At 48.5% G+C, this 71,241-nt stretch overlaps 1 protein-coding gene and 1 long non-coding RNA gene across 4 annotated transcripts; both read left to right on the forward strand.

The window, feature by feature from the left end:
* The first annotated feature begins 25,337 nt into the window (after window positions 1–25,337).
* CCR7 (C-C motif chemokine receptor 7) lies at window positions 25,338–49,267 on the forward strand. 2 transcript variants are annotated; one of them, XM_038547376.1, is made up of 4 exons: window positions 25,343–25,635; window positions 34,718–34,789; window positions 42,073–42,122; window positions 45,013–49,267. In XM_038547376.1, the coding sequence occupies exons 2-4, from the start codon at window positions 34,780–34,782 to the stop codon at window positions 46,090–46,092; spliced, it is 1,140 nt and encodes a 379-aa protein (XP_038403304.1). In that variant the 5' UTR covers window positions 25,343–25,635; window positions 34,718–34,779; the 3' UTR covers window positions 46,093–49,267. The 2 variants fall into 2 exon arrangements, with proteins under 2 accessions (XP_038403305.1, XP_038403304.1); XM_038547377.1 differs by lacking the exon at window positions 34,718–34,789 and having other exon boundaries at window positions 25,338–25,635.
* Window positions 49,268–60,205: 10,938 nt separating this feature from the next.
* On the forward strand, window positions 60,206–65,081 carry LOC111097354. 2 transcript variants are annotated; one of them, XR_005364387.1, is made up of 3 exons: window positions 60,206–60,599; window positions 62,700–63,012; window positions 64,864–65,081. It is a non-coding gene; the product is annotated as an uncharacterized LOC111097354 (long non-coding RNA). The 2 variants fall into 2 exon arrangements; XR_005364386.1 differs by lacking the exon at window positions 64,864–65,081 and having other exon boundaries at window positions 60,212–60,599; window positions 62,700–64,522.
* The last annotated feature ends 6,160 nt before the right edge of the window (window positions 65,082–71,241 follow it).

The raw sequence follows: 71,241 nt of genomic DNA on the forward strand, positions 1-71,241 counted from the left end.
CTGTTGGGGTAGGCAGAGCTGCCGTCAGCTAGAACACACTGGGTAGTTTGATAGCCCGAGACAAAGAGCAATATATTTATACACATGATTTGCTTTCATGGGGCCAAGAAACAGAGGGCTCTGGGCACCAGGATTGTCTGCAAGGTAACACCCTCTTCTGCAACAGGTGTCAGCTCCCTGACGCGGGGTTGGGGGGTGGGGGGAGATGGGCTCTTTTCTGACTCGCTCTGGCGGAGCAGAATCCCTAGTCTGATGGTGTTCCAGGTGGTAGGGCCTCACATCTGGGAAGCCAGACAAATGCTCCCTCCACTTGGGCACCTGCCTCCCAGGCTGTGCCTCTAGCGCCTCCTACAGGACACTGTTAAAACTGGGTGCAGGGAGCTGGGACAAAACCCTCGGGTTTACATGTCTCTAACTGGGACTGAATGAGGACCTGCAGAGCTAAAACTCGCAAAGTCCTGGGCAAGCTGAGACAAGTTGGTCCCCCATTGACTAAAAGGGGATCTAAAGCTGGACGTATGGGGGGAGTGGGGACCCTACATTATTAAACCATCATTACTTTATGGTTGAAATCAGGAAACAGGGAGTGGAGAGCATGGACCACAATTCTGAGAAAGGGGCAGGAGCTACCTAAGAGTCAGAAGTAAGCTATTCAGTAAAGAGCCCTTTGCCCTGAGCCAAAGCCCCTTGGCCCTGTAGCAGAGCATTGTGTCAGATTCTACAGCAGACTGGGGAAAGAGCTGGAGTTGGTGACACAGGTTTCCTTGCGGGCTGTGAATCATTCTTTCACCTTTCATCCCCTCAACCACCCCTTGAGCATCTATTATATGCCAAGAACACTCTAAGGCATCAGTAATAAAGATCCAGTATGACCTGGCCCCTGCCTTTCATCTGGTAAGGAGAGGTCTATACACATGGTCAGAGTCCAGTGGGTGAATGCCAGCATGGATGAAAAACTGCACAAATGTGCCCTGGAAATGCCCTTACCCTACTGAGCAGTGAGGAGCTGCTTGTGGACACCTGGGCACAGCAAGAACCGCTTGGCAAGGACTCAGGCTCAGGACCTGGGCTGAAGGGAGCACGTGAGGGAGAGCTGGAGTCACATGAACCCTGCCAGACTCCCAAATCTAGACCACCTTCTCTGCCTGGCCCCCAGGGATTGACAGAGCCCAGAAAAGACAAACGGATCTTGTGGTTGGGAGTGTGAAAGAAGAAGTAATCAAATTTCCAACGACAGGAGGTTGATTAAATAAATTATGAAGCTAGAGGTATTTTTTGGGTAATGATGATGAGAAAGGTGATGTAGCCACATGGGACCATGCATGTGCTCCCAGATTAGGTTCTTTCAAAAGGTAAATGTATATTGGGATCATATTATGTATAATTAAATACACATTTGGATGAGGACTGGAAGTGAAACTGGATCGAGTGTGTTTGTGGTAAGATTAGAGGTGATGGCTAATTCTTCCATTTTTCAAAACTCAGTTTATATTTATATAAAGTTCACATGTACTACACGCTAATGAAAAATAAAGCTTAAAAAACCCACACGACTGCTATGAATGAGACCTGTTACGAAGCCAAAGACAGTCCTAGATTAACACATTTGAAGTTACCCAGGAAGAGAAGAAACAAAAGTTTCCACAGAGGAATTAATTGTCCTTTCAACTCATGAGCTTAATAATTTTGTTCATCTTCCCACCCTGCTGGTGCCAGAGCTGGCGTCGGAACACGCAGGCCTGAAGCGAAGACACTGGCTTTGCAGAGCTGCCCCCAGGCAGGCTGGGAGATGTATCAAGAGGCGGGTGTCCTTCCAACAGATGATCTTTGAAGGATAAAAAATTCAAGTTGCCATCAAAATGAAGTGATGGAGGCTCTTTCAACAGCGGGGTTGGGCTGATCAGCATCCTATGGCCTTGGCGTGTGCCCAGATCACAAGGGAGGCCCAGAGGCCACCAGGACAGGTTCTGAGCTGCAGAGGGTCCCGCTCTGGGGATCAGGGGTGGGTCCAGTGCCCACAAGAGGCAGCCATCTATGACCACTCCCTTCTTCAACCCTCACATGCACCCCAGGCTCCCCCCACCCACTCTCAGAAAAGGCTTAGGATTGTTTACGTAAGTTTTAAACAGGAGGCTTCCTGCTCAGCCAGTTTCAAGGCTCCAGGGAAACCAGTAAGGCCCCATTACATTATGGTCTCCACCCAGTGCTCATCCCAGACCCAAGGCCTCCCCCACCCCCAAGGGTGGATCGCGGACAAGGAACTTGGTATTAGCTTGTAGGAAATTTGAGTAGTTGTTGAATAGCAGTTGAGTCAACTCTGTACCAGAGCTTTATTCATTTGCAAACATGGTTCTGGGGTCCAAAGTGGCCACCCTGAGACGTTGCCCAGCATCTATGCTCCTTATCATTCACCCCACTTGCTGTACCCTAGAAAGACAGAAGAAGCTGGAATCTCCCTGGATAGAATCTTCCCAGACTCACCTGAAAACCAACTGACCTGGCCCTAGCGCAGAGGCCAGGCAAATTCCTGCAATGCCAGGGCCCGGTTTGCAAACATTTCTCCTCTTCCTCCTGTCTCAGACCAGCAAACTGCTCTGTTATCCCCAGTGGTCCTGGCTGGGTGTCCCCTGAGCCTGGATCCTGATCTGGACAGGATTTCAGCTCTCCCAGATCCAGGTGTAAATTTGCTGTGCAATTTTCTTCCCAGCTCTGTCCTTAATCTTTTCCTCAGACATAGACAAAAACAAGCTGCTTCTTCTCCAGAAAAGAATATGGTAAGCAGAGACCCCTCGAGGAGTCAGTGATGAATCTTTTTCACATGTTCATCCAATATTTACTGACAGCTTACTAGACAGCCAAGAGATGGGGTATATTCTGAGAGGACGGGAACCTAAGTACAGGCCAAGGAGATGGAAGCTTGGAGACAGAGGAGAGAGATGGGCTGAATGCCTCCAGCACGGATCACTTACTTGCCCCCCCACCCACCCACCAAGTGAGCTCAGAAGAGGGAGACAGCAAACCTTGGAGTGTGGAGCAGAGGGAGGGCCCCTTGCGCAATGATCCTAATGCTTCTCTGTTGAGCACTTTGGTCTGCAGTCCAGTGGAGATGCCCAGTGGCCCTACATTTGATATCTGTCAAACAAAGGAAGGAATAACCCATTCCTTCCCAGCAACCCTGATCCCTCGCCTCTCTTCCACTGCCAAGCTCCCAAACTCCAAACAAGCCAAAACCCTCAGGAGGCAGGAGGCAGGAGGCAGGAGGCAGGAGAGGGCCACCTTAATGTGCCCTCCCCAGCAAATCGCCTGTCCATCCTCCATGTCCCAGGCCCTTACTCTAGGCTCAATGAGCCACACTATGGAGTCTTCCCAAGGAGCCATGGAAATGGAACCATCCAAACTGCAAACACCCTGGCCACCTTGGAGCTTGACACTTGCCCTATTGTGCATTATTGATCCTCAGCACAGAGTACATGGTGTCCAGAACAGGGGCCACTGAGCCGGGATACTCTGCCCTGGGACTTGGCACTGGGATTCCCATACGAGGCTACCTCAAGCACCTCTAGCACTCCATCTCCTCCCCCGCTCCCAACCCTCTATTTAGCCCTTGTATTGAGTTTGTGTCCATCTGTCTGCATTGGAGAACAGGGCCTCATCCATTGGCCTCCATACCCTTCCCATCTTCCCACCGGCCTGTGCTGTATGCCAAGTTGTCAACAAAGTCTCCTAAAGCAGCAAGAGAGTTGGGACATATGCCTACCAGACTCTGGAGAAGTCACCCTTTTATTGGAGGCAGATACTACAGTTAGGAGCTCTCAAAGTCCCTGGGCTTTGGGGTGGGGGATCCCCAGCCTCCAGGAGAGTCCTCACAGCTGAGAGCGAGCAGCAGATGGTGCCCGGAGTGCTGGGGACCACAGCTCCTCTGTCTTCTGTGGCCAAAGGGCTCCACCCAGAGGATACTCAGCTGGGATCCCTGTTCACACAGACCTTTCTTTGCCAGGTATGGAGGAGCTTTCCGGAAAAGGCTCAGAAACCCCCAGTGCCTTTCTAGAATAGCTCTGAAGAATTACCTCCTTTTTCCCAAATAGCCAGCGCCCAGCCCATGCCTACAGCTCCAGGAGTGCCTCCTGTCTGCAAATAAGAGGAAAAGTGGGGCAGCTCAGAATTCTGCCTCCCGCCTCGGGGAGCTCTGAGAACCAAAGTCTGGATGGGCACAATTTACTAAAAAGTACAAGGCTCTGCCCAAACCTAAAGGGGTTTTCGGTTGTTATCTGTAGGGCAAGAGGTGCTATAAGAAAATTCTCCCCTCCTGTTTTCACTTCCTCTTCTCTCTCTTTACCCTGGGAAGGGGAAAATCCTATAAAGATTTGCAGCTGATGTGTAAAAAGTACCAAAACAAAATTCTAGTTGCATTTTAATGGTCTCTCTCGGTGGCAGCCACGTGACTGGGTTCTGACGTTCCATATTCAAAGCCTGAAAGAATCATGAGATCAGAACAAATGTGTGGGTGGTAATGCCTGCTGATCTAAGGTACCACAATATTGCCCCGTGAAAGCCCCTCCAGCCTGGACCTGGATAACTCCAAATGATCCCATCCTCAGGTGGCCCCTGTGAAGGGCACTGTTTCTGTGCTATGCCAGAGTCCATGGGCCTACCACCCAGTAGTCTCCCATGGGGGCCAGGTGGTATTTCAATGACATAGAGATCCCAGGAATGTCCAATCCTAGCCAGCTTGCTCCCCCTCCCACAAGAAGTTCCCAAGAAAGTCAGACCAAGGAACAGCAGCCAAACGAGGGTCACAGTCCCCTAGCCATACCAGCACCAATAACGTCACAAAGCTCTGAGAACTGTTCTTACATTTTACTGGGATTAATAGTAACACATATCTGTGCTGTACATTGACTATGGGGCTGGGCCCTGGGGTGGAAAAGAGCTGGGAAGAGCAACAAAGGACTAGCCAGAGGGAAGGTCATGTTTAGTGGGTTCTGTAGTGGAGAAGTACAAAGTGGGGGGTGTGGCTGGTAGGTGACCCCAACATGCCTTTGAGGAACGGTAGGCCTTGACATGAACTCCCTGAATCCTCTCCTCAGCCCCACCCCAGCCCCATGAATGCTTATCAAACACTGTGGTCCCCCCGCCCACCGCCCTGAGTCACCATGGTAACCTCAGAGCCCGGCTTGTGATGGGTAGTATATTACAGAAGAGGGGCTGAGGAAATGTTCCTTGAATGAATGAATGAATGAATGAACCAATAAATGCCAAGTGGTTATCAGGCTAGCATCTGGCCAGACCTTATGACAGGCACCCTGCCTTACACCACTTTTGTCCCCATCAGACTTCACAGAGAAGCCTTCATTGGAAGGACTCCCTCACTCAGCATTTCAGAAGCACTCATTGAATAAATATTTACTGGGCTCCTACGATGCCCCAGACTTGGGGATGCTGGGGATTCATCAAGGAATAAAACACAAAACCTTCTGCCCCCAGGAGTTTATATTCAGTGAGGAATGAGACAAACTCTGTTTTTTAGGGCACCTAGGGCTAACTCTTGATTTTGGCTCAGGTCATGATCTCAGAGTCATGAGATCAAGCCCTGGGTCAGGCTCTGAGCTTGCAAGGAGTCTGCTTGAGATTCTCTCTCTCTCTCTCTCTCTCTCTCTCTCTGCCCTATACTTGTGTGTGCCCCCTCTCTCTCTAAAACAAAAAAACAAAACCCCTGTGTCTTCTGTGTCACATACACACTTATCATTTCCCTTTATGCCTTCTCCTTACTCATCTGAGGCCCTAGACTTTAGCCCTTCAAGGCACTAGCGATGCCCTGCTTCCTTCCAGGAGAATATGCACTCCTCGGACAGGATAACAGTCCAGTGACTCATGAAGGGTGACTACAAGAGTAAAATGGGGCCATGTCAATCATCCAGGACAGAGCCAGGGAGGAGACACTATTGCTTCCTAGACCCCAATCTCACTTTGCATCCACTGACAGCGTCTTCTGCCTTGGGGTGGAACTGGCTCTTCTATTTTACTGAAAGTGAATTAGAGTCTGCTTTCATAATTGAGTGATGCAGAACTGTCCCAATGACCACCCTCGCCCTGGGCACCTTGCCGGCATGGGGCCTTTGGAGCATCATTGTCCCTCTTTCCTCCTTAGGCTACCTGGCTTTGGGCAGGAGGTGTGTTAGCCCTGGCACACATTGCCTTGCGGGCATTTGGAGAGGGGTGGACAGCCCCCGCATGACTGCTGGGATGTGGGCGCTGTTCCTCAGCAGCATTTCCCACTTTCCTGGGTACCACGACTATCTCACCAGGCACTGGACGTGGGTGCGCAGAGACACCAAGAGAACTCGCTTGCACAGAATTGGGGAGCATAGTCTGCCTTAGAGATCTGGCCTATGTGGTTTTCCTCCAGAGCTAGGCACACAGTGCAGTCTCAAAAAAAAAAAAAAATGACATGGGGGGAGGATATAAAATGCAGAACAACTGTCTATGTGAATTGTTGCAAAGTGGTAAATCCTTTTTTAAACCAAGTCATCTTAATTGAGTTTTCATGATGTGGATTTATTAAAGGTTTGACGTAAACTCCAACCTTCCAGATTTACTTTTCCTATGTGGTCCCCATAGTCGAGGGGCTAATAGCACCTAAAGGTGGAAATCGTCTACATACCCTTTATCATACTCACAGCACTGGAGACGGGTGTAAATCTAATCCCCTGACTTAAAGAAAATCAGAATTCTCATCATTAAAGGGGACCCAAAGGATGGTGCCAGCAAACGAAAACAATCCATGCTCTGCTTCACAGTAAATCAATTCTCTTCATTCTTTCCCATTTCTGCTAGTAAAATTGAGTTTAGCAGGTCTGCTTCTTTCCTTATCACGCCAACTGATGAAATTGCCTCCAAAATGCAAGCCATCAGCATGAACATAAGTCCCTAAGAAGGAACTACGAAAGATGGACTCTCCCCTCCCTCTGCCCTGCACCCCAGTCCCGCCCTGTAGCTAGGGAGAGAGAAGTGCCACTCTTCATCAGAAAACCAATTCAAGGAATCAAGTCTGATAAGGGGTGAGGATGAAGATTTCTACAAGAATATAAATCTTGTTCTCCAGGGCAGTGTGTGGACTGGTGTGAGTATCCATCATTGTTCTTAGCTGGACTTGGTTAGAATAAAGCTGTCCCTGGATGCATTCACTCAACAAAGGTCTGGTAAGGGGGCACCTGGGTGGCTCAGTGGGTTAAGTGTCTGATTCAGCTCAGGTCATGATCTCGTGGGTGGTGGGATACAGTCTCGCACTTAGTGAGGAGTCTGCTTGAGGATTCTCTCTCTGGCCCTCCCCGCATGAGCATGCACACACGCTCACTCGCTCTCTCTCAAATAAACAAATATATTGTTTTTTTTTAAGGGTCTAGTAAGATTCCTAAGACTATAGACGTGGTTCCCATGCCCTGTAAAAAAAAAGAAAGAAAGAAAAGAAAGAAGCCTCCCAAAATGTCTGTAATTCTGACAGATTTGCTTACTTAAGAATGGGCTGTTATGGGGTGCCTGGGTGGCTCAGCGGTTAAGTGTCCGCCTTCAGCTCAGGGCGCAATTCTGGAGACCCGGGATCAAGTCCCACATTGGGTTCCCTGCATGGAGCCTGCTTCTCCTTCTGCCTGTGACTCTGTCTCTCTCTGTCTCTCTGTCTCTCTCTCTCTCTCTCATGAATAAATAAATAAAATCTTTAAAAAAAAAAAAAAAGAATGGGCTATTATCTAGAAACTGACACCTCTGGGTTTCTATGCTATCCTGTGGGTTTTTCTAGCAAATCACATAAAGAGCCATTCCCATTTCCTCTTCTTCCACTTGCATGACAGAACAAGTGAAACCTAAGATTCTGTGGGCTTTATCACATAATTTGAAAGTCTGAGTTATTGAAATTAACAGGGTTAAGCATTGTCTCTCTTTTGAATGGTCTGTTGGGTTGTTTAAAAACCACCGTGGGTGGGCATCCTGAAGATATGCTCCCTGCCTCCTTTCTCCCCAAGAAGCCCTCCTGGACCAACCTGCACGTCCCTTTTGGATCCTTCAGGGTTTTCAGTGTGAAACAAGACAAACCAATCTTTATTACTAAATCTCTGTCACTTTGCTTTGTGTTACCAGAGACTTCTCTTCATCAGGGATAAACAGTTGGGAGAGGAAGAGGGGAATGAGAGAGAGGGGGAAATAATCATCACCAATCACTAAAAGTTACTCATTGTTTAAAAAAGCAGCATCGCAATTAAAACTAGTAAGTCTTTAAGTTCCATGTCACCCTGTAGAGTCAAATATTGAATTTCAGTTGCCCTGTGGGGTGTCACTGAGATTCTGATGAGTCAGATATAAATTGTACAGCTGGCTCAATTCTCAGGACCACCTCAGGACTTCTTAGAAGAAATAGCACTGTCACATCCACGTCTATCCCCACCAAAAAAAAAAAAAATTACGCATACATGTAAGTGTAATCAACTTGATTCTGGGAACTCTTCTGGCTGGTTCCACTTTGCTAAAGTGTCACCAACACAGTGCTCTTGAAGCTTGTATTATTCCATCCCATAGGGCTACTTCTTGGCTATCAATCTTGGCTAATCAAAATTCTGCCACCCACTGAGTGAACACAGTTAATACATCCTTAGAATGAACCAATATGCAGCCTTTTAAGGGGATGTTGTGGAAGGAGAGTTAATTATAAGGAGGAAAGTTCATGATGTATTTGTCAAGTGAAAATAGGTACAAAACAGCAGGTGCTGTATACCCATTTTGAAAGCCATATATTCTTTTCTTTAAAAAAAAAAAAAAGATTGGGCAGATATGGTCATCTCTTCGTGGTTTATTTCCTTTCCATGCTTCTCAAAATTTCACCACATTTTGTTTTTGTAATTGAGCAAATGTAAGAAGAAAACATCTTACTTGTTAGAGGCTAAATTTTCCCCAGCGCCAAATTAATATGTGGAAGTCCTAAACCAGAGGACCTCAGAATGAATTTGGAGATGGGACCTTTAAAGAGGTAATTAAGGTCAAATTCTGTCACATGGGTCATGCAGGCCCTAACCCAGTGTGACTAGCATCCTTACATGATGAGGAGGTTAGAACATGGGCAACAGACAGAAGGGTGAACGTGTGAGGACACCACGGGAAGACAGCCTTCTGCAAGCCAAAGAGGGAGATCTTAGAAGAAACCAATCCTGCCAACAGCTTGTTCTCAGACTTCAAGCCTTCAGCGCTGTGAGGAAACAAAATTCTGCTGTGTACCCCACCCGGTCTGTGGTGTTTTGTTACGGCAGCCCGAGCAAACTAACATGCTACTCCTCTTTCAGAGACCAGCTCTGATGCCAGTCCGCCCTTGAAACTTCACTCCCAATCTTCCCCCTCCTTCTGCCCCTCTGCTGCCACCACTTTTGTGTCACCTGGCCTCGTTGAGAATAAGGCTTGTTCACACTTCTCTCTGTAAGCTTCTTGAGGGGGAGGCCCATGCCTTGCACGGGACCTGAGCACTTGCTCAGATGACCTGGAAGAAAGAGCAACTTCCCTAGGACACCAGTAGGGGTCAGGCCGCCCAGAGGTTTCCAGGTGGGTTAACTGCCCCTGGTGGTATGTGTGTGTGTGTGTGTGTGTGTGTGTGTGCCAGTGGGGGGGAGGGTGTGGTGGTTCCACAAGGGTGCCACTTCGTACTAGCTGTGTAATCTTGGGGGCAGTCACACCTTCACACCCAAACCTAAAAAGGTTCACAAAGCATTTTCCTATGTAGCTTCTCATTTTGTTGTCATGACAATCCACTTCGATTGCATATTATTTCCTCTGCTTCGCAGGTGAGGTAACCATCCTCAAAGAGGTGGAGAAACAAAACATTTCGTTGTGAAAACTTACAACAATAATAGCTAGAATGTCTTGTGTGCCTGGCAACGCACTAAACACTCCGCACAACCTGTCCCACTTAATCCTCATGACAAGCCTATGAGGGAGGAATTATTACTCAACCTACTTTACAGATAAGGAAACTGAGGCTCAGAGGAATGACTGGAGAGCACACGGCTAGAAAATGGTGGAGCTGGAGTTTAAACACGAGGTTCATGTCCACAGCCCACACTTGCAAGCCATGTGCCACACTGCCCCCTCCCACATAAATTAGCATATGGAGGGGCTGCTAAATGAGGGGAACAGACAGGAGTTGCTCCAAATATCAGAAACTGCGTTCATCTGGAAAGTCTTCTTAAAAATGGTGAGATTTGGGCAGCCCCGGTGGCTCAGTGGTTTAGCGCAGCCTTCACCCTGGGGCCGGATCCTGGAGACCCCGGATCGAGTCCCACGTCGGGCTCCCTGCATGGAGCCTGCTTCCTCCTCTGCCTGTATCTCTGCCTCTCTCTCCCTCTCTGTCTGTCATAAATAAATAAAATCTTAAAAAAAAATAATGGTGAGATTTGAGGGGCACCTGGGTGGCTCAGCGGCTGAGCGTCTGCCTTTGGCTCAGGTCATGATCCCGGGGTCCTGGATCGAGTCCCACAGGGAGCCTGTTTCTCCCTCTGCCTATGTCTCTGCCTCTCTCTGTGACTCTTATGAATAGATAAATAAAATCTTTTTTTAAAAATGGTGAGATTTGGGCCAAGCCTTTCGGACACAGTTGAGTGGAGAGGATGGGAGGGGCCAGGTGCCCTCACTTAATGCTGTTTACAACCAAGAGTTTCACAAGTCAGCTTTAACCACCAGATTCAACCCCCCACATCCCTGTTGAGCCCCTGGTCTTGCCACCCACTGGGCTGGAAGGTGCAGGGGAGAGGAGGGTGAAGGAGAGCTCACTCCCTTGGGGAAGGCAGACTGTGTCTAACTAGAAGGACCCAAGAGGACAGGCATCAATTCCATTGCCATAGGTTTTTTTTTTTTTTTTAAGATTTTATTCATTTATTCATGAGAGACACAGAGAGAGGCAGAGACACAGGCAGAGGGAGAAGCAGGCTCCAAGAAGGGAGCCAACGTGGGACTCGATCCCGGGTCTCCAGGATCGTGCCCTGGGCTGAAGGGCGGCGCTAAACCGCTGAGCCACCCGGGCGGCCCTGCCATAGTTTTAAGGCTCTCTTCGCAGCTTTGAGCGGGGAAGCCCTCGATCCAATTCTAATTCTGATATGAATTTTCTTGTCCTTTCCTTTTTTTTTTTTTTTTCCTTTGGAGTACCTGGTTTATGTCTGATGCGAGTGATCTCAGGACGGTGTCACTGCCACAGATTTTCTATTGAGATTTTAGGCAAATCTAGCCTGTCTGGTGGCTTCAGCTTCTGCACCTGGAAATAGAGTCACTGAATATGTATTGCAGAACAACTTCCGTAAGCTAACAGCAATCATTTACATGCAATATCCATTCTTTCTCTCTTTTTTTCTTTTGTTAGAAATGTGGGCTTAGAAAAGAAAATCTCAAAAAAGATGAAGTGTGAGCTTAATGTGAAGGAGAGAGGTCAAAACAAAGAAATAGGTTTAAAAGTCAGCAGCATATAGATAAAAGTCATGGGAGCAGATGGATACTCCAGGAGAGATGTTTGTTAAATGAAAGATTAATTAATCCACTCCCCGGGGCCCACCTCATGGTTCCACACAATCAAAAGCTCTAACCCCAGCAATTAAAATACAGAAAAGCAGCTATTGATGGAAGGAGGAGATAGAAATACCTCCAATCACCAGTTTTCATCCCCCTGGACTGGATAATGCTTTCAGAGGAGATGGTGTAAGTGGATTAACCTCACAGCCCACCCACCTCCCAGGAAAGCCAGAGGAAGAGAGTTGGGTCTACAGCAATAATGTGACCCCAAGTGATGCCTGGGTGGCTCAGCAGTTGAGCATCTGCCTTCAGCTCAGGGCATGATCCCGAGAGCCAGGATCGAGTCCCACATCAGGCTCCTTGCAGGGAGCCTGCTTTTTCCTCTGCCTGTGTCTCTGCCTCTCTCTCTCTCTCTCTCTCTCTCTCCGTGTCTCTCATGAATAAGTAGACAAAATCTTAAAAAATAATAATAATAATGTGACCCCAGCAGGAACATCCACCTGAATCACAGAGGGTCTTGTTTTGGGGCCTCTCCTAACTAATGCCCTTCTTGCTGGACCCACTCCCACCAGAACAGGCACCTTAGCCGTGGGGCCATACCTCTCATTGGCTTATTTCTTGTAAGACTCAAGACATAAGACAGTCTTAACGAGTTAACGCAAGAACATTTTCTTACACAAATTGAATACATGGAGAAGAAACGGGTAGGAAATATCAGAAAGGGAGACAGAACATAAAGACTCCTAACTCTGGGAAACGAACTAGGGGTGGTGGAAGGGGAGGAGGGCGGGGGGTGGGGGTGAATGGGTGACAGGCACTGAGGGGGGCACTTGATGGGATGAGCACTGGGTGTTATTCTGTATGTTGGCAAATTGAACACCAATAAAAAATAAATTTATTATTAAAAAAATTTGAATACATGGGAACATTTCCCTGACTGGGGTCCAAATGACCAGTGCAAAATCACTTTAGATTCTTGAGCACATTCAATACTTGGGCGTATTTGATTTCTCTCTCTCTCTCTCTCTCTTTCTTAATGATGAGAGAAAAGCTATCTGCAGAAGAAAACTCTTCCATGTGGATTAAACCCTCTACCTTTTCATCCCAGATATCCAAACCCAATTTTGAGAATAGGATGACCCCTTCCCCCTTGCCTCCTCTTTGGAAGGTAAAGAAGAGAGGGATCTCGTCACTCCCACAGTCTATAACCCCAGGGCTGCCTAACTAGTGCCAGGCCAGGCATCTCCTGATCGCTCTCAATGTGAGCACTCTACCACATACCCAGCATGTCAAGGAAAACCTCACCTTCCTGATCTGCTGCAGAACCTGAGAAGATGTGGTGAAAGAGAAATATTTCCCAGTAACTGTGCCCACAGGGTTCCGGGGACCTCACAAACTCAATCTGTGCCAGGTGACTATGTTGCCAAGCCAGACGAGCTATCAGTGCTGTTAGTCATTCAGTGCAAGAAGAAAATGTGCCCGAGTCACCTTCCTTCGGGCATAACAAGCATTATGCATCTGTCTGCCCAGCACCATATTCTATGGAATAACAATCATCTCGTATTGAGAATATGAAAGTGAAAAGACAAAGTCCTCATCTCCAGGATCTCAAGCTCTAGTAGGAGAATGAAAACATCTTCATTCTTTCTTTCTCACCTCCTTATCCCACTCTAAGCCCATATCCCTAATATCAGGAAGTAAGAAGCTGGGTTGGGTCAAGTTATGAAAACTATTGGGCTGGGCTGTTGACTACCATATTGGCTAAGAACCCAGTAGAATCTGAGACATTTAGAGTCTGTAGCAATCTTGGTAGCCTCAGACAAGCTTCTTTGTGGCACTGTTTGGGAGGTGGGGTGGGGGTAAGCCTTGCTCTAGGCTCCTAGACACGCCTACAAAAGGAAGATTAAGATAGTCACAAACCTGGACACACTGCGTGTTCCCCTGGAAAAAAAGAAAATGATACAAGTAGAAAAAAGATGCAGGAAGCAGAGATTGATGCAGGGACAGGCAGCCAAGTGGGGAAAAGTATGAATCCAGGTGCCAAACTCTATGCAAGAACCCGGAAGCCTGGCCCCAGCAGGTAGGGATGGAAAGCTATTACCACTCTTCCTTTTCTGTTTAAGGAGATATGAAAGGTGAGTGGAGAAAGTTGTTTGACTAAACTAAACTCATGCAAACCCCATCCCACCCCTCTTCCTGCCAACAACTTGGTGCCAAGAGGCTTGGTCTGGTTGAGTCTGGTCAGGTCTGATTGGGTCTGGTCAGGTCTGATTGGGTCTGGTCAGGTCTGGTTAGGTCTGGTTGGGTCTGGTTGGATCTGGTCAGGTCTGGTCAAGTCTGGTTGACTCTGATAGATTCTGGCTGGTCTGGTTAGATCTGGTCAGGTCTGGTCAGGTCTGGCCAGGTCTGGTTGAGTCTGGTAGAGTCTGGTTGGTCTGGTTGGATCTGATCAGGTCTGGTTGGATCTGGTCAGGTCTGGCCAGGTCTGGTCAGGTCTGGTTGAGTCTTGTGGAATCTGGTTGGGTCTAGTTGGATCTCATTGGGTCTGGTTAGGTCTGGCCAGGCATGTAGCTCAAATACTAATCCTGCCCTACATGGTCTAGTCAACACAGACACCAGAGTTCAAGTCCCAAACTGCTCCTTGCTTGGAAAAATTTCTGATTCTCTTTAAGCTGGAGCTTTCTCATGTGTAAACATGGGGCATTATTAGTAGTTATCATGAAGTTGTTGTGAGGAGTAAATGAGACAACTTATATAAAGCACTTGAACAGTACCTCACAGAAGTGGGAGCTCAATATCTATTATTATCAGCAATGTGGAGTCTTTCCCACCAGTAAAATGGCCCCTGCCCCACCTGGAACTCACATCATAGTCTGGCTTTATCTTTCATTTTCTACTCTGAAGGGAAATTTGACTCAAACCTATTGAGAAGTCAAGTGACAAATGAGAATTTAAGTGATTCTTGTGAGGGAGGGAGGGAAAAGAAAGAATTTAGAAGTGATGGTATCTATTGGCAGAAATACGCAACCCATGCCAGTTCCAAAAAATAAAACCCAGATTGAGTTGCTGCTAGAGAGAAGTGAATATTAAAGATAGACTTGCTACTACTCCAACTGTGGCCCATGGGCATTCCTTGTGAGCTTATTAGAAATGCAGACCCTCAGGGCACCTGGGTGGCTCAGGTCATGATCCCAGAGTCCCAGGATTGAGCCTTGAATTGGGTTCCCTACTCAGCAGAGAGTCTGCTTCTCCCTCTGCCCTTCACCCAGCTCCTGTTTCTCTCTCGCTCTCACTCTAACTCTCTCTTGCTCTCTCTCTCTCAAATAAATAAGTAAAATCTCAAAAAAAAAAAAAACAAACAAACAAACAAAAAAACAAAGAAATGCAGACTCTCATACCCTATGCCAGGCCTATAGAATTAGGATCTGAATTTTAGCAAGATGGCTCAAGTATGCTATACCTGAGACATGCTGGATAGACCAAGGGTTCTCAATTGTGGCTACACACTGGGATCATCCAAGGAGCCTTGAAAATCCCCGAGGCCAGGCTGTATCCCAGAACAGTTAGAATCTCATTCCTTTTTACAACTCATCAGGTTATTCCAATATGCAGCCCGGCTTGAGAACCATTGGTGTATGCCAACACTACAATTTACGAGTCAAGAAACTAAAGTCCAAGAAGTAAACCGACCTGCCCAAGGTCACACAGCAAGTGAATGACAGTGCTTGGGACTTAAACCCAAGTCCACCGACTCCAGGCTCCCTTCCCTACACTTCACTGCCCTATAGCAGTTTGGGAAATGGGGGCAGGGAAGGGAGCACCAGGCTTGGTGTCTCTGTGGTTGGCTCCTCATGTCAGATCCTGAAGGAGGGGCTTCCTGGATGTGGGTGGCCTTAGGCCTTGAATTCCACGGTGAACCAGGTCCATGCAGGCCTCTCCCTCCCAGGCAGTAGGCCCCCAAAGCTCAGGGCTAGGGCGGATTCTGCTTCCTAACAGGTGGCCAGTCTCAGGGCTAACATGCTCTTTTACCCAGCCAGCCTGGCCCTGCCATGCCGACACACCTCTGTCTTCCCAGAGCCTTGAGCACTCAGGGACTGTCCCACCTCCCTGGCTGCAAGGTTCTCAGAACTCAGGTAAAGTTTCTGAGCCCCCAAGGCCTCAGCTCCCGGCCCCTCACGGAACCACTGGGACAGGCCCGTTCTCAAGTCAGCAACCGCGACAGTCTCGAAACCATCAGGGCTGCAGGCTCCTCTGTGACTTGTTTTTGCTCTTTTGTCAGGGTTTGGGGGGGGGTGTCTCTCAAACCTCTGATTGCCTCTGCTTTCTGACTTTTTCTGATGTGTTTTGAAGTGGCTTTTTGTTATTCTATCAGCCTCACTTACCTTTCTCAGCAGCCGTGGAAAACACAGCCCTATTCTACTCTCCCCTGAGCCCTTGGATTCCATGTCAACAGCGTGCCTGCTGGCCTGACCAGGCTGAACAGATCAGAAGGTCCTGGGCCTGTCAAGCCCTTGAAAATAAACATGTGGCATAAAGTTTCCCCAAGCTCAAGGTGGAGGATGGGGTAACACACAAGAAAGCAGAAGGAACTTTCTAGGCACAAGATTATTGACGGCCCAGGCAGATCTGTTCTGTAGCCCTGGAGCAGCAAGAAGAGGGACCTTCTCCTTCCACAAGCATCAACCCTGCTACAAGGAGGACTTTCTGGTCTCCCATCCTGCAAATTAAGGGGTAGCTCTACAGTTGTGCTGTCCAGTATAGTAGCCACTAACCACATGTGGCTATTGAGCACTTAAAATGTGGCCAGTGACTAAGGAACTAATTTTTAACTTTTATTTAGTTTTATTTAATTGTAATTAAATTGAAATCACTACACGTGGCTAGTGGCGGCTGTGTTGAGCAATGTGACTCAACAGCAGTTCTCAGAGCTGGCTGCACATCAGAGTCACCTGGGCAGATGTAATACACTCATGCCTGGATCCACCCCAGTGATTCTGATTTATTGGCATAGGATGTAGACTGAGCAACAGAATATTGAAGCATCCATGGGTAACTCAAAACATGCAACCAAGTCTGAGAACCTGGGACGCCTGGGTGGCTCAGTCAGTTAAGCATCTGCCTTTGGCTCAGGTCATGATCTCAAGGTCCTGGGATCAAATCCCATGTCAGGATCCTGGCTCTGAGGGGATCTTGCTTCTCCTTCTCCCTCTGCTGCTCCCCCTGCTTATACTCTCATGTGCTTGTGCTCTGTCTCTGTCAAATAAACAAAATCTTTTTTTAAAAAATGTCTGAGAACTTCTTGGCCCAGAGAACTTCCAACAGTGCCTCTGACCCTAACTGTCTACTTTTAAATTTTGTTTCTGCAGTTTTCAGAATTTGAGAACCAAGGATTTAGAGGATCAATTCAAGACACTTGAAGATGTTTTGCCATGTTCTGAAGGTAATACATGTTCATTGTAGGAAATTGAGAAAATTCAGAAGAATAAAAAGAAGAAAATTAAAATCCCCTAAAATCCCACCACCCATAAAAAGGTAGTGTGATGGATGAAATATTTGGATGTAAACCCTCCCAGACACTTCCCCATGGGTATATCCTTATGTTTTCCTCAAAATTGGGACCATACCATGCTTCCTATTTTGTAATGGGGTTTTGTCACTTTGCTTACTTGATTGATACACACTTATATATCATTGATTGTCATAGCTATCTGGTATTCTCTGATATAAACCACAATTTATTTATCCAGACCCATATTAATACTGGTTCTGTTTTTGCTATTGTTTAAAACACAGCTAGGAATATAACAACAGCAATATCTTTATGAAAAGCGGTTCACTAATCCCTTAGGAAGGCAGGAGAGGGGGTGGGGAGGGAAGGGAAGAGAAAATAAAAGAAAATGATATGGTCAAAAGGCATACAAATTCTTTTTTTTTAAGGATTTTTCATTTATTTACTCATGTGAGACACAGAGACAGAGACATAGGCAGAGGGAGAAACAGGCTCCCTGCAGAGAGCCCGATGCAGGACTCGATCCTGGAACCCTGGGATAACGCCCTGAGCCAAAGGCAGATGCTCAACCACTGAGCCAATCAGGCATCCCAAAAGGCATACAAATTTAAAGTAATTCAAATTACTGTCCAGAAAAGTTGAACCTGTTTACACTCCTACCAACGGAGCATGAGAGTCCTTATTTTTATATGCATGCTGGCACTGGGGATTGAGTTTTCAAGATTTTTTTTTTTTTGAGTTTTCAAATTTAATAAAGTTTAAAGAAAAAAACACCAACAGGCAACTCATGGTGAAGTGCAGCATTTCTTTAGTGGGTACTATGTGCCAGGTGCTGCCTTAGATATCGGTGACAAGGATGAATGAGACCCATCCCTGCCCTCTGAGCACTCAGGACAGGGAGGAATTCAGGGGTTTGGCTTAAGGTCAGGGGGAACAAAACGGGTGCTGAATAGAAGTACCAGAGTCACCCTCTGAAGCAGGGAAGAAAAGCTCACCGTCATTCTTCATGGGAATGCTGGGAAGTCCAGTTGGGGGAGTGGGAGGGCATTTGAGCTGGCTCAAGGACGATGAATATAGGCACCAGCAAGTGGTGAGAGGTGCTGGTATTCGGCAAACACCAAAAGGTGCTGGAAGCTCAGGGACTGGAAAGGTGTCACTTCCATCCTGCAGTAGCTCTTACAACCCCCTACAATCAGGAAGCTCCCCCTTGGTTCTATCCCATAAACTCTTACTGACATTTAAATTCCTTCCCTCTGGTTATGTGCAATGGGAACAGGAGGTAATGTGGTTGTCCATTGTCACCTCAGAGAGTTCTAGATCAATGCCATGTCGAGCATGGTATGGCATGTTTTTATTAGGTTACTGACTCCTTTACCAAAAACAAAACAAAACAAAACACTGACAGACAATGTCATTATATCCATTTTTTTTTTAAAAAGAGCTGCAAAAAAAAAATAATAAAATAAAAAAAAAATAAAAAGCTGCAGAAGTCAAGGTCACAGGGCAGAAGTCTGGGTAACTTGGATTCCCCAGGTCTCAGGTCCTGAGCCCAACTTGCATACTATTCTTGGGATGGCCAGTGCCAGTCCTGTATAAAGAAGGAGGCAGTCAGTACAAGTCCTGGCTCTCTTAGGACCATGGAGAAATTCACTTCTCTCTGAGACTATAAAACATGGATTGTAGGAAGAGCGAACATTAGATTTGACAGGTAGGAAAGTGTTTTGTTAAAAATAACAATTAGACAAAAAACTGTGACTCCCATCAGTGTGGGCCATGGTCAGCCTCTCACTTTCCCTTTTCATGAGTTTCTGTGACCCACAAGCACACACTTCCACCCAGTTTATTTTTTTTAAGATTTATTTATTTATCTTAGAGAGAAAAAGCATGACGTGTGAGTGGGGGTAAGGGGCAGAGAGAGAAAGAGAGAAGCAGACCCCTCTCTGAGTGCAGAGCCCAATGCCAGGCTTGATCTCACAACTCTGAGATCATTACCTGAGCCAAAACCAAGAGTCAGACACTCAACCCACTGAGCCACACAGGTGCCCCGACACCTACCCACTTTAAGTTTCAGAAATACTGGCATTTCAGGAATAAGGCAAGTCCCCAAAGATTGCCTTTCTTCAGAATCTCACTGAAAAAGAATTAAGGAACTTGCTCAATCGTGACCTGAAGCCAGATGTATGAAGGGCATTATAGCCACAGGACCTTTGAGTGTGAGATCCCCTTTTCCACTCGTTGACCTACACTCCCCCTTCCCCCAAGTCTGTCCTATAACGTCAGGGACAGAATCAAATTTCCCACCTGCTGCACCTTCACCTCCCCCTTCTCCTTAGAGCCCTGTGACACATGTCCCTGGAGAGTCCCACACATCATCACAGAACAAAAACAAAAACAACAAAGAAAAAATACCAAATCTGTGCCCTTACCACCCCCACCTCTCCTCTATGAGTTGCCCACATGATGACAGTTCTTTAACTTGGGTTTCAAATACTAGAAATGGCCTTTTTTTTTCACTTCTGCTATTTACACAGAAGTACTTGTCAGAGACCTCAAGGCTAAACCCACCATAATTCAAGTTTATTTTTAGATTTCTCAGCTGTAGAGATCTACAGAATGCCAAAATGCGCTAGCTGATTCAGTCAACAAGAAGGAGAAGGGTGGACGGAGTGTCAGGGAGGTTCTGCTCCAGGCCAGGTGCCTCACTGATTCTGTCTCGGGTCATCTTCCCAGAGACTCAGAGAAAACTCTGTGAGTGATCGTATTGAAACTGAGGTTCCAAAGTAGTTAACAACTCTGTCAAGATCAGGTCAAACGATCAGCTCATAGTGGGACCTGGATTTGAAATCGGGAATGATGGGGCACCTGGGTGGCTCAGTGGCTGAGCGTCTGCCTTTGGCTCAGGGCGTGAACCCAGGGTCCCAGGATCAAGTCCTGCATTGGGCTGTCCACAAGGAGCCTGTTTCTCCCTCTGCCTATGTCTCTGCCTCTCTCTGTGTGTCTGTCATGAAGAAATAAATAAAATCTTTAAAAACAAATCAGGAATGACTTAAAGCCAAAGGTTTTGTGCAGAAACCTCCACTCCTCCCTTTCTCCACAGCCAGTTCCCATGTACCTCCTTTACCTGTTTGCACTCTCCCTGCCCTAGCAACCTATACCCTGCCCTTTTATGCTTGGGGAAAAAAACAGGGTAAACTCAGTGAAGGTCCTGGAAACATAAGGATTCCCACTACCCTCCCTTGCAAAGCCATGGCGCAGGCCTCTTTCCAATGCATCTAAGTGACTGACTCCTTGCCCTATACAATTCCTGGTGAGAGGGAGGGCAGAAGCAAGTTGCAACTCCCTAGTAGCAACATGGGGCACCTCTTGGTCTGCAGCTCCATAGATCTGGGCTGGAATCCCAGCTTGGACACAGAGGCACTTACACGTCCCTAAGCCTCCCTTTCCTTATCTTAAATTGATGATGATAAACCCACCAGTCAGGGGAGTTGGGCCCCAGTCAAATTCAAGCACATGGTTAACATCTAAAAATGTTTGCTCATTCTCTTCCTCTCTCACCTCCCCAGGAGAAGAGCACCAGGCTACCACCAGGGAGCCTGGCCTGCAGGAAGCTTTAGTAACTATCTCTGAGGAAGCTCAATGCGTTCATTTAGGCCTGCCTCGAACACTTGCGGGGGCCTGGGCAAGAGTACCAACCAATGGAGGCCTACATAGCACATGCCCAGATATTTATGCTATAAATCAAGCTAATAAACTGTTAAATAAGAGAGGTTCTATCCTTTTTGAGGATCTATGTTCCCATAATGAAAAGCATATTTTGTAATAACCTAAAAGGCCATATTCAAAATTAGACTTCTTAAACTCCATGGAGAGCTTCCCTCCAGCCCCCAGCCCAGGCCTGCAGTGCACTCCCCTCCTCCTCCTCCTCCTCTGCCTGCACACCCAAGCCAAGTCCACACCACCACGCCTGCACAATGTTAGTCTTTGGCCACTTCGTAAACTCAGGGGTTTCCAGATCCTGTGACCTGGAGCATGATGCAGAAGTGGGGACACAGACCCACCATGTGCCCTTCATTTGCTTGACAAGGAGTGTGGTCAGAAGGTCAGAGACCTTGTTCTACCTGAATCTGTGGGAAGCTATGCATTTGTTCGAGGTACAGCTTGCCTGTCCAACTAAGCAGGAATTCATGCAATGAGCTAGAACCACAATACTTAACCTCATCCTTCTTCTAGTGTTAAGCCCTAAATCTGACATTTGAAAGATTATACTTTTGACCATTTCAATCTATTTCTAGCAATCTTTGTCTTTCTCTACCCCTAGGACGGGAGCCAAGGCTCTGCATGCATATGTTGATATTTACACAGAGGATCTCTTCAGCTCCATTTTTGTTCTTTGCTTAAAAGGTCTTTGCTTCAGAAACTATAGGGAGCGATGAAACTGTTATATACTGTGTCTTGCTTGGTGGTACTAGTTACACAATTATGTGCATTTATAAAAACCCCTAGATGTGTACACTAAACTAGGTGAACTTTACTATATGTAAATTATATCCCCAAAAATTGTGTAATAAAACTTCTTCCTTCAAACCACATTTTAAGAAAGGAGCAGGATTTGAAAGCAAAATGTATTCGGCATCTAAAGTAACTTCCTTTGGTGTGACATTTAAGGTAAGTCAGTGTCGTGAACATCTGTCAAATTTGTAGATGCCCATCATCTTATAATTGGCCTTTCTGGAGGAAATTCCCTTGTTATGGTCCTGCCTCCCCAAGACGTCAAGAACTCTGACTCCCAGGCTCCCTTGAAGTTAGGACACAAGCATGTGACCTACTCTTCACCAATCAGAAATGGACGTGAAGACTTGGCTTCAGAACTGAGTCATATGGATACCCAGTCTGTAAGGGGCTTCCACTTTTGCTGGTGTATTGGCTTCAGAAACATTCAATTTTGGGACTTTCAGTAGTTGTAAAGTTGGGTTCTGGTTACCAGTTAGTGCTACTTAGGGGAAAGAGGATGGATGGGGGAGTTCCATTCCTTGCTCTCTGCTACTAACTATCCATCCCCTTTGGGAAAGTCCTTAACTTCTCTCAGTTTCTATTTCTTCATCTGTAGAATGGGCATCAGAGTATTTACCTCATAGGATTGTTGGGAAATTAAATGAGGTGATTCCAGGTCTGGCGATATAGCAGAGTCTGAATAAGTATCAGCTTCCTTCCTTTCTCAAACAGTAGGATAAGATCCTTGAAATTGCTGACCAGCCTTATCAGTCTGGAAGCCTTCCCAGAGTACAGACCCCATGAGTTTTACTCAGAAGCCAAAGCTGACATTAAACTTTGAGGAGGGGGAGCAGGTGGCCATGCAGTTAGGTATGGATAGGCCCATTAAGCTTCTCTCCTCTGCCCATCTCCTCCCTAGCTGTACCAAAGAATGGCCACTATTTCATGAGCTCTGGGTGAATCCTGTTTGAGGTCAAATCAACAGAAAATTGCTTTAGTTGATTTAATATCCACTGGTTTGAGCATCAGGAATATGCCAGGTGCTGTGTTAAGCATCTAAGAAATAAATAAGCTGCCACTTAGTTGTAACCTGGTGGAGATGAAAGATGCATACGTGCCTAGGATAAATATTAGATTGAGAGGTGCTATGATAGCACTGTGAACACATGGTGTGGGCATCGGGTGTGAATGGCATACTCTGGGCTTGAGGCACCAGAAATTCTAAAGGAACTGAGGGCTACTAGAGCTGGTTCCTAAATGATGAGCTGGACTCTAACTGAGGAAGAAAGACCCTTCTCTCCTTGAGAGAAGAGCATGTGGAAGAGCTCAGAAGAATGAATATGAACAGTGCTTTGGGAGAACTCAAAGTTGGCCCAGAATGGCATACTCTGGGGACAGGTGGGAGTCAGAGATTGAGGCCAGAGGTGGTGAATGAGCCATGTTGAAAAGGGCTTTGCATGCCATGGAGAAGGTATAAGAGGAGGAGGAAGAAGCAGACATGGTCTCCTTAAACAAATGAGTGGAAAGGATGGTTTCAAGACTCCTCCTGTGTTTTCTTTCTGTCCAAAGCTCTACTAGGGTTTCCTAAATGTGCATAAACTAAGCTTCTCTGAATCTCTCCACCCCTCTTGGAGATGGTCACTGAAATCCCCCAACTCTGAGGCCAGAGAGGGCATCCAAGATCATCTGGTTCAATCCCCAGTGGAGGAAATAAGAGAGGGGCTCCTGGAAACTTGGCTGGCCAAGCTGAGGCTGGAAACCCTACTCTTCCACCACAACAGATGGTCTCAAGCTAAACAAGCATAAAGACTGGGCTTTCTAATAACCAAAGTGTACAAACTCTAAACACTCAACCAGCAGCCCTTGAGTGGGAGATCATGGGCAGCCTCTTGGAAGGCATCACGGAACCTGGGCTGCTGAGTGGCTCTCAGCTCCAAGCCTGAGCCTGCTCACATGCTCCAACTCAGGAGGGTCCTCTTGGATCCAGGTCCTCTTGGATCCAGGACCTGGTTGCATTGAAGACAAATGGGGTGAAGCAGTGGCTTAATGGAGATGTAATTTGGTGCTTAGATAGGAGGGACTTCAGGCTGGTGGAGATGAAGATGCTGCAGGCACCAGAGTCCTTGCCAAGCACTACTGTGACCTGCAAAGAAAGCCCTTATACTCAGCCCTTATCATCTACATGAGCTCTGGTCAATGGCATCCATGGTCTAGGAAGGCCCCAGTGTGGTCTGCTTTTCAAGGGCCATGATAGGATGGACACAGCCTCAGCTGAGGCTGCCCTCACACCATCAAGGAAGATTTCAGCAGGAACATCATCAATGCCAGTGATTCCGGGGGCAGGGGCAGAAGGAGATCCCCTCCTCTGTTTTCAGAGCAGTGAACAGGTGTGTTGGGTAGACAAAGGCCACCAGGGCAACATCCACCCAGCCTGAGCACTCAGGCTACCCTCAGCCACCCCAGCAGCCACTCAGGATCAACTACCTCTGTCAACAAGAACTTGAGCCCACACACCCAGGGACTGCCCCTCTGTCCCAGATCACCTCCCTATATCCACCTTCTGCCCCACCCCAGTCCAGAGGGGATGAGCAACCAAACTTTATGTGCCTTTTAGTATCTTAAGCCAGCAAGAAATTGAACCAAATCCTTTCTGTACCAGAGTGCCAGACAACTGTTGGGGAGTCTCTCAAAATGTATGCTGTGACCTCCCTTCCCCCAAAGCAGTGGGGGACATAAAATTCACTGTGTTATGCATAGGGGTGCATCGCTTATTATGGTACCTGCCATCTCTGAAGTAGAGACACAATTTTATGCAAAGTTGTAAGAGTGTGAGTAGAAATAAAGCTTACCCTCCTACACACATTAATTGATTAAGATTAATTGAGTAAACTTAATTAAACTTAATTAATTAGACTTATTTAAAATTGATTGATTAAACCTAATTAAAATTGATTGATTGATTAAACTTAATTAAAATAAAATGTACAAATTCCATTGTGAATTATGTAGGACTGACCCAGTGGTGAGCTCGGTCTGAGCGGTGGGGCGCAGGCACTCTGGACTTCTCATTCATCACTTGCCCTGAGATCAGCATCACTATTTCCGGCCTTTGCTTTTACCACAGAGGCTATTTCAGTCCAAGTTTCCAGATGCCCTCGCCACCTCACCAAGATAAAGGTCACTGCAAAAGTCATCATGGTGACTCTCACTAAGGAACAAAAAAAGCCAAGGGAATTCTGGGCAACCCTTATGTACACTCAGGGGCTCTGACATGGAGCTGTTGGGACAGCAGGACAACGTGGCCATCTCTTTCCCTGAACTGGCTGAGACTAGAATAGCATGAGCTTTTTCTGAGCAATTCTAGAACAAACTGTTCCCCTGCTTTCTTTTTTTTTTTTTTTTTTTTTTAATTTATTTATTTATTCAGACTGAGAGAGAGAGGCAGAGACACAGGCAGAGGGAGAAGCAGGCTCCTCGCAGGGAGCCTGATGCGGGACTCGACCCCAGATCCCAGAATCAGGACCTGAGCCAAAAGCAGGTGTCCCACCACTGAGCCACCCAGGCATCCCTCCCCTGCTTTCTTTCTCACCTTTTCCCAGACCCCCATCGTCACCTGCCCCCTCTTGTTCCCTCTCAGAGCTTGGCGACGTGAGAAACACAGACCCATAAACTCTTCCTCTCCGCACTGAACCCAGGTGGCAAAACAGGAAGCATCTTCTTGTTAAGGCAAACCCATCGTGTACTCTGTGCACGCGTGTCCCGACAAGCGGCAGGAAACCACCACCAGGCCGTGGCAACAGGTGTCAGGGTGACCTGAGGCCTCATGCTAGTCTGTGCCTGTCCTTTCTTCCCTTTTCTTCCTCCTAGAGAGCTGCCTCCTTCCCCCTGCAGGCCCACAGCTCCTCACTTCATTCTGTTGCCTTATCCTTTCCTTCATGGTGGCCCAGAGCCTGCTAAAGACCTAAAAGGGGCCCTACGCCCTAAAAAGATTATAGCCTCTCTCCAGATATAATTCTTAATACTGACCAACCGACAAAAAATATACACATACGCTGGAATTAAGAGAGCTTCTTCTTTGGATTTGAAGATTACAAACTTCCAGGGTAAGTTCAAAGCAGAACCTTTCTCAACTTTGGGGTGTCCCTTGCTGGCTGGAAGCCTAAATCTATACAAGTTACCCAGCACTGAGGGAGGCCCACTCTCCTTGGCTTCACATGGGAATAGATTGTTCCCAAGTAAAAAAAAACAGGGGTTGGAGATGGAAGGAGGAATAAGAGGTTCCATCCTGGACTGATCTACTTGCCCAGAAGGTTATGGAAGTTGTAGGACATCTTGGGTAGAGCCAAGAAATTGGTACTTTGACCAGGGCTCCAGCTGCAGGAAAGGTGGGACTGTGTTTCTACAGGTCTGGCTCCCTCCAGGGGACTCGGGGTGTGCTTCCTTCTGTTAGATCTTTCCAGATCACACCTTCTCAAGAAGATCTCCATTCTTTCTTGCCCTGCTCAAGATTCACCCTGTTCTTTCTTATGGTAACAGGGTCATGAGTTTATGGTCAGCTAAGTTATTCCTTTTTTTTTTTTTTTTTACAATTTTTCCAGTTTTACTGAGATATAATAGACATCCAGTACTGTATTAAGTTCAAGGTACATAGCATAGTGACTTGATGTAATACATATTAGAAATATGAAATGATTACCACAATTTGTTAACATCTACCGTCTCATAGATACAAAAAATTTTTTTCTGGTGATAAGAACTGTTATGATTTACTCTTAGGAACTTTCAAATATACTATCCATCAGGGTCACATGCAGCGACCATGCCTCCTAGCACACTCCTGCTCAGTGTCCACTGCTCCTGCACTCTGCTCACCTTATTTTGTGATCTGATGTTTCAGTTCATGCGTAAGCTTGACAAAGATAAATGCGCTTTTATTAACGTTTTTGAGAGATTTCAGCCATGAGAGAGGGGAATGTAGACTTTTTTAAAAGATTTTATTTATTTATTTGGCAGAGAAAGAGAGCATGAGCAGAGGGAGAGGGAGAAGCAGGCTCCCCACAGGCTTGACCCCAGGACCCCAGGATCATGACGTGAGCCAAAGGGAGTTGCTTCACTAACTGAGCCACCCAGGAGCCCCAAATTCAGACTTTTTTAAAGATTTTTTTATTTTATTTATTCATGATAGACAGACAGACAGAGAGAGAGAGAGGGAGAGGTAGAAACACAGGCAGAGGGAGAAGCAGGCTCCATGCCAGGAGCCCGACGCAGGACTCGATCCTGGGACTCCAGGATCGCACCCTGGGCCAAAGGCAGGCGCCAAACCGCTGAGCCATCCAGGGATCCCCCAAATCCAGACTTTTTAATACTGTTTTCTGACATGCCTTTGGTATTTTTTAATTTCTTCTAGATTCTGGATTCAGTCAATATCATACATATATTCTGCATATCTCATTTAATATACACGATAAGACGGGTTCATCTAACCTAGGCCCCTAGAATCTTATCTTGAAGAATCAGTATTGTTCCAGTTTGTTGACAGAATTTGCATATGGGCCCCATTTCACTTGAGAAGACTGGGTGGGTCACATCAGTAAATAGTCCATCGCTCTTTACAAATTCTAGCAGCCTAGGTTCTTAATTGGAAAATGCAACCTAAGCTAATTGATTCAGAAAAAGGAGTTCATTAAAAGGATACAAGGTGGGTCCAAAAATTGGTAAGAAACAGTAAGGCCATGGTCAGGGCTTTACAGACAGAAACAGCTTAACTATGTTATTCTTTACCCTCTAGGCCACCAAGTCGTCACTGTGTGGTTGAACTGAGTAACTAGGAAGGTTTCTTCCAGATCCTCTTCCCTGCTCCTTCTTAGAAACTTTTGTTCATGGGTAGGACTTCCCCAAAAGCAGAGCACACATTCTCAGAGATGAGGTGCGGAAAGCCTTGTCTGAGAGCCTTGTCCCCTTCCAAGCAAGGAGGGGACAACCATGGCCTGAGTCCTTCAGGTCATGCCTGGTGTCAGCCTGGCATGATGCAAAAAGCCCTTTAGCTTGGAGTCAAAGGTCAAGTCACTTCTCTTTGAGATCTCAGTTTCCTCAATCAGAAAATTGAAACCTAGCAAATAGAGAAACCATGAAGGTTACGTGGATAAGATATAAGAATGCACTTAGAAATATGGAAGCCCCATGCAAATGTGGTCACTTCTTATTTCCCACTAGTTGGCATGCTCTGTGATCTGTAGTTGACCATGGCTTATTAGATCTTTAAGTCCTAGCACTTGACCAAATACCTGGCAGAGCAGGAGCTCAGTAAGTGGATGTTGGATGAATGGATGAATAGACAAATAGACAAATAGACTAGTGGGGAACAGTCAACTCTAGGAAATGCTTTGCACACCATCTGTTGACACATCACAACGGCAAAGAGAGATTTGCTCTGAAGACACAGCAAAAGCAAAAGATGTGTGCCAAACACAACCTCCCATTGCTCAGGTAACAAAGGCCAAAAATCTGGCCCACAGGCTACATCTCCCCTGCAAGAAGGCCAGGTTAAACAGTGGGGCTCTCCCAGGGTCCTGAACTCCCAAACTGAGCAATTCTGAGAACATAAGCAGCCTGTTCAAGGTCTGCTGAGCAAAACTTCTGGCCTTGGCACTTGCTACTGACCACTCGTCACGATCCTCCTTTCTTCCCCTGGGTTACTCCTACTGCTCTTAGATGGCACTTTTCTCCCTATGTGCTCCTGTGGCATCTTGGGCTTGCCTCACCCCCACCCATTAGTTCTTACTAAATATTATGAAATATTTAATACATCAAGGTATACAGAATAATACCATGATATTCCTGGATACCTCTGTATTTGTGTCCTCTTCCCTTCTCATATTGAGTTGAATGCATACCTTTTCATGCATGTTTTTATGCTTTTAGTGCTTGTACTTTTAAATTGCCTCTTCATTTTTCCATCTTCCCCACTGCTATGGAACAAATGTTTGTGTCCCTCCAAAATCCATATATGGAAGCCCTAACCCCTAAGATGACAACATTTTGGTGTTGGAGCCTCTAAGGAAGTAATTAAGGTTAAATAAGATCATAAGAGTGGAGCCCTGATCCAATAGGATTAATGTCCTTATAAGAAGAGAGATCAGAGGCCTGACTTTCTCTCTCTCTAACCCCTCCCCTTCCCCCTTTTGCACACTGAGAAAAGGCCATGTGAGGACATAGTGAGAAGGTAGCCATCTTGCAAGCTGAGAAAAGAGGCTGACTCTGTTGGCCCCTGATCTGCAACTCCCAGCCTCCAGAAGTGTGATAAAATAAGTTTCAATTGTTTGAGCCACCCAATGTATGGTATTTTGTCAGCCTGAGCTGACTAATACACCCAATATGCCCTGAGAGAGCTAGGTAATGCTAGGGACCATGGGTGTTCATTGCTGTATAGAGTCCAGAGCCATTCCTGACACATAAGTGCTTGTCAAATATATTTGTAAAGTGAATAAATGAAGTCACTGTAGAACCAAAATAGATGTCCTGGCGCCTATTCCCTGTGACCAAGGTGTTCTCTGCTCTGCCATAATACAGGTCCTATTCAAGCTGCTGCTGAGACCAGCGTCTGTAGTCAACTCAAGAAAGTCAATTTAAAAGGAAAAAAGGACTTCCCAAGAAAGGTGGAGAGAGTGCTTTCATCTTAGGAAAGTCACTTTATTAATCAATTAAATGCTTATTAGGCACCTGCTGATCAGGCATTCAGTGTTGAATGGCCTCCATTTCTGTGAGGCAATCAGTCTCTAAAGGACCAAAGACCTAGAATGGTCGAAAGATATTCTGGATATAAGCAAGCACACTGCTTCTCTTATGGACATATCTTTTGTACGGACACTTTGGAGTATTCATTGCACTCCAAATGGAGAACATAAACTCAAAGAGCTCACCCTCATTTATAAGACTAAGCATCCTTGGCATAGCTTGAACACAATGGAGCCCAATCCCACAAAACCCTAAGTAAGCATCAGTAAGGGACTTCACTTCTGGAAGCAAAGTCCTTGCTTTGACTTTTAAGATTCTCCAGAAGGAAAAAAATCTGGAGAGTGAGCACCTGGGTAACTCAGTCAGTTAAACATCCAACTCTTGATTTCAGCTTAAGTCATGAGCTCAGGGTGGTGAGATCAAGCCCCATGTTGGGCTCTGTGCTCGGCAGGGAGTCTGCTGGAGATTCTCTCTCTCCTTCTGCCCCTCTTCCTGCTCATGTTCTCTCCTTCTCACCTCTCTCTCTCTCTCTCTCAAATATATCTTAAGAAAAAAAAAAGATTCTCATAAGGAAAGAAGCAGCAGTCTCGAGAAGCTGGCTTCTGGTCTCTTGCTAGACATGCAACACATGCTCCATAACAAGTGGGATGATACAGAACATTCCATGATAGAGGACATCAACCACGGGACCCATTATTGAACTATTATTGAACTATACCAAGCTACATTTTAAAATTGATTTTTAAAATCATAGCACTGTTTGAAGCAATGCAAAGATGACCCAGAAAAGTACACAGCACAATTTTGGTTTCAAGAAGCATAAAGTTACTCCAGAATAGAAAATAGTTCACATGCCGTTGCTGCATATGCCAATTTGGGTGTCCCCAGAGTAAACTGCAATGGAAGTTCAGAGAAGAAAGGGCGGTGGAGGTGGGCCATCCTGGGCCTCCATGGATGGGATGGGACCTGGAGCCCAGTTTAGTCAAACTGGACTCCTCCTATACTGTACCATCCATAAAGAAAGTGTTCACAGTGAATAGTCACTAATCACATGCTATCATAAAGAAGGAAAGCTCACAATTAGTGTTGAAAAATACTGGGGAATCCCCATGGTCTTGCTCAGAGACCAGAAACTGAAACCGGAGTCTTCCAGACCACAACATGCAATGTCCACATAGCCAGAGTCAAAGGGGCTGGGCAGGACAGGGATAGGAGTAAAAGTGTTTGGAATGAGCACCACCACTTAGGATCAGGCAGAGGCTGCTAAGGAGACCAGAATGAGCAGCCCCTTATCCCTCTACCCCAACAATGTGCTGCATCTGCCACAAAATTCTCCAGTCCTTCCCAGTATACTTTTGGACCTTCTATGAGGGCCTACATCAGCTAGAGAATCCTTGGGAATAATAAGAAATATCCTGAAAAGAGAGCCTGGACCTTAAGTGGTCCAATCCCATGATTTTCAGTTGGGTGGCCAAGAACTAGAAAGAGAAGTTGACTTGCCCAAAGTTACAGCAGAGGCAAGGCTGGAACACAGGTCTTATGCCTCTCAGTTTTTCTTAGAAGCGTCTGGCACATGGAAAAGGGCTGCAGGAGGAACCTTCTGGAATAATTCCAAATCGAAGTTGCCTGCTCTTCCTTACCAACACCCTGCTCAGATATAACCCCTAAGAGTCCTTTCCACCTAATTCAAGAGATTTCCTATATCCCTGAAAGCAAATGGGCTCCAAATGCCAATGATGAGAGTAGTCAAAACCTTTGGCCTGGAGGGAAGGTTCAATGAGGGCTTCTCATGCTTCCATTTGGGAGATTTGGGATAATGGGAGTGGTTAAGCAATAAGCAGGATGCCACAAGATAAGTCCTGCACTTCAGTCTCAGATGCCAAAGCATAGGTGTCTGCTAGGCAGCCCAATCTCCCCACTTTACACTTGAGAAAAATAAGGCCCAGAGAAGGGAAGCAACTTGCCCACGATCATCCAGGGGACTAAGCTCATGGCACTACACACCAACAGAATGTTCATCAATTTGGGAAGAAGAAATTCCATTCTATGTACATGTCCATCTGCCTTCCTGCGCTATGCAATCTTGGATTTCTTTCCCTTATTTTAGGTAAAGCATCATGTTATGCTTGGTCTTGGTCATAATTGTAAGGAACAGGGGTATAATCTCACCTTAATTTCTTCTGTACCTTAAACTTTTTGGGGAAAAAAACTTTTTGGGGACAGGAAGCATTTTGTATCAGTCAAGGCTGAAGCAAACAAGACTCACTCTAGGTATTCAAAACAAAGCAATTTAATAGAGGGAGCCAGGGCACCTGTGTATTTCAGTGACTATCTGCCTTTGGCTCAGGTCGTGATCTCAGGGTCCTGGGATCGAGTCCCACATTAGGCTCCCCAGAGGGAGCCTGCTTCTCCCTCTGCATATGTCTCTGCCTCTCTCTCTGTGTCTCTCATGAATAAATAAATAAAAGATTTATAAAAAATAATATAGGGAGCCAGTTATGCAGGTGATGGAAAAGCTGAGAAGTCTAACAAAGCATTGTGAAGCCACCAAGAGATTAATAACAGCAGGAAGTTGCCAGTATTCCCTGGAGCTGAAGGGACACAGGGGGAAGATAGTATTACAAGAGCTCAGAAACTAGGGCAGGAGCTGGGGCCAAGGTGGGGATACTTATCTGGTGCTGGTACCACAGAGGTAGGGGCTGGCTGATGGTCTCTAGGATCACAGACAGGTAGCTACCACTGGGGATGCTACCAGGAGCAGAGAAGGAAACATCCCTGTGATGGAAAAAGCTATACCGCCCAAACAACACCCAAAGAGGAGTTTGAAAAACTATACTGATATCAGACAAAATAGACCTTGAGACAAAAATTGATTATAGAGACAAAGAAGAACATTTTATAATGATAAAAAGGTCAATCTGCTATCATAAATAAATAAAACTTAAAAAAACAAAAAGGGATCCCTGGGTGGCGCAGCGGTTTGGCGCCTGCCTTTGGCCCAGGGCGCGATCCTGGAGACCCGGGATCGAATCCCACATCGGGCTTCCGGTGCATGGAGCCTGCTTCTCCCTCTGCCTATGTCTCTGCCTCTCTCTCTCTCTCTCTGTGACTATCATAAATAAATTTTAAAAAAATTTAAACTACAATTATCCCTTATAAATATAGATGCAAAAATATCCTCAACAAAATATTAAGACCCCAATCCAGCAACATATTAAAAAAAAAAAAATCACCATGACCCAGTGATTCATCCCAGGAATTCAAGGTTGGTTCAACATACAAAAATCAATCTACATAATACACCATATTTAATCGAACAAAAGACAAAAAAAAAAAAAGGTAAACTCAAAAGAAACATTTAACAAATTCTAACATACTGAGAATACAAAGGAAAAGATCTAGAAATTAACTTAAAATGGATCAGAGCTAAATGTTAAAGCTGAAAGTACAAAACTCTCAGAAGAAAACAGGAATAAATTAAATCTTCTTGGACTTGAATTAGGTAATGGTTTTGTAGATAGAATGCCAAGAGCACAAGTGATGAAAGAAAATAAGTGAATTGGGCCCTAAAACTTTAAAGTTGTATGCTTCAAAGGACACCATCAAGAAGGTGAAAAGATATTTCACAGAATGAAAGAAAATATTTACAAGTCATATATTCAATAAAGGACTTGTATCTAGAATACATAAGAAATTCTTACAACTGCCAATAAAAAAAAAAAGTTTAAAAGTGGGCAAATGATTTAAACAGACATATCTCCAAAGAAAATACAGAGATGGTCAATAAGGACATGAAAAGCTGCTCAACATAATTAGGATAATGCAAATCAAAACCACAATGAGATACCATCTCATAACCACTAGAAAACTAGAATCAAAAAGACAATAACAGGTTTTGCAAAAGATCCTCTATATATTCAACCCTATATGAAACCTTCATATATTACATACAGGAATGTAAAATCATGAGGCCACTTTGGGAAATAGTTTGTTCTTCAAAATGTTAAACATGAGGGGCACCTGGGTGGCTCAGTTAAGCAACTCTTCACTTCAGTTCAACTCATGATCTCGAGGTCATGAGATAAAGCCTCGTGTCAGGCTCTGCGCTTAGTGTGAAATCTGCTTGAGATCTCTCCCTCTGTCTCTATCCCTCCCTCCTTTGCGCACACACACACACGCACACACACACACTCTTCCTCTGTCAAATAAATAAACAAATCCTTTTTTTTTAAATAAACAAATCCTTAAAAAAAAGGGGGGGGACCCCCGAGTGGCTCAGGGTTGAGCATCTGCTTTTGACCTGGGGTCTGATTTGGGGTCTAGGGATTGAGTCCCGTGTCAGGCTCCCTGCAAGGAGCCTGCTTCTCCCTCTGCCTCTGCCTTTCTTTGTGTCTCTCATGAATAAATAAATAAATTCTTTTAAAAACAAACAAACCGTTAAACATGGAATTGCCATATGACCCAGCAATTCCACTCCTAGGTATGTACCCAAGAGAAAATATAAACAAACATTTGTCCACACAAAAACTTATACATGAATGTTCATAGCATTATTTATAAGAGCCAAAAAGTCAAAACAATCCAAATGTTGAACTGGATAAACAAAATGTGGTATATCCATATGATGGAATATTACTGAGCCATAAAAAAGCAAGGAGGATATGAGACATGGATGAACCTTTAAAATACTATGCTAAGTGCAAGAAGCCAGGCATAAAGGCCACATATTATATAAATCTATTTATGTGAAGTGTTTACAAGAGTCAAATCTACAGAGATAGAAAGATTGGTGGCTACTGGAGGCTGGGGGCAAGGTTAGGGTTGGAGGGGAGATAGGGCATCATTGTTGATGAATAGAGGCAAGTAATAAAACAAATGTTCTAAAATTGATGGTGACAATGGTCGCACAACTCTGTGACTATACAGAACTAGTGATTGGTACACTTTAAAAGGGTGAATTTTAAATTTATATGTGAGCTATATCTCAATAAGGCTGCCAGAAACATTCCGACATACCTTCGTCTGCAGTATCTCCCATTGGCCAAACATACCCAAGAGGCTGGAAGGCAGAATAGTTTGAGAAATGTAGTTTTCTGTGACATTGAGCAGGACCAAGGAGGGATGGGGATAATTCCTCACTCACCTCTGAGTCCCTGGCCCATTGTATTCAGGCTATAAACATGCATCAAACCAATAACTGGCCCTTATTCTCTCACCTTGGGCTGGGATCCTTGTCTGCTGGGCTACACAGGGGGCTTTTTGAATATAAATAACCTGATGATTCATGATCCTATGACCAGTGAGTGGGCTGTCACTGTCACCTTCTCATCTTGGTTCTAGAAAGCACTGTAGGCACCCTGGTTTTAAGTTCGGATTGGAGGGAAGAGATGGGGTAGGAGGGGCAGAGAAAAGGGTGGCTCCTCTCACAACTTAAAAGCACTTCCTCCCCAGACAGTGGGAGCTCAAGACTCGGCACAGCCTTCCTGTGTGGTTTCAGCTGCCCAAAGAGTGTCATGGACCTGGGTGAGTGAACCTCCCTATGCGAGAAAGAGCAGTTCTAGGTCATTCTGACATCCAACTGGACTTTGAGGTGGAAGAGGGGGATGGAAGGCATGGGGGAGCTTCCTAGAGAAATTGGGTTCTGCCTTGGTGGGAATCTGTCTGCTTCCAGAGAATGCCACTCTGTTCTCCCAGACACAATGGATGCACCTTTCAGACCTGGGGAAAAGGGTAACCACTGGTACCAGGAAAGAATGGGAGGAGAGTGGCGAGGTTGTGTCTTTCTAGAATAGTAGGGACTGGAGAAGGTTGCAGGGCTGGGGTTGGTGGTGATATGGAGGGTATCTGTTTTCCTTTTTTTTTTTTTTAAGATTTTATTTATTTATTCTTGAGAGACACACAGAGAGAGGCAGAGACATAGGCAGAGGGAGAAACAGGCTCCCGGTGGGGAACCCGATGCCGGACTCAATCCCAGGACTCCGGGATCATGACCTGAGCTGAAGGCAGATGCTCAATCACTGAGCCACCCAGGTGGCCCAAGAGGGTGCCTGTTTTCATCTCAGGTTGGGGTGACGGGTGAGGCTCCCTGGGACCTGTTTCATCAGGGACAAAGTCCTCAGAGGGTTCCAAACCCTCCATTCCTCTTCCTTCCTCTGCTTTCTACCTTTCTCACCTGCTAAGCAGGGATCAGAAGTTCTGTTCCCTTAGGAGCAAATGAAAGGTGACACTTTGTGCCAGCAGGACTAGGTAAGCAGGCCATACATCCCCCTGGCTTTGCTGACGCCTCTCACCAGTTAAAGGGTAGGTGGGCAACAGGAAACAGGACAGCAGTAGGGCATTCACCTCAGAGAAGTCACAGCCCAAGCCTCCAGCATGGTCCCTGCCTCACTTCTTTAGTTTTTCTGCCCTGGCAGATGGCTCTTCCCTTTAAAAAGCCCATCCTCAGTTCTAACCCTTTTAACAAGAGGGATTACAAAAGAAGTTCTGAGAAGGTTCTGAGGTGTATGTCCACCTCTGGACACCCCATTTATAAATCTCAGCTGTGAAATCAGACCCGACTGAGGCTACAAAGGGCCAAGTTCCTGGATGGTTCGTTCTCACCAGCAAGCAAAGCACCACGGCGGCCTCAAAGCCGCAAGAGGTTGGCTTTAAAAAGTGAAGGTTCACTGGTGCGCCCTGTGCTGTCCTCATACTCCTCCCACCACACCACAGCCTCTTGCCTTGATTCTGTCTACCCTCGACCTACCCAGAACTCCGGGTGGGCCCAGCGATCACCTGGAAAGGGGTTAAGGTAGCCACCCAACCTGGGAGGTGGAGACTGATCCTTGCATCTCCATCTCAGATGCTTGGGGGGAGGAGGGGGTGGGGTGAGCAGAAAGTTTGTGGAGTGAATGAATGAATGAATAAATGGCATCAAGAACTCAGAGTTGATTTTAGTTTTTAAAAATCGCTCCCAACTGCCTGTCTTCCCAGCGGCCCACTCCCTAATCTCACTCCCCAGACCCCCATCCCACTTAACCACAATCACAGAATGCAGACATCACCCACTGAGGACTGGTTCCTGACCCTCTGTGAGATCTCCATGAAGGAAACCAAGCAGTGTCCCAGTGGTATGCTGGGAAATGTTGGAAAACCTGCTCTCCTAGAAAAGGAGGAAGAGCCCCAATTGCTAGTTCTTGCCAATTTCTATAGTGTAAATTCTTCCCTGCCGTCCTCCCCATACCCCCTCCCCCGGTTGATTTTAAGCTCAGACTATTTCAAGGCATGAAATGACTGAACACGGAGTCAGGGAGGGATGTACACACCAACTGGCTCATGGGCTTCTGAAAACCAGCTCCAGTCTACCCTTGAGGGTCTACCCCCAGACCTGAGTTTGGGGTGCTAGCCTCACAGGCTTTGATGCGGGGAGGGAGGATAACCTCTGGTTTAGGAGAAAGGGATGTTGTCGCCTGCCTCACTCAACCCGAGAGAGAACCCCAACGGCTAAGTCTAAACTACTGGTAGGAAGGGAAGCCACTGAGAGACGCTTTGCTCAGAACGGACTCTGGGCCGTTGGGAGGGCAGGTGGGTCATGAACGATCTGTTTTTCTCTCTTTGTCTGCCCAGCAGGGAGCAAGAGGTGGATGAGGAGGCAGAGTTTCTGTTACACAAAATGAAAACACCAAAGCGGGGCTGAGTTGGTCTCTTTCATGATTTGAATGAGCAGCCCGGAGGCGCCCTCCCCACCTTTGAGAGAGGAGCCTTAAGACCTCAGAATTCTCCAAAATAGAGAAAAGAAAAAGATGAGCCTGTGAGAGACTTACTCTCTCCTAACTTGGCCTGAAATGGTGGCAGAGGGAAGTTAAAGGAACACAGGGCCAAAGCCCCCTGGCCTGGGAGCATGGCTGGGGACGAGAGGAGTCCTGCAGCCTCAGGGAGCTGCTGGGAAAATCTCTGCTCTGAGGTACCTTCTTCCGGTCAACTATCGTTGAGTGCGAAGTTTGGGCATGACCAGTCTTGCAAGAGGAGAGATGCACATGTCAAAAAGCCATTGGATAGAGGGAGATTCAGTGCTGATGGGCTGAGGGGGAGCCACGTGGGAAGCTCAAAGTAAAGTAGTGAACATGGGTCAGAGGGGCATTGAAGTTGGGTTTTCAAAGGCGTATAAAAGTTACCCAACCAGACAAGGACGAACGAGGGATGCAGGATGCAGCAGGGATCACAGACTTGATTTCCATCAGAGGCCAACCAGACAAACGAGGGAAGGGGCGTGAGGTGTAGTAAGTGGAGGGGAGCAGAGCAAGCCAGAGGGTGCAAGCCACACCTAAAGTCATTCAAATCCAATGTTTTGAAAATCCAAGGTAGCTGGGGAGCCTGGGTGGCTCAGTGGTTGAGCACCTGCCCTCGGCTCAGGTCGTGATCCCAGGGTACTGGGATCGAGTCCCCAATCGGGCTCCCCGCATAGAGCCTACTTCTCCCTCTGCCAATGTCTCTGCCTCTCTCTGTGTCTCTCATGAATAGATATATAAAATCTTTAAAAGGAAAGAAAGAAAGAAAGAAAGAAAGAAAGAAAGAAAGAAAGAAAGAAAGAAAGAAAGAAAGAAAGAAAGAAAGAAAGAAAAGAAAGATCCAAGGTAGTCAAGCAGAATAGCCTGGGGACTCAGCCTGTGGCCTCCCAGCCAGCCAGCTCTGACCAAAGCTAACAGAAGCAAGGAAGAAGCAAGTTGAGGGGGGTTTGACAACGTGGCCAGGCCAAGGAGAAAGGTAAGAAGGAAGGCTAGAGGGACAGGCAGGACCAGCCTTTAAGATGATGTGTGGTATTGCTGAGGGGTGTGTGCTTCATCCTGAAAGTGATGGGGAGCCAGCAAAGCTTTTTCTTTTTCAGTCAGGTGAGTTAAAGGACACGAGTTGCCTTTCAGAAGGAGCTCTGTGGCAGCAATGGCTGATGTCAGGGCAGAGGTGGGGCCGGCTCTGGGATATTAGGGGTTAGAAGCAACAGAGTTGGATGACCCTCCAGATGTGGGAAAATGAGGATTCCCCATCACACTCACTCCTCGGAGGCCCCTCTACACTGAGGACTCCTCAGAGACGTAATGTGACAGTAGTGAGAGTTCCAGTCAAATCTCAGATTCATCTCTTAGCAGCTGTGTGACCCCAGGCAAGTGCCTTAATCCCTCTGGGCCTCTATTTTCTGGAACATAGCATGAGAATCACAAGGCATCGCTCACAGGACGTTATGAGGGAGAGATACACAAAGATCACGAGGCAGCACAAAAGGCAGGTTAGGAGTATGGTTTCTGGAGACCAAAGGATTTAAAGCCCAGCTCCACTACTGGCCAACTGTGAGACTCTGGGAGACTTGCTAATCTCCCTAAACTAGGCTTCAGTTTTCTCAGTACTTAGATGGAGATTACAGTCATGCCTACCTCAGGGCTTTTGTGATGATGAAATGATCATACATGGGACAATTTGGTGCAAAGTGAGGGAGAGCTCACTGGATTTGCATTATATCACTGGGTAAGGGAGTTGATATCATAGTGACTACAAGGCTCAACCAGCTGTCCTCCATCTCTGCCTATTATCTGAAAGGGGAGTCCCCCAGGCTTCTCACCTCCAAATCTCCTACAGCTTCCCTGCTTCTTCCCCACTTTCCATTACACTCACCCACCCACCCACCCACCCCCCACACACACAAAAAAAGTTGTGACAGGTGAGGAATTCCAGAAAGAAAAAGTCTGGGGTGGCTTTGGGGGCCAGCTAATGTAATGGGCAGCCATGATCCCCTAGAGGCACTGGAAAATGTGGGGATGAATGTTTGAAATTTGGGAGAGCAAATCCACCTGGCAATCCCCTCCTCCCAGATGAGAAGGCAGCTTCCCTTGCTGAGAGCTCAAATTGGAGTTCTAGGGAATTTTTTTTTGTTATGATTATTACTCGAAACTCAAGAACTCAGAAAATACCCAACATATAAGTCATCTACTTCTCAACCCCCAAGATTCCCAACTACAGTGGCCTTACCCAAGCTGCTGCCCAAGACCCGTCACTTTATGACTTTGCAACAGACAGGAATGATCTGACTCATGGCTGCTGACCAGGCTCCTGCCACACACCAGAGTTCCCCTAAACTCCCATTTGGTTACCTTTCTTGAAAACGCCCTATTTTGGACTACAAATCCTAATTCATCCTCCACTTCCAACACACCTGGAATAAGAAGTCATCTACACACACACACACACACACACACACACACACAGCACAGGTTGCACCTCCTTTCCCCTCCCCTCCACCAGTGGCAAAGAAATGGGACAGGGCCCAAGAGAAGAGGTTGATAGAGTGAAACAGAAACAGTTCTTACTCCTTGTATCTTACCCGTTGTGACTTATCAAAACTTTGAGGTTTCTCAGTTCTCACTGACAGTCAAAGTAGGCTTTCTCTAGAGTAACGAAAGACTTGTACATGTTTAAAGAGCACTTCACACCAGGATGAATCAGTGGAGGATGAGTGGTGTGTTGAACTCTAACATAGTTAAGGTAGAGATGTGGGACTAAGCAGGGTCTCCCTGGGGTAATTCAGCAAGGAAGGAGGATGGGAGAAGGAAGCTAGAATGTTGCACAACCATTTATTCTAGGACTGCAGATACTCGGGGCCAATAGGACAGTGGGTACCTGTCCTCAGAAAGAGAAGACACAACTAAGAAGGCAGGTGCAAGAGGCAGTGAGGGGCTTGACTGTCATACTGAGCTTCGGGGGCTTCCTCCTTAGGGCTGCAGAGAGAAGTCCTCAGGATTTAGGAGGAGGACTGGTGAGGGTTGGCATCAGAGCTCTGCCTTAGAAAGACATATCTAGCAGTAGTGTGCAGTATAACTTGATTGCAGTGAAAGAAATGCCTTTTTATTTATGTGGCTTGAAGCCCTTCCTCCTTTGCCCAGGAACCCCTAAGCCCAGAATTCCCCACCTTAGGGGCTCCACCTGGAGCATACTGTGAATTGGGTGTCATGCAGAGAGACTTCCAGCAGGTGGTGCTGTGGCCAAGGACAGAATCACTGGCCACGCTGCTGTTTCCACTGGGGAAGCAGAACACCCTGCTTGCTGAAAGAGGGCTCCCAGCTTCCAGAAGGTGCTTGAAACAGAGTTCCAAACATTACTCTGTCCCTGTTAAGACTGAAGGTGCGACCAGCCTGCAAACTCTACCTTGGCATTCATTTGTGGCATCCCCCGGTTACTGACATGTGGGCCAGGCCCTGGCTGGGAGCTTGAGGGTTAGGTTATACAAAGGTAAGAAAGCACAACTCCTGCCCTCTGGGTACTCCCAAATAGTTAGGTGAGATAAGACTCCTACATAAATTATCTTGTGCACAGTCTTCCCTGCTCAGTCCTCAGAGGAGATAAATTCCCACTCCAGCCCTCAGCTCAGCCTCAAAGGAGAACTGTGAGCAGCCAGGTGCCCGTCCTCTGTCCACAGCACACCAGGCCTCTGCAAACCCAGAGTCTCAACCTGTTGCCTGCTGCTCAGACTCAAGAGAGCCTCCTGACTTCCAGAATGTAGGCCGGGCTGGGTCCCTTTCCGTAGCGGAGTATCTTCCCACATCTCACAAGGCCCTAGATTAGAAACAAGTTGAAGAAAAGGGGATCCCTGGGTGGCTCAGCAGTTTAGCGCCTGCCTTCCACGCAGAGCAGGATCCTGGAGTCCCGGAGTCCAGGGATTGAGTCCCGTATAGGGCTCCCTGTAGGGAGCCTGCTTCTCCCTCTGCCTGTGTCTCTGCCTCTCCATCTCTCTCTCTGTCTCTCACTCTCTGTCTCTCATGAATAAATAAATAAAATCTTAAAAAAAAAAAAAAACAAGTTAAAGAACAAACATACATACACACTTCAGTGAAGCAAAAAGGGTAGTTACCTCAGAGAACAGTCTCTATTGTATCACACTGTCATAGGACAGCATCCCCTCAGGCCACCCTGATGCTCTCTCTCCTGGAAGAAGGGGAAGCAGGCATTCATTCACTTATTCATTCATTCATTCATTCATCAAGACATAATTCCTGGGTGCCTTTTTTATTCTGGGCCTGCATTGGATAAAAGGGAAGAGGTCCCTGCTCCACAGGCAGGCTGAGGATTAGACCAAGTAAACCACCAGGTGGCCTTAATGAATGTCAGTTGAATGAGGGGTTATGGGGAGCAGATGGGTCCCCAAAGCACTTTCCCATCCTTGAGATGCCAGGAAATAACCACACTCCTCCACCTAGTCCTGTGACATCAGCCTATTTCCTTAGCTGGCCTCCCCTAGAAGACATTCAGGGCAGCAGATGGGGCTGGATGCAGGAAAAATGTTCCTCGATGGCTCCTGGCACAGGAGCAGTGCAGGACACACACATGCACACACACACGCACCCATGCACGCAGGCACACCCTTACCACCACCACCTCAGGGCCTTGCTTCCCACATAACCCAAAGTGGGAGGGGCCCCTCAGACTCAGGAGTCAGGGTCATTTGAAAACTCAGCCTTGAGGAGTGGTGTGGACCAGGGTGGACTTTCTAACTCCAGAGACGCCCTGAAGAGCCAAGAAGGGGGTGGGGAGCGGGGGCTGCCCTGCATTCCAATCCCACTCCTTTGTGGGACCTCAGAGTGGAGGAAGAGGAGGTGAGGGCGGCAAGACTGGGCAGCCAGCCAGGCGCTTCAAGGCACAATCTGGTTCTGATGCCCCAGGCAAGCGTGGTGCCTGGGGCTTGTGATGAAAGTTCCCAACAGTGTTCCTACCCCTCCCTAAGGCTTTCTTTCATAACAAAGAGCTGTCCGCTCCAAGCATTAACTTTCTCCCCTTGTCTCCTGCAGGGAAACCAATGAAAAGCCTGCTGGTGGTGGCTCTCCTTGTCATTTTCCAGGTGAGATCTGTGGCCAAGAAAATCTCTGTTCCCTTCTCCACACACTCCCCCTCCCACCCTCCCCAAGCCCACCCCTCCCCAGCTCCAGGGTCCTGAGGAGGAGGTGGGCACTTGCTGGAAGAAAATAGATCCAGACACAAACACTCTCCACTCCTTAAGCTGATGGCTGCCCATCTCCATCTGCTGAGTGACCCTACAAAGCCATACATGGTCTCTGAATGTCCTCACCTCCATTTAAATGAAAACACAGAGGAAAGTAAGATACCACCACACTTCCACTATCCCCATCCAGGATACAGAAATGCGGGCCCCATCTGAGTTTATGGAGAGAAACTGCACAAAGCAAAGGCTGTGAGGTCACTGGAGTCTGTGCAGACATGTGCACAGCCATGCGTGCAAAACTTCATACATGAGCTGAGGGAAGAAACTTTCATCTGGTGGATGGGTTACTATCCTATCATCCCAAAGCCGTCTCCCTCCTCCAGTGTCCAGCCAAAGCCTCCCCTGGAAGCTCCAGTCCTTTCTGTGAAATAAAGAGGCCCATTTGAGCCCCATTTAGTGGGGAAGGAAGGAAGGATGGGGCCCCAGACCTGGGGGTGGGGGTAGTGCACATACTTTATAAGGGCCCAAACTCTGCAGGAGCAAAGTCCCCCAATTTACAATGTTCTGCTTCTCAATCCCAGGAATGGAGACAGGAAATCTGGCCCCACCAAGTGCCAGAGTTAGAAGAAACTGTAACTCATAGTCTCCTCTCTGCCATTTGTTGGGGGTGGGAGCTCTCTTGGAGGGGGAGGGGGAGGCCAAGGCCAGAGCTGGAGGCAGTCCTTCAGAATTTGGCTCTTCCCCAAGTCTGGAGGCCAGAGGGGCAGCTTTCCAGGAGCTCTGGCCAGAGGCAGGCCCCAAGCTGGGCACTGTTCCCAAAACCCCATCCCAGAGGCCCCCTGGAGCTTGGGCTACAGCCTACAGCCTGGCCCCCTTCCCCATCACCACTCCCTCCCCTCTTTCTTCCCATTTCCAGGACCTGGGAGGGGCTGTATTGCTAGAAGTGGAGGCTGGAAGGTTGGGGAGGTGATGAGGGACAGCTGGGGCTCATTCTTCTCTTTACTTGGGGGGATGGGGTAGCTCAGATGGGGCAGGATGTGGTGCAGCTGTGGGCTGCAGAGGCATCAAGGAGTCCGGAAGTAGTAAAGGGTGGAAAAAGAAGGCAGGACAGGGTGGTACGGAGCACACTTCACAGAGACTGGGTGTACCCCTTTATGTCCAGGGACCCCGGACTTAAAACTGTGAGACTGACCATGGGTGCCAAGAACAGCCAGTGTCTTCAGGACTCCCAGGCTGCGGTCATTCCCAGATGAGGGAAAGAGGGTTACCGCTGACTTTTCTCAAGATAGCAGTGCCCAAAGAAAAGGCTTCTGGATATCATTTTGTCCTCATTCTGTGACTGATAAATTCAGCATTTGGAAGTGGTAAAGACAGAGACAGGATGTGAGGAAGAGACTGGGTTCCACTCTGGCTGTGTGACCTTGAGTGAGGTTCTCCAAAAACCTCCTGTCCTCATCTCTGATGTCCCTCCAGCTCCCCAGTCTTGCATGCAAACCCATCAGGTTGAGCTGCCCAGAGCCCAATTCCCAGAGGAGGGCTCGTGAGCCGTCTTGCAGCCCAGCTGCCAGCCTGCACAGGCTCAGCCTCCACGGTGCACAGAGGCACAAGGGCCTGTGCCCTCCTTCATTGATAAAATCACAGCAGGCTGCCTGAACCTTCACCTTGCCCTGCAGATGGGCTAAAAAAAGCCCTGAGCAGCTGAGCCCGGCTGATTGGGATCTGCCGGAAGAGACTGCGAGGAAGAAAGAGACAGAGAGGTAGGGGAAGAGGGTGGGAGCAGCGCAGCGGGAGAGTGGGAGACAGCCACACGCTCTTCCTGGGGTGCAGGGAGGACTCCATCACTGCTGAGGAGGCAGTGGCCCAGCGGTGCCTTATCCCCTCCTGTCACAGCTGTGCAGTTCTGTGAGCTTGGGCCCACATTGCCTGAGCCCCTGCTGTGTGCGGGGCATAGTGCCTCGGGCCCCAGGGATCTGTAGAATTCTGCAAGTCACTCACCACCCAATGTCACAGCAGCTCACCCCAAACCAGGGTTTCCAGGCTTCTTAACAGAGCATGTGCCTTCCTCTCTACTGGCTCCAGGCCCTCCTCAACCTTAACTCCGATGTGGATTTTCCCTCAAAAGCTAAAGTATTTTGTAGGCTCCCTGGAAAACTCTTTCTAGCTGATTCTAAAGGAGGCTCAAGATGAATGACACACATTCCTACTCTCCTGGAGTTTCCAGGTGCCAGAACCGAGGTTCCACACCTCACCACAGCCATGGGAGGGAGACAGTAGTCATCTCCATTTCACAGATGAGGCCACTTGAGGCTCAGAGACGAAGTCTGTTTATCTGACCCGAGGCTCATGTGACCCCAAAGCACAGACGCTTTCCAGTCCACCATCGGGGCACGTCATGTCAAGCCTCTCTGAGTTGGCAAGAACAGACCTTGGCTACTTACGAGAAGTGCAGAATCTCAGGTCCCAGCCTATTAAATCAGGACATGCACTTTGACAAGATCTCCAGGTAATTCATGTGAAAATTTGGGAAGCACTGGTTTCAAACCAAAGAACCACCTGGAGAGTTTAGAAAAATAGATTCCAGGGCCCCACCCGTACCCCCAAGATTCTGATTCTGCAGGTCTCAGGTGGGGTCTGAGAATTTGCAGGTGATGGTATGATGCCTATGATAGGTACCACATTTGAAACCAGTGCTCTGGACAATCCCAGGGCAGCAAGATGAGCTGAGCTGAGCTGAGCTAGATCCCACTTAGCTAAGCTGGATCCTGTCGCCCTGTCCCCTCCCCCGCAGGTGTGCTTGTGCCAAGATGAGGTCACGGATGACTACATTGGAGAAAATACCACAGTGGACTATACACTGTATGAGTCTGTATGCTTCAAGAAAGACGTGCGGAACTTCAAAGCCTGGTTCCTGCCAATCATGTACTCCATCATTTGCTTCATGGGCCTGCTGGGCAATGGGCTGGTCGTGCTGACCTACATCTATTTCAAGAGGCTCAAGACCATGACAGATACGTACCTGCTCAACCTGGCCATGGCGGACATCCTCTTCCTCCTGACCCTTCCCTTCTGGGCATACAGCGCGGCCAAGTCCTGGACGTTCGGCGTCCACGTTTGCAAGATCATCTTTGGCATCTACAAGATAAGCTTCTTCAGCGGCATGCTGCTGCTTCTTTGCATCAGCATCGACCGCTACGTGGCCATCGTCCAGGCCGTCTCGGCCCACCGCCACCGTGCCCGCGTCCTTTTCATCAGCAAGCTCTCCTGTGTGGGCATCTGGATGCTGGCCATGGTGCTCTCCACCCCGGAGCTGCTGTACAGCGGCCTCCAGAAGAGCAGCAGTGAGCAAGCACTGCGGTGCTCCCTCAACACCAATCAGGTGGAAGCCTTGATCACCATCCAGGTGGCGCAGATGGTGGTGGGCTTCCTGATCCCCCTGGGGGCCATGAGCTTCTGCTACCTTGTCATCATCCGCACCCTGCTCCAGGCACGCAACTTTGAGCGCAACAAGGCCATCAAGGTCATCATTGCCGTGGTCGTGGTCTTCATAGCCTTCCAGCTGCCCTACAACGGGGTGATCCTGGCCCAGACAGTGGCCAACTTCAACATCACTGGCAGCGGTAGCTGCGAGCTCAGCAAGCAGCTCAACATCGCTTATGACATCACCTACAGCCTGGCGTGCGTCCGCTGCTGCGTCAACCCTTTCTTATACGCCTTCATTGGTGTCAAGTTCAGAAGCGACCTCTTCAAGCTCTTCAAGGACCTCGGCTGCCTGAGCCAGGAGCAGCTCCGGCAGTGGTCTTCCTGCCGCCACACCCGGCGCTCCTCCATGAGCGTGGAGGCCGAGACCACCACCACCTTCTCCCCGTAGGAGGCTCCTCCGCCGGGACTAGTGGGACCTCTCCCAGGGCCCCTGGGCCGGATCCAGGCAGCCCATGACTCGGGCATCAAGAGCTGCAGAGGGAAGAAAGGCCGTCCCGGCTGTGAAGTTTTTAATCTCGTGGGGAAAGCTGGTGCCGCGGCCCAGGCTTCACCCCGGTCCCTAGCTACCTCCACCCGGGTTGCAAAGCATTGTGACCGATGAGCTATACCAAATCCTGCAACACTCTGAAACCACGTGTCTGTTGTCCCCCAGACCAAAAACCAAAAGTGGAAGTCAGGAGACAGTCCACGCTTAGAGTGAAGGGGAGAGAGCTGGTAACGGGTAGACTGATGGAGGGGGCCTGGAGCTTCTGAATGAAGCTCCTTCTAACCTAGAAAGACATCCTCCCTGAGATTCAAGGGCTGGAGCAAGGTCTTCCAGAAAACAGGGCTTTGTTTCGGAGACCAGAGATGCTGGGGAGACTTCCCAACTTGGCTTGGCAGGGGAGAGGGATGCCAATGGGTCAAACTCTCTGAATTCCTCCCTCCATCTCTTTTTCCACTGTCATCTGAGCCAGCAAGAAATGGCAGCCTCCAGGCCTCCCTGAAAGCACACCAGCCCCTCGCCTGCCACCTCTCATCAGGCTGCTGCCCTCCGAGGCCCTCCTCAGGGAGGGGTGGTGTTTCCTGCGGGCCCGGCCAGCCGCCTCTGCCTGGCCAAAGCCACACTCCCAGCCAGGACTCTGGGGCGAGGATGACGTGTGGCCAGCCCTTCTCAGCTCTCAACTCTGCTCGGATGGAGGAGAGGGCAGGGAGGAAGGTTAGGGGCCAGGGGGTGGTGACAGCCCTGGCTGCCTAAGACCAATGAGCTGCTTTTTGTTCTTAGTCGTGAGGATAAAAAAAAAAAACTCTCATCCTGTCCTGCTTTCAGTTCATTAAGACAGCACAGCTTACTCACACACAAATACAAGTTTTCCCTTGAGGGAGCAACAGCTTTAAAAGAAAGGGGGAAATTTTTTGGTAAACGGCCAATGGGTGCGTTCTTGTTTTGCAAACCCCAACTTCCCACCTGACCGCCCCCACTTCTCTCCTTTCCCTGCTCTTCATTTCTCAGAGGTGATCAGAGCTGTGAGGTCTTTCAAGCTGTGTTCTCCAAGCCTGTCCAACAACACAGGCCCAAGAGGCTCGAAAGAGGCAGCGGGAGGGGAAGCCCAGGGTGCCCATCTTGCAAATGCCCTTCCAGAATTTGTGGGAGAGGCCCCAAGCCTGTGCCAGCAGCAGTGACCCAGAGACATGGGTCTGAGCTGAGCTTTGGAAAGAACCAAGTTTTCCCCATAACCTCGATGGCTAGGAGCTCTCCCTGACCTTTAGCAACATACACTCACTGGTCTACTCGTCTGTCCCTGCTCGGTCTGAAACCAGAGCCCCTGATGCTTTGTCATTTCCTTCAAGTTCCCTGGTTGTTTAGAGGGAAGGCCTCCCCCTGGGCACGCAGACCACAGCGTGCTGGATGAAGGAGGCTTGAGATGGCACCCATGTGATAGGCTGCACCTTTTGCTGGAAGCTTGAAAGCCAGGGTCATCCACGACCCACCCTCCTGATCCCTATTGCAGCAGCAGCCCATGTACCCATGGTGGAGGAGTGGGGATCAAGGGACAGCCACTACCCCCTGCCCATATCCATGTCCTATCAGGGTGCTCTGATGCCCCCAAGCTAGAGAGGAGGTTAGCCCAGGCTGTGATGCATGAGGAGCTGTCTGAAGGGCCCAGCACAGCAAGAGCTGGGGGCCTGGCAGGGGGAGGTGGGTGGGGACACTCATGCAAAGGTGATTCCATCAATTTTCCAAAGTGAAGAGAGCTTGCCTGGTGATGAAGCCCATTCTCTAATTTCACAATAAGCACATGACACTGCCCTCCTCCACAGGATGCACTGGGCATTATTTGTTAGCCAAGACACCCCAGGGGAAGCGAAGCCAGCACAGGCGCAGCCAGCGTGGAGCAGTGCCTGTTGCAATAGCATCGAATGTTAAAAGGTGCAGTGGTGATTGTGTGTGCACATATGTGGGGTGAGAGGGGTCCCCGAGAGGAGCACAGAAGCACTGGGCCCACTGGTGTACACATCCTAATGCAGTACAGGCAGGAAACCGATCCTCAGCTCCTGAATGGAGGAATTCAAAGGAATGCTCATGAACAGGAAGCCAGGCCAACCGCACAAACACGCCATCTCGGCTTCAAATACATTTTTCTAAAGTAATTGGACATCTCTGAATATTTACAAAGACAGCAAAACCCCAGCAATGTTAATTCCCCAAACTGCTCTATCTCGGCTCCTTGCTGGCCTGGCCACTGCTCCCTTGCCCAGTGCTCTCATGTGTCTCCCCTGAACTTAGGGAGGACCCCTAGGAGGAAGGAACAGACTCACTGGGGAGCCCCCTCACCCAGGGCTTCTCTCTCTCTCTCTCTCTCTCTCTCTCTCTCTGTCTCATCTGTTTCATACAACTGCCCCATCTTCCTGGGCTCATGGCCCCAAAGCTCCTCCTCCCCTCTTGCAGCTCCCCCTGTTTCCCATCCCCAGCCTCCCTGGATGCAGCCCCAAGACAAGTCTGTCCTTCCAGCCAGAAGCACTGAACCTCAAGAATCGTGGATTCACAGAGCTGCGAGGGACCTCAAAGATTAGCTGGTCCAACCCAATCATTCTCTAGATGGGGAAACTGAGGCCCAGAAGAAGGAACTGACTTGCTTGAAGAGATATTGCAATATAAGGATACTGAATAAACTTGCCTTGGGGGGCCTAAGGATCTGGCAGGATGGATGAGAGGTGGATGAGGGAGAGCAGATGCTCGGAAGCCTGGCTGACTGTGAACCTCATCTCTATTGCTTCCCAGCTGTGTGACCTTCAGCTGTTGCTCAACTGCTCTGAGTCTCAGATTTCTCAACTGCAAAATGGAGAGGATTTGGCAAACGTCTAGCCTGGTGCCTGGAATATTGAATGTGGTGATGAGGAGCACGGGCTCTGCGGCCAGACTGCCTGGTTTGAATTTCAGCTGCGCTACTTGGGCTCCTTACTTAGTCTCTCTGTGTTTCAGTTTCCTAATCTGTGTGATGGGGAAAATCATAGCACCTACCTCCTAGGACTGTTGTGAGGAGCAAATAAATACATATATGTAAAATGCTTAGAAATCCTTATGGAAGTGTTGTGTTGTGGATAATCATTAAGAAATGTTTAATACATGATAGCTAAAAAAAAAAAAAAAAAAGTTGCTAACCACAAGGAAACCAAATTCAATTACCTAGCCCCATTTCCCTACAACTTATAAATCAAGTTGAAGGACAGCTGGAAGATTAGTCAGGTCACATTCCACCAGTTGTACAGGTAAGTCAACTGAGGCTCAGAGAGGTAAATTACTCACCTGAGGTCTCTTAGGAGTTCTTGGCCATGATAGAACTTGAACCCAGGTTCCCGAGCTCCATTCAGAGCTCTTCCTAGAGACCTCCTGCACTCTTCTGTATTCCCCTACACGCCCACCCTGGCATATGCTACCCCCATCCCAGACCATCTAGCTCTGCTATGGCAAGCACCATCCCTCCTGTCCTGTGACCAGGTCCTTAAGGAGCATCTCCCCTTGCCCCCATAAATAGTCCCTGTTCTTGCTATTGAGTCCAGGAAAATGAGATACAAAGAAAAGAAATATGGTGGGGTGTCCGGGTGGCTCAGTTGGTTAAGCATCTGCCTTTGGCTCAGGTTGAGCCCCGGGTCCTGGGATCAAGCCCCTCATTAGACTCTCTGCTCAGGGGAGAGTCTGCTCCCTTTCCCTCTGCTATTCCCCTAACTCATGCTTTCTCTCTCTCTCTCTCTCTCAAATAAAATATTTTTTAAAAAATAAAAGAAATATGGCAGTAGGCCCAAAGGAATTCAGGCAACTGAATCTTTTTAAGAAAGAATTCTCTGAGAGTTAGTTTTATTTCTGTTATTGAAGGTAAATAGTTGGAGGGGAGAAGAAACAGTCCTACAGGAGCAGGGGTGGGAGTTGAGGCAAATGAGATGGGGAGCCAAGGGGGGCAATTCTGAGTAGGGAGTAGAAGTAGGGGTAGGTGGGGCAGGGATGCATTCTAGGGACTACCCAGCTAGGGGCCGGACCTGGAGAGTATTGTCAGTGAGTGGAAAGGACTCCCCACATACACAACTTTCCTGGGCCTCCCAATCACAGGTGGGGAAAGGGGGCTATATTAGTCTTAGAGACAGGTGGACTTGTGGCCTTCTTTGCCAGGAGGGGGTTGGAAATGTCCCAGTTTCCCTGGTCTGAACCCCTAGAAAAACTGCAGGGAGTAAAAGAGGGGGTGCTTCTCCCTGAAATCAAAACAGCAACCCTGACAGCCCTCCCAGCCTCCACCCTATGAGAGCAGATGTTTGAGAGGCACTGCAGGGAGTAGAAGCCTCATTACACAAACACACGTGCGCACACACACACACACACACACACACACACACACGTGCGTGCATATACACCACCCCCCAGCTCAGTCATTTGTCTTGTTGGGGGCCTAGAAAGAGACACACAGACAAGGGGTCTGCTGCAGAAAATGCTACACAGCCCCTTGCTCTGCCAAAGCAGCTCAAGACTAACGAATCTCAGCTGTTCTCCGAAATCAGAAATGAGCGCCGGTGAATGCTCCCACAGACTCGTGTATGTGTGTGTGTGTGTGTGTGTGTGTGTGCGTGTGTGTCCCAATTCAGACTGCTCTTCCTCCCCATTCACTGTGAGGATGGATATAATCTTATTTTTGTCTCTTGCTCCCCTAACACCAGGGAATTCACTTGCTGAGTTGTCTCGTGTGTTGTAGGAACCACCGCACTGTGTGGCCTCTGGGTTCTCATCTCTGTGTAAACAAACACGGGCTCGCACGAGCAGAGCAGGATCTCCACTCCCTCCTGCCGCAGTAGGTCCCGAGGTCGGCCGACTGTCCGCTTAGCAAGAGGGCAGGTGAGGACACACGTCTGGCCCCCGAGCCCTCTTGTGCCCATGTCAGAGCCTGCTGAAGGCAGCAGAGTTTATGTTTGCTCCAAGTAAATATCTGACATCGTGAAGTTCAAAGGATGCCACAGATGAAATGCCCCAAATCCTTTCCCGGCGTGTAAAGGAGGCCTGGAAAATGCATGCGCATTTATCGTTTACGGTTTATGCAAACTGTACTCGAGTAGCTGAAAACAGGAACATGGTCACATGTGAAGGCGAGTGATGCATTCCTCCCAGGCCCAGGAGATGTTTTCTGTGGCCGAGGCAGGGGCCAGGAGTCGCCCACGGTGGCACCAGCTCTGTCTCTTGCCTGCAAGCTGGGGCTTCCTTCCTCCCCCATAGCTAACTCCCTGGCTGGACACTGGCGTCCTGCCTGCGCTAACACCTCTTCCCACCTGCCTTCTCTGTCCCCAATTTCAGGGACACTCAGCTGCCAAGGGGTGCTGCTGGCAACCTCGGCCTTGGCAGTCCGGGAGAAGGGGAGTAAGAAGAACAACGGGAAGCTCTGAGCCTTGGGGGGTTCAGGGAGAACTCCCCCACCTTCATCTCCATCTTCAGATCAGGATACAGGCCTGGACACCTGGAATCCTTCAGCCCCTGTTAAAGGTAGAACTTGGATTTTTGTCCAGGAATGACACCTACTCTGCCTCCTTCTCAGTTACCCCTCCACCCCCGCCAAGTCTCCCTACCCCCTAACTCGGGGAGACTGTGGGCTGCCTAGAGCTTATGAGATTTCATCGCCAAGAGAGTCAGAGGCTAGGTGACAGCAGGGTGGGGGGCTGTCTCACATTCACCGAGTGCCCATGACGTGCCAGGGACTGGGCTGGGCATACTACCTTCCACTGAATTCTTGGGACAGCAGGTGAAGAACTTGAGGTTTAGGAAGTTTGTGTGACTTCCCTGGGGTGACACAGCTAGAGAGAATAACTATGCCCTTACCACAGTATTATGTACTTTACACTGTATGGAGCAACAAATTTTAACTCATTTCATCCTCACACCAACCCTGCTGGAGTCCCATTTTACAGATGGGAAACTGAGACTCAGAGAGGATAAATAACTATGCCAAAATACACAGCTCCAACATGATACATCTACTAAGTGATTTGGACCAGTTCTAGCTGGCCTCTGAAGCCCGTACTCTTGCCACTCTACTACATGAGCCAACTAAATAGCTGTTCATTCATTACCAAATACACATGGAGCCCCTACTTTGTGCCAGGCAGGCATTGTGCCAACATTCTCAAAATGTACCAGACAACATTTTGCAAAACCTACTAGACACAAAGCTCTGACCTGGGAGGAGGGAAAATCAAATAACAAAGATCCAGCCCCCACCCACCAGAGAGATGAGACCCCAGAGCCCCATAGCAACCAGGTCTTGCTGCTCCTCAAAAGCTTGGTCTTCCCTTCTCTCTTCCAGGCTCTGCATCCCAACCAGCATTCCTCCAGAGGTCAGCCCTACAGAGCTGGAGGCCCCAGGAGGCAAGTGTCTTGGCTGCCACAGACATACTGGGCAAGACGGGTGCCCAACTTTCCCTCTCCAGGCTGCCATTTCCCTAACTGCAAGGTGGGGGAGCTGGACCCAGTGATTTCTACCATTGCTTCCAGCTCTGCTGTACTGCAGACACCTCATCTGGGTGGGGTCAGCCAGGCAGGGCTCCGGGCATGCTGATGCCTGGAAGGGGTACAGAGTGAGTGGGTGAGGGGCTGAGGAAGCCACCCCACCCCCAGCTGTGGTTTCTGGTGGGGCCACCCTGGCAGCAGGTGGAGGGAAGTGTTTGTCACCCTTCCAACAAAGCAGTAAAACAAAAGCCTCCCAAGGCACTATGGGAGCAGGCGGCAAAGGCGCCAAAAAGGCCAAAAATAAAACACACCTTTCCTTTGATAGACACCAGCAGCTGCCGAGGGGCCTGGCCTGGGGGTGGTGAGGAAAAGCTTAGATTTCGTGCCTGAGAGCGCGCCCCAACACACTGACATATACAAGTACACACATATACACATATACAAGTTGCACATACTCATATCCACAACCAGCTTCACCAGCCTGAGACCTGTGCCGTCCCATGGAGCCTGCATTCAGAAAGGACCCACGCTTGATTCAATACTCAGTTGTCTCCATCTTGAACTTCTTAATAACTTTTGAACAAGAGGTTCAACATTTTCATTTTGCACTGGACCCTACAAATTCTGCACCAGCCCCCACCAGTGTACATTCATAAGTACGTACATTCACAATATGCCTAAGACATACACAGCATCTACATGCAAGAGTGTGTATACTGCACACACACACGAAAGTGTACAAAAGTACAAATATGTGCACACACCCCCATCCATGTACAGCAATAGTCCCTTCATCCCACTGTACACTCACTGCACACACACATGACCCAAAGGACCATGAATGCTCACTAGTAGCACTCAGACACCTGCAGTTCACCCACAGTCTGAGGGGTACAGTTTGATTACCTCAACATTGGAAGGCAGCAGAACAAAGCTCTGGGGAAGGAGCATGACAATTTCCTCTGTTCCCTAGAATCCCCAACAGCTAGAGCTGGCTTCTCTCATCAGACTGAGACCAGCAGCTAGGACCAGAAGAAAGGTATAGCTTGGGAAGTGGAAGGATCAGCAGGAAGAGAGCAGAGCATGGGGTGGAGAAGGAGAGAAACAGCAAGAAAGAATAAGAACAGTAATGAAATCTCCAGACAAGTTAGCCAGAGCAGTGAGTGGTCCCATAAGAATATAAAAGGTCTGGGACACCTGGGTAGCTCAGTGGTTGGGGGCCTGCCTTCAGCTGAGGGCGTGATCCCAGGATCTGGGATCGAGTCCTGCATTGGGCTCCCTGCGAGGAGCCTGCTTCTCCCTCTGTCTATGTCTCTGCCTCTCTCTCTCTCTCTCTCTCTCTCTCTCTCTTTCTCTGTGTGTGTGTGTCTCTCTCATGAATAAATAAATAAATCTTTTTTAAAAAAAGAATATAAAAGGTCTTGGACTCCAAAAAAGTAATAGCCCTGTCCTCCCCCTTAAAGTACCCCTCACCCCATCCTGGAGAGGCCGTCATGGGAACCCCACTCCCTCTTCTCACTAGCTATGTGGCCTCGGGCAATCCGCTCAACTTTCCCAGCTTTGTCTTCCTTCTCAATACAGGGAAAACAATTGTCCACATTGGAGGGCTATGAAGTTCGTGTGGATACTGCGGCCACGCCTCCTGGATTCTCCCCAGCATTCAACATCTTGTCTTCTTGTCAGGCCTTGCAATCTGATCCGTGGTTCAGAAACTCCAGACCCCTCATCAAAGGCAGATGTTCAGACGTGCTTGTTTCCTGGCTTCTCCTCCCCTCCTTCCCTGGCCAGACACAGACGTGACAGGTAGGCACCGTCCATCGCCCACCATCCCTTCTAGGACTCTCAGCGTCCTGAGGCCCCTTTCAATCCCACTATCCACATGCCCCCAAACCAGGCAGGACCTCAAGGCCTCGAACCTTTTCTTCCTCCTAGCTCCTGCCCCCATTCCTCACCTTCCCTATTAAAAATTGCTCCAGGCTCTGCCACTTTCCTAAGGGCCCCACAATCTGTTAGGCGGTACCAGACATTAAGGAGTTAGCCAGGGAACAAATCAGTTCCGTGCAGTGTCTCTTTCTACCTAAGAGATGTAGGAGCAAGCTCCCTTGACACAGGAAAACAGAAATCACTTGCTTTGGTTGCCGAGGGAGGGCAGTGGCCCTATCCCCATTACATGCACCCACATGGAGGAAGGAACAGGCACCTGAGTGGCAACTAACAAGAACCTTGATTTCATTAGAATTCTTATATGGGCGTAGGTCACTCAGATGGCCACAGACACTTCCTTGATTCATGGATAAGGAAACTGAGGCACTGATGAGTAAAATGATGGGGGAGAGGGGCCTGTGGTCTTTCTGCCACGCAGCCCCCATGAGGCGAAATACAAACCATCATTCCCCACCCACTCCAGCTCTCCTGCACACAGCTGGTTCCCATTCCTCAGGCAGGTTGGAGGCCAGCCAGGGGTAGGAGGGGGGGCCGGGGATGTGGTCTGGTAACCAGGTGCCTCTTGACAGGGAGGAGGCAGCAAAGCAAGGGATCTGGTACCCAATTCCCATTCTGGTTTCACCATGTACCATCTGTGTAATCTTGACAAATGCCTGACCCTCCACAGCCTTGGGTTCTCCCTCTGACGGTGGGCATGGTGTTGTTCCAACAACTTTCCTAGAGCTGTTAGAAGAATTACATTCAATGAGATGGGGGATACAGGAGCCTTTTGTACCAGCACAGTGATGTGAAAATAAAAACTTCTTTATTGGCTTGCTTATTGATCTCTAACTGGGAAATTAATGTAGAACAAGGGCCTCAACCTGGTGGTGATAGACACAAAGCCTCCCTGCCGGGACAACCCCTTTGGGGAAAGCTAACAAAGATGCCCTTCCCATCACAATGACTGGTCCTCTCTCCTGTGGGTACAATGCCTTGACCATTTAGGGGTAATTTTACCCCAAGAGATGTGGGAACCAGCTCCCTTGACCCGTGAGAACAGAAGTCACTTGCTTTGGTTGGCAGAACAAGGGCAGTGACATCGGTGAACCTCTGGTGTTCCTGTGTCATGTGGTCCTCAGCGTGCCCCTTTATGACCATAGCTCCTTCCAGAAAGGGAAGCTTTAGCCACCTAACCTAGCAGGTACCAACCAATTCCTAATTGGCTGGCCTAGCTCAGTATCTGGCACAGAATAGGTCAAAAACATGAATGGTGAATTCGGGGTCTTCCCACACCCTTGACTCATAAGGTTAAAATCTGCCCAAAATCCCCTGCACTGCAGAGAGATGCCCAGCTGTTGGGCCCCATCTGTGGGAAAAGCCATTAGTCAAGGCTAAAGGTAAGGGGGCCCTTTCAGACATGCCACACTGGCAGAGTTCCCGCCAGTAAACAGATGACCTTGCCGGCCAGTGCCTGCCCCCTCCCCCACCCCAAGCATAGGGTCCAGGCTCTGACGCAGGCTTCTCTGCAAATAGATGCCGTTTCCATAGGAACTGAAACCCCAGTTTGTTTTTCCCTCCAAGGCACTCTGTAATTTCCAGCACATTTCTGTGCAGCGTCAGCATCGTAAGCTCATAGCAAGCTGCTCTCTTGAGTGTGAGTCCAGAGCAGGGCAGCTGAGCTGACCCAGAGAGATTACAGCGAGGCTCCTCTGCCAGAGGGGTCTCTAGGGGCAGCAGGCGCCTCCAATTGGAGGCCAGGGCCTTCCTCCTCACTGCTCAGCAGTGCCCTGCAGAGGGGTAGAGCCAGAGATGAGTCCTCGGACCTCCCTCTGGGAGGCCGGGGGGCAGTGGGAGGTGGTGGTTGGGGGGCTCATTTCCAGTACGAAGTAGGAGGGATGCACAAGGTCTCCGTCCAGCTGCCTGGGCCCCAGTGATGGGTAACAGATGATTTCTGGCTGTGGGGGATGGGGAGGTTGCGCTCTCAGCGGTTGGATCATCAACCTCTATTGTCTGAGCCTCTGAGGAAATTACCACAAAGCAAAAGCAAAGTGGAGGACCTGGGAGCTGGAGGGGTTGTGATTGGTGGACCAGGCAGTGGTGATCTTAAAGGCCAGGATGAGAAGTGCATGCAGTGGAGGGGTTGCTTGCTGGAAGATGTTCTGCTCTCTGTCCCTTGTCCATTTGGGCTGAGAGCCTGGGCGGCAGGTCCTTCCCAAGTCAAGCCCTGAGATGACCAGAGCCTGGAAAAGACCCAGAGCCAAAGGACTCAGCTAAACCTTCCTGGGTTCCTGGCCCAGGGTGGCTGCGCCTCTGCCTCCTACCCCAGGCCCCTCCCCTGACACTGCAAGGGCAACAGGTGCATGGCCCAAGCACTCTCAGGGGCCCCAGAAAGGGAGTGTGAGGACAGGATGGGAGTTTAGATGCCTTTGAACTAGGTCCTTGACCTCACTCTCTCTCTGCGCACCCTCAGCAACAACCCAGGACATAACAATTGACACCCACTCCTGCCCCTTCCAAAGACATAGTCGTGGGCAAGGTGACGAAGAAGTGTGAAAGTGCTCCGGCCTGGAGCCCTCGTTGCTGCTGTTTTTATTACCTACTGGGGGAGCTCCACGCCACCCTGTTTCAACCCCAGAGCTCTCTACACTGCCCACCCCTCCTGCGGATCCCTGGCCACAAGACAGGGTGACTGACTGCCTCTCTGCCAGCCCAGTTCCCCGATTACTCAGCAACGTCTACCAGGAAGGCTGCAGCCCCGGGCAGGGAGCCCAGGCCCCAAGGAAAGGGGGAGAGATGCTGAAAGGGAATCAGGACGTGGCCAGCCTATCCTCTCCCCAGATTGGCAGCCAAGGCCGCTGCTTTCTGGAGACCCTGTGGCCTGGAGAGCCAAGCAGTGGAGGCCTGGTGGCCCCAGACCCCGGCCTCACCCTCCTGCCCTCACATGTCAGCAGTTGGAGGCCAGGGCCGCTCATGCCACCTCCCCACTGCACCGTGTGGTTAACGACAACAGTCAAACCACTGACCTGATTTTCTGTAAAAAGGAAAAGATAATAAGGCACTTCCACGTGGGTGGTGGCACACACGCGTGCACACACACACACATACACTCACTCGCTCAATGGAAACTTTCTCTGTCTCTTTGACAGGAACCCAGCCCTGAGAGAGAAAGGGAGAGACTGAAGACTCTGTACCCAAAGCTTCCTGGAGTACAAAGCTCGGTGTTTACCTGCGGTGAGAGGCCTGAGTTCCCAGAGCCCTCTTGCAGGAGCATGGCCAGTCTGATGTGCCTCCCCTGCAGGAGATAGCACCTCCAACATGATCTGAGTCTCTGTGAGGTGTCCGGACACTAAGCCCAGGCAGGGTGGGGCCATGTGCCATGCCCCCCCTTTGGGTCCCCAGCTCTGGCACTGTGCTAGGGCCTGACAAAGGAACTAATAAGATCCCCAACCCCTAAAAGGGAGTGTAGGGTCCCAGAGGGTCCTCATGGGCAGAGGTCCCAGAGATGCCAGCCCCCCTCACCCATCCCAGAGAGGTCCTGGATGGAAATACTTGTGAAAGAAAAACATGTTTCTGCCCCTGCTCTTTCTCTAAACCCAGAGCCCCAAGGACCCAAACAAAAATGTCTTGGGGCCAGATTTCTGCCACTTAGAAGTGCTGAGATCTCCTGGTAAGTTCTCGGGAGTGGGTAACTCACTATGCTTAATCACTATCAAAGGGCAGCTGCCTTCCCCTGCCTGCCTGGAATGACACACAGAGGAGCAGCTGAATAGGTGAGCTCAGCACTTTGGCTGCCCACCACCATGTGGTCTTAGAGATGTACAGTGTCAGAACGGGAAGGGACACTGGAGGTCATAGGCCAGCACCGTAGGGACATGCCTCAGGCCTGGAGAGTCCCCAGCACCCCGCTTCCAGTTATCTCCCCAATGCTTAAATGTGGTCCTGCGCCAGCAACACCAGCAGCACCTGGAGCTGACAAGGAACGCAGATGCTCAGGCCCAGACCTTTGGAATCAGAATCTACCTTTTGACAAGATCCCTGGTTGACTTCCCAGCCCAGGCCCAGGCTTCCTTGGAATTAGGTCCTGCCCAAGAGAGGCTGCAGCCCAGTCCACCCCAGTCACCACTGCCTCCTTTCCCCCAGAGAAAAGATTCAGATGAGGGCGATGGGGTCATAACCACAGAGGGTCCTAGCTGCCTGTGCTGAAGATGGGCAGGAGAAGCTCCATGCCTTTTCATGCCTCTCGGCCCACCCCTCTCTCCACCTTCCAGACTCTGACTGTCTTGAAGCACGGAGCAGTGGTGGGCAGTGGGTCACACACAGGATCTCACCTGGTCTGACCAAACTGTGAAGTGCTCCTGGCTCAACCGTTCTCTAGCCATCGATGGTCACAAAGGAGACCTAATGCTCCAGCTGTGCTTATCCCTGCAATTTGGTTTGTGTCCCCCCGGTGAGCCCTCTTCTGGACCCCCTCAGTGGGCTCCCTAGCCCCAGACTAGAGCCAAAACTCCACTTCCTGCATGCGATCCGACACTCCAGCTGAGCTCCAGCCAGCAGCATCAGGGAAAGGGGAGAGGAGCTCAGTTGCTTAAGAAGGCAGTTTGGCTGAACCGGAAAGCCCTGAACAGCGATCGAGGCCCCTAGTGTGTGAATATCATCAATTCATGTATTGGTATTAACATCTGAGTGTGAATTAGCTCCTGGAAGAAGTGGGATGGGACATCTGGCCCATGACATTTTAGGAGACCTGGTCTCCAGAAGGGGAAAGTATAGGTCCAGCTGGTTTCCGCTCCTCCCACCCTTCTCCAGCCAGCCACTTCTGCAAGGCCAAGGGATGCAAGAGGAGCCTCCACCCACAGGTCTGTGCCTGGGGTGAAGTCACTAGTTTCCTGTTTGCCCCTCTTTCTTCACCTGGGATTTTGAGGGATTTTATGAGGGGGAGAGCTGCCCCTGTCTATCCACTGGTCTCCTGCCTCAGAGCTCTGCCTTCAAGGCAGCCATCACCTTCCCCAGAAGAAGGAAGGGTGGTAAGAAGGGAAAGAGGAACACTGATGTTTACAGGGCTCCTCACACACGTTGGCCACTGCACTGACTGTGTAACCATGGGCTCCGTCAGTTCTCACAACACTGTGAATTGGTACTGTTCTATTCTCATTTGACAGTCAAGGAAACTGAGGCTGGAAGCAGTTAATAATGTGCACAAGGTCACCCAGCTAATAAGTGGCAGAGCCAGGGTTAGAACCAAGTTCTGTCCAATTTTCTCACTTTCTGCCAGGTCTAACAGGGTGAGGTCATGGGTGCATTGTTCTCATTCTGAGGCCAGCCTCAGGAGGTAGACAGCTCAAACCCGTCCCTCTTCGTGGACAAAAACCAGCAAATGAACCTCTGTGCTGAAGCCCCTTCCCTTCTCTAACACTCCTCCTGGAGCAAGTTTACAAAAGGAGAGATGGTAAGCCAGCCTGAGTAGCACCCGCTGGCTCCCTGGGCCCAGTGGCTGTGCCAGCATGGACATAGGACCCAGAGATCCCAGCGCCCCCACCCCATATTCTCATTCCCAGGAGATCACAAGCCCCTAGTGCTGCAGAGCTCCTGCTGGTCTGATGTCATAATGGCCAGAGGGTGCAGATTCCAGGGCCCTGCCCATCCTATCAGGCAGGAGGGCTGGAAAAAGAGCCACCTCGAGCTGGGAAGGGTGCAGGGCTTCCAGCTGCATACTTCTTTCCCCCCAACCAGGGCAGGCACAGGGTGAAAAGGATCAGGGGTAGTTTCGCCAGGCTGACCTGCCAGCAGCACCCAATAGCTGATCCTCCCCCTCCCCCACCCGAGTCAATCCCAATATTTAGGAAACTAATATTTATTGAAGTAAGTAGTTGTCTTATTGAAGTGGTGGTTGTCTTACTTTACCCATGAGCAATAGGTGCTGTTATGTTCATGTCACTTTGAGGAAACTGAGGCCCAGAGGGGCTTACCAACAGGTCAGAAGTCTCACAGCTGGTGGGTACAGAAGTCAAGAGGTAAGTCCAGGCTTCTTTGCCTCTCTCTCCCCTCAGGGCCAATACATCCCCCAGGACCTCAGTCTTTTTTTTTTTTTAAAGATTTTATTTATTTATTTGAGAGAGAGAGTGAGAGCAAGAAAGAGAGCAGAGGGGAGGGGGCAGAGAGAGAGAGAGACCAGCAGAGTCCCCACTGAGCAGGAAGCCCTACTCAGGGCTTGATCCCAGAATGCTGAGATCATGAACTGAGCCATTTTCAGACACTTAACTGACCGACCCTGCCACCCAGGTGCCCCGGGAACCTCAGTCCTTTTAAAGGTGAGCTGGACTTGATTCTTGACACCGGAAGCAGACTCTCCCACTCCCAAGTCCTTCAGCCCCTCCAGTGTGGTCAGTGGCACTCCAGGCCTGACTTCTGCACTGCCAGTGCAGGCTGCTGGAGTATCTCACCGCAGGCCGAGGGCAGCTAGAAAGGTGCATCCCACATAAGGAGCAGGTCACCTGTTCCTTTGTCATCCTCCCTCTGCTCAGAAACTTTGCAAGGGTCTCATTGCTTCTCAGGAAAATGTAGACTTCACAGGTGAATCCTCCTCCATCTAACCCCACCCTCCTCAGTGTCCCCATGACTCCCCATCACCCCCTTTGTCTCAGCTAAAATGGACTGGTCTGCGTTCCTCCACTAAGGCCTGCATTTCCCTTCCCCTCCTCCTCTGCTGGGGTCTTTCTTCCCCCTGAAATCCCCACCCAGGCACCTTCACCTGTCAGGAGTCTTGTGTCTCCTTCGTGACCCATTACAAATGCCACCTCCTCCAATGCACACATTAATGTGACTCCCCATGGATCTACTTCACCAGGTTTACAGTTCTCTAAAGAATATCTCATCCCCCCAGTCTGTTGTGAGCTCCTAGGCCAAAGCCCTGTCTGGTTTCTTGGTGTGTCTTCCCTGGTGCCCCACGCAGTGCCAGCCACACAGCAGGTGCCTAGCAGGCCTGGGTGGATCAGAATGACCATGGCATCTCTCTAAGAGGCAAGGTCTTGCATTAAGAGGGCTGGGGTGGCTCAAAACGAGACTCGGATTTCCTGGGGTGCAGAATGTTCCTGAGAAAGGCTCTGCCCCATTTTGAGGCTGGTTAGAGGTGCCAGCCCTGTCACTAGGAAGCATGAGAAATCTGGGAACAGCGAGTAGAGCCAAGGAATGTCCCACCCACGACATCTGGAGCCACTTCCTCCCTGGAAGAAGAACAAAGCAGAAAAAGGAGATAAAAACTCCCCCTGCAGGGAGGGCTGGGCCCCAAGTGGGCAGACCTCCAAGAAAGAAGGCTGCCAGGTGACAACCATGGGGGACGTGAGAGGCCCCTGGGAAAAGGATGGGGATCGGTTCAGTCCAAGACCCCTTTGCCTCTGTTCCTTCCAGCCTCTCCTCTGTGGACCCCAGACTTTCCTTTCCCACCTCCTTTGTCTCTCCTTCCTCACCTCCTCCCCCATTGCTCCCTCTTGTCTCCATGACCACCTACTCCCCTGAACTCCACTGCAGAAAGACCATTCATGACTCTGCATTTCCACCCCCTTATCTTGACATTCCAGGCCTTCCTAGTAGGTTGCCAACACACCTCTCCACCCCTTCCCACCACTGACTCTCCCCTCTCTGATCTTTCTTCCCTCTTGACTCTGTTCATATGATTCCCTCTGGCTGCAATGAGCTTTCTCCATCTCCCCCTGTGGCTGTCCTGCGTCTCCTTCCAGACTCCTCAGATTTCACTGCCACACACACATATACACACACATGTCAGAGGTCAGAAGTTAGAATACATCACTCCCTTTGCTAAGCTCCCACTGTGCTTTCACCTCCCATACAATGCTTCCTGCACTCTGCCCTGGGTGGGAATAGCAATAACAGTAATAGAAATTTTTGTTTACCAGAGAATCCTGCCTCCCCGTACACAGAGTCAACACTAGGGAGTGGCTGCCCAGGATTACATTTCCTGACTCCCATAGCATTAAGATGAGGCCACACGACTTACCAACTCATCGAGATAAAATGTGAGAAGTGGCATTCCTGGGCCAACGCCGGTATGAAGCTGATGTGTCTTCTCCACATTCTCTTCCCCACCTGCTCCCTAGATGCCCATGACCAAAGCAACCTTGGAAGCTACACGTTGAAGATGGCAGAGTTGTCAGCACCTGGTGTCCAAATGAGCCCTACTGCCAACCTGGTGTTTCCTGAGACCACTACAGGAGCAAGAACCAAACTTCTATCGTCTCTCAGCCAGTACACATTGTTGGACCTATTTGTTACACCAGTTAGCCTATCCTGACCAATTCAAACAGCTACCAATGTATTGAGCACCTACTATATGCTAGCAACTCTCTAGTGAATGCTCTCGTGTTCATTACCTCAGTTAATCCTCACATCACTCTTAGGAGGGAGCTGCTGGTAAGTCCTCATTTTATAGAGGAGGAAGCTAAAACTTAGAAAGATTAAGTTGGCCAAAGTTACCCAGTTAATAAGTTTCATTCTAACTGGAACGGACGGCAGAGTGACCTACAGTGGGTTTGGTACATGTCCGATACGCACCCCCGCCCCGGTTACTGTCACTGGGAGGTTTAGGGTGTGTTCTAGTCACACCTCAGAGACAAATGTCTGCAGAGACAAGTGTCTGGGCCACACTAGCTATATTTAAATGTATCTGCTTTTTAGTTCCTATTTTCCAAAAGCTCACTAGTTCCTACACAGAGTGGGGGGCACTGCACATATGTCAACTCTGATAGCCCCAGACACCCTGCCGGGTGTGTATGTACATTGCTGATCTGGAAGGAGGCTCTGGGCAGCTAAATGACCCGGGCCAAGTAGAAGGAGCTGTGTCTGTTAGCCCTCACCTCCACTCTACCCCCAGGAGAAAAACTCACCTGCATTCCACCTCTCCCTTGTCAGGTCACTTCTGACCCTCCCGGGGGTTTCTAGCAAGGCAGGGGTAGGAATGGAGGAGCACATGCACATGTCCTACATGGGCATATCAATCTCTATCACTCAGTCTGTTTTTTCATTTCTTTAGGAAAGTAGACAGAAAAGTAGAATGAAAGAGCATTCCTCAGGCTCAGGGAATAAAAGATCAGAAAGCATCAAGGTCAACACTGTAGGTATCATGGCCAACTCACTGGCTTACCCCAGGAGGAAACAGGTCCAAAGAAAAGGACTAGCTCAGTGAGTTGGGAGTTAAAATCTGCACTTCTAAAACCCTGCAAGTGCTCTTTGCACAAACTCCTCTGCCCCAAAGCTGGGGAGAGGCTATAGCACTCACAGTTTCATGGCTCAGCTCAGGTATCGCCTCCTCCAGGCAGTCTTCCTTGGCATCTCTACCAATTTGCTGTACTGCAGTAGTTTACTCATTTGTCTCACTCACTAGACTAGGAGAGGGCAGAAACAAATTCTGTCTCTGTCATTGTTGTGTCCCCAGACCTCGGGAAACCTGGCACATAGTAGGCACTCAGTAAATATCTGTGGAACTGAATGTCCAAATGAGCAAATGGCTAAACTGAGTGATTAGATGTGCTTTTACACATAATAAGGCCTCAAGTCTACACAGTGCCTTCATTTCTCAAACCAGATAGTCTCATATGGGCCCCAACCCTATGAGACCCCTGTGACAAGAAGAGTGGTATCGAGTGTACACACACATGCACATGTATACACATGCAAACCAGCATAAGCAGTTCCCATTCATGTATAAGTATGTAGAGACCAATCCCCTCTTTAGCCAGCGAGAAGGATGTCATGAAGTGCTATTTCCTGTTTTATCTGCAGAAGTGGAGGCCTCCTCGACCCGAGACAGACAGGTAGACAGACAGACAGACAGATACACACACACACACACACACACACACACACACACACACATCTGGTCCCTCACAGGTGCAGGGCTGGTTTTCCCCTTTAGGGGGAGAGAACAAGAGAAATCCAACTGTCCACAAGGGGGCATCCAGAGACCACTGGACTCAATGCCTCAAAGCCAAGGCGAGACCAGGAGTCTGGTGGGGTCTAGTGCGGAAGCCCAGAGGAAGAGATGGTCAGCCACTAGAGAAACAGGACCCAATGATGAAGATCGAGCCTCAGTCAGGAGATAATAGAAATAGTAGCAATGATAAATATTAAGGACAAATAGTAATATTTATTCAGTGTTTACAGTGTGCTGTCCTGTGTGCTTCACTAATCACTTCACATGTAATAAATCATTTAATCCTCATCTCACTTCTGCGATTCAGTATTGCTGTAATTCCTATTTTATAGGTGACAAATGTCTCAGAAAGACTAAGGAACAAAGTCAGGATTTGAACGCAGGACCTGTTGCCCACAGTTGACACTGTTAACTACTCTGCCCCCTTGGCGTTAGACCTTCAGACCTCCTACTTCTCAGCCCAGGGCCCCACGCAGCACTCCGCTGTCCTTGTCTGTGAGGCCTTTCAGGTAGTGTTTGAAGGTCCTGGAAGATGATTTCCTAGCTTGTTGCCCCAAAGCTACCCCCCCCACCCAACCCCTCATATGCTCTAAACCATTGATGTAGGTTGGCATAGTTCCTCTGAGAGCAATAAACCATCTGATAGCAACACCCATAAAGCTGTTTCTCTCCCTTTGACCCAATAGTCTCATTCCTAAGACTTGATTCCAAGGAAATAATTCCAACGGAAGCCCAATGTTATCTACATAAATGTGTGCAGTGGAGTCTTTTCTTAAGGGTCAAAAACTGGGAACCAGAGTAGGAAAGTGGTTTAGTAAACTGGGACGTCAACACAATGGGCAATCAGGCCTGGAAAATTGCAGCTGGGTGGCTGTGACGGGAATGGGGATGCTCCTACCCTACGCTGTGTCACCACTATGCCCCACTCCCAACCCACCCCCCACCCCCTGCTAGCGAATTCAACTAATCATGCTTATCAGAGACACAGAGAGGGAGGGAAATCTCTGCTCGTGTTCAAAATAGTTTCTTAGCCTTCATCATCCCCAAGGAAATAGCAAGAAGCTGAAATGCAGCAGTAAGATCCAGCTAAACGATTCATAGCTTTTGAGTTTCTGAGTTTCCAAGGCCCCAGGGCCTGATGATGTGGAGGGTTTCACAGAGTGATTTTCATGATTGGTTATTGGTGATTTTTCACTTTTCACACTGTGCTGTGATAGAAATAAGTTGTGTGATTCTTCATATTACGTTCTACGAAGGTTAAAATAAGTAAATAAAATAAATTCTGTGAAGGTGACTAATACAGTTTCTGTTTTCTGGCTGGACTCTGGTGGACACATATACAGACCATGAACCCTGATATATGATAGCTCTCCCTTACTGATAAGGGGAAGGGGGAAAAGATTTCAAAATTAGTGTGTCTACCTTGAGTTCAAATTACGTGAACATTGGGACACCTAGATGGCTCAGTGGTTGAGCATCTGCCTTCAGCTCAGGACATGATCCCTGGGGTCCTGGGATCAAGTTCTGCAACAGGTTCCTTGCAGGGAGCCTGCTTCTCTCTCTGCTTATGTTTCTGCCTCTCTCTGTATCTCTGTCCTTTTCTGAATGATACTTGGTATTAGTTACCTACTGCCACAAATTACCCTAAAGCTTAAATGTCTTTAACCAACTTCTATGATCCCACAGCTTTTGAAGGTCATGAATCCAGGTGCAGCTTAGCTGAGTCCTCTGTTTCAGGGTCTCTCTCAGGCTGCCACCAACGTGCTGTCCGGGGCTGAAGTCAGTTCAAAGCTCCACTGGGAAAGGGCCAAGCTCACTCCCGTGGTTGTTGGCTGGATTCAGTTCTTCGTGGGCTGCTGGACCAAAAGCCTTGATTTGCTCACTGCCTGTTGGCGGGAGGGCTCCTCTGCACATGGGCCCCTCCCAGGGCAGCTTCCAGGCTGCAGCTTCAACAGAGCAAATGAGAGAGGGGAGTCACAAAGAGAGAGCTCGAGCAAGATGAAAGCCACAGTCTTTATGAGCCTGATCTCAAAAGTGACATTCTTCTACTTTGGCCATATTTTATTCATTAGTAGCAAGTCACCGGTTTCCAGCCCACACCCGGAGGGAGGGGACTGCACAAGGACGTGTGGTATGCCTACCACATACTTGAACACTTTTAGCATCCTCTCAATAACAAAAACAGGATTTTCAACATCGCTTGTCTAATGTGGAGACTTTCTAAATCTGTTGGCAAGCTCCCAAACCCATTTCTCACAGGCCACAGTCCAATGTCCCCTGCCCCCATGGCACTGATGTCCACAGGGTTGTGGCATCTGATTCCCACCTCACCTAACACAAAGGCCCAGCTGCTGAGTGTGTTCCAGTCTTGCGGAGGGATAGGGTAGCCATGTGAAGACAGGCCAACCAGACCCTTGCAGAAGCCAACAAGGCCTGCCCAGAAGTGGCCTCATCTCTCTCAGGCTCAGCTCTCCTTCCTTCTTAGCCCTCCGCACTCCAGCCACACTGGCCTCTTCCCTGGTTTCAGGGAGGCCAGGTCCTCCCACCTCCTTGTAGGAGCCTGTGCTCTTGCCTCTCCCAGGCTCCTGACCTGCCCCAAAGCTTCACCTACTTAAGCCCTACTGAATCTTCAGCCTCAGCCTGGACATCACCTCCCTGAGGAGGCCTCCCCTGAGCTTCCACCAAGTCTTCTCCCTGGAAATTTCTGATGCTAAGAAGAGCATTCTCTTTACTTTTCTTTACTTTTTTTTTTAAGTATTTTATTTATTTATTCATGAGAGATACACAGAGAGGCAGAGACATAGGACAGAGGGAGAAGTAGGCTCCCTATGGGGAGCCCAATGTGGGACTTGATCCCAGGACCCCGGGATCACAACTTGAGCCGAAGGCAGACCTCAACCACTGAGCCACCCAAGCAGCCCCAGAAGAGCATTTTCTTTTTCTTTTTCTTTTTTTTTTAAGATTTTATTTATTTATTCATGAGAGACACAGAGATAGAGAGAGGCAGAGACACAGGCAGAGGGAGAAGCAGGCTCCATGGAGGGAGCCCGATGTGGGACTCGATCCTGGGACTCCTGGATCACGCCCTGGGCCGAAGGCAGGTGCTAAACCTGCTGAGCCACCCAGACATCCCAAGAAGAGCATTTTCAACAAGCCCTGGGGAATGTGTTAAGTAATGCAGGTCTGGGAGACCCTGCCCACCGCTGTCATGGGCTCCCACAGCACTTCCTTCTCCCATCTCACTGGGCATACAGGAGACTGATTGTTAGTTCCCTGAGGGCCAGGTCCACATCTGTCTTGTCCAAGCCCAGCGGGGGTGAATGGGGAAGGGAGGAGGCAGGCCAAAGGGAGATTGGACACAACCTACCACTGGAAAGGCGAGGCAAATTGAAGAAACACTGATCTGATCGCTCTGTTGTGGGCAAGAGGGAGGCCAGCTTGGTTCTGGGAGAGGACATCTGGGTTCCACTGAGACCATTCAGGATGCTAGGAGAGAGTCAGAGATCCAAGACAAAGAGAGATCTTCCAGAAATCCTGCAGAAAATCAGGATCTTTGGGTTCCTTCAGGGACAGTGTGGGTTGTCCACAACCCTGATATTTAGGGGTTGCCAGATTCAGCAAATAAAGATATAGATGCCTCGTTAAATTTGAATTTCAGGTAAGCAACAAATAACTCTTCAGAATAGGTATGTCTCAAATAGGACACAAACATGTTGTATTTTATCTGGCAACCCTGCCAACATATGAATTGAGTCGGAGGCATCAAGGCTGGAGTCTATGATTGTTCTGAAGGGTTTCTGGAGAAAAGAACTAATTCTAGGGCTCTCCTCTCCAAACAGACTGGGCCCCAGCCATACTGCTCAGAAAAAGGCGGTAGTCATCTCTTATAACAACACAGCATTTGAAGCAACCTAGATATCTTTTAAGAGGAGTGTATTCGTTTCCTAGGGCCGCTGTAATAAATACCACAAACGGAGTGTCTCAAAATAAGAGGAATTCATTGCCTCACAATTCCTAAAGCTAGAAGTCCAAAATGAAGGTGTCATCAGGGTTATGCTTCCTCTGGGAATCTGAGCAGAATCCTTCCTTGCTTCTCCCTAGCTTCCAGTGGTGGCCATCAATCCTTAGTACTCTTTGGCTTGTGGCTGCATCATGCCAGTCTCTGTCTCTGTCATCACATGACCTTCTCCCTGCATCTCTGTCTCTTGTCTTCTTATAAGGATACCAGTCTTATTGGATGGGGGCCCACCCTAATCAAGTGTGGCTTCATCTGAACTCAATGGATCTGCAAAGATCCTATTTCCAAATAAGATTCCATTCCCAGGTACTAGGGATTAGAACTTCAACATACCTTTTGGGGGTCACAATTCAATCCATAACAAAGAGAATGGATAAAAATAGGAATTGATGCACAGAAGGAGGTTTATTATAGACTTTTGAGTAAAAAAAAATCAAGGTGGAGAAAAAAAGCATACATGGCATGATCCCCTTTTTGATCTTCCACAAAACCTGCATTTGAGCCTTCATGTGTCATTTTTACTTATGGGTTAACTCATTCAAAAATATGTACTGAGCACCTATCAGGAATACAGCAGTTAAAAAATAAATTTATTTAAAAAAAAAAAAAGGAATACAGCAGTGGATAAGGTAGGAACCGTCCCTGCTGTCCTGGAGCCTACAATTGGGTGTGTTGGAAGAAAACACATCTACCCATTGTTTCTATTTCCAAGAAGGTTGGAGGGGAGAGGGAAAGTGGTTTTTCTCTTCGATTTATTTTTCTGTGCTGTTTCAATTTTTATAACATGCATGTTACTAATTTGTAACTTTCCAAAAAAAATGCTTAGGCATTTTTTAATCCAAAAGACCGGCCCTTTGGAAGCTTCTCTGCTGTATCATCCTGAGCACAGTGGTTCTGACACAGTCACAAACCTTGTGGTACCACCAGCCAGAAGGGTTTTCCTTGAGTGTGGGTAAGTGATACCCAGTAGAAAGTTGTATATAATCCAGGCACTCATTTATTAAAATTGTATCGATTAAGAGTGAGATGTTTGCAACTATATATTTACTTATGTGCTTATTTTATATTTGTCTCTCCTACTAGATTCTAAACCCCAAGATGGTAGGGCCATAATTTTTTTTGGTACAATGTGGTATAACCAGCCTCCAACACAATGTTCAATACATATTAATTAGCTACTCAACAAAACTGTGTTGAATGAATGAAAGAATATCAACGCTTGGGTTGACTCCTATCCTTTACCTAGTCTAACCCATCTACTTTATAACTGGCAAAACTGAAGCCCAGAGAAGTCAAGCCACAGAGCAAGTAAGTGGTAGCAAACCTAGAAGAGGTTTGTTGCTCTCAATCCAGCCTCTCACCTTGAAAAAAAAAAGTGATACACATTTTATAATGAGATCAAAAAACATAACCAATTAAGTGTGGAGAAGCAATGTATAACTCAGTAATAATTATCAAAATTTTAAACCACTGTTTTCATCTAACTGTGGCTTTTCCCACTGGGGCTAAGTATTCAACAGATGTTGGGTATTGCGGGTGCTAGTTAATCACACCCCTCAATTTTCCAAGTTCTGATCCAATTGAGAAATAGTCACAGGAGACAAGTAGGGATTAAAATGTCAGCTTTATTGCTGGTCCAGATGGATTGGAGGATGTGGCTTAGACCCAAGACCCAAATGGGCTTCCTTTTCCTTCTCCCCTGATTTGACCTTACCCACCCACTCACAGCAGAGCAGCTGGACTATTGAAGTCCTCTCAGGCCAGGGCTGGGCCTGCCCTGGTGCTCATCGCCTGGAGGAGGCAGGAGCAGAGAAAGCAACATGCCGCTTAGAGTTAGGTCAGTCCCAGAGTGAGAGCCAGGAACAGGCTGAGCAATGCACACTTGATACCTTTTTCCCTGCACCACCAACCCAAGAAGTCACTCCTCATCTCACATGGAGGAACCAGGAAGGGTTAGCAAGAAAGTCGAAAGGTTTCTTCCCAATACTTCCAAGATGATGGAAGTTCCTATCTTCTAGGCTAATGGGAGAACGGGAAGAAGAGATAATTGTCCTCCTTAATGACAGCCTTCAATTCACTCAATACCTTTTCATAGAACCTCAACACCTCTGTTCCAGAAAGCAGCTCTGAGGTTAAAGACTGTGCTGATTGAAAGGTGAATTTGCTGAGGGGACCGGGGAGCATTAAAAAAAAACAAGCCACAGGGTAGTCTGGGTGGCTCAGCAGTTTAGCACTGCCTTCAGCCCAGGCCCTGATCCTGGAGACCCTGCATCAAGTCCCACATCAGGCTCCCTGCATGGAGCCTGCTTCTCCCTCTGCCTGTATCTCTGCCTCTGTGTGTGTGTGTGTGTATGTGTGTGTGTGTGTGTGTGTGTCTCATGAATAAATAAATAAAATCCTTTTTAAAAAGCCACAGAAAATTGAACAATTGATACCTTAACTAAAAAGGAATATATTCTTACACAACAGGAAATGCAAAGATGGGCGGTCCTGGGTTGATGTGAAGCTCTATGATGTACCCTGGGCCAGTGTTCATTCTGTCTTTCTGCTGCACTTTCTTAGTAAGTGGCTTTTGTCCTTGTGCTCACAGGATTTCTACTCCATGTCTAGGCATACCATCTACATTTCAGGTGGGAGGGAGAAAGGCAAAGGAACAGGTGAATCTGTCCCTTTTATCAGGAAAACAATAGCT

Source organism: Canis lupus, chromosome 9 (genome assembly GCF_011100685.1).
Source record: "Canis lupus familiaris isolate Mischka breed German Shepherd chromosome 9, alternate assembly UU_Cfam_GSD_1.0, whole genome shotgun sequence".
Lineage (NCBI taxonomy): Eukaryota > Metazoa > Chordata > Mammalia > Carnivora > Canidae > Canis > Canis lupus.

Bases quoted from the DNA above. Each gene is read 5' to 3' on its own strand.
- CCR7 (XM_038547376.1), top strand. The intron at 42,123-45,012 runs GTGAGATCTGTG...CCTCCCCCGCAG, and splicing joins CTCTCCTTGTCATTTTCCAG to GTGTGCTTGTGCCAAGATGA.